General features: G+C 30.7%; 2 protein-coding genes across 6 annotated transcripts; one reads left to right on the top strand and one right to left on the bottom strand.

Annotated features, from left to right (window-relative positions):
• The first annotated feature begins 4,227 nt into the window (after positions 1-4,227).
• Positions 4,228-12,889, top strand: LOC143236439 (uncharacterized). The gene is made up of 4 exons (XM_076474702.1): positions 4,228-4,656; positions 10,602-10,978; positions 11,202-11,498; positions 12,637-12,889. The coding sequence occupies exons 1-4, from the start codon at positions 4,486-4,488 to the stop codon at positions 12,821-12,823; spliced, it is 1,032 nt and encodes a 343-aa protein (XP_076330817.1). The 5' UTR covers positions 4,228-4,485; the 3' UTR covers positions 12,824-12,889.
• Positions 12,890-28,369: 15,480 nt separating this feature from the next.
• LOC143244907 (protein bicaudal C homolog 1-A-like) lies at positions 28,370-71,485 on the bottom strand. 5 transcript variants are annotated; one of them, XM_076490415.1, is made up of 20 exons: positions 71,016-71,485; positions 67,527-67,582; positions 63,406-63,475; positions 54,703-54,785; positions 53,616-53,777; positions 52,866-52,919; positions 51,619-51,855; positions 49,776-50,018; positions 48,908-48,965; positions 48,265-48,338; positions 47,065-47,269; positions 45,656-45,964; positions 44,436-44,573; positions 43,168-43,333; positions 40,318-40,451; positions 38,363-38,508; positions 36,143-36,269; positions 33,686-33,831; positions 33,160-33,256; positions 28,370-29,615 (listed from the first exon to the last, which is right to left on the bottom strand). In XM_076490415.1, exons 1-20 carry the CDS (start codon positions 71,200-71,202, stop codon positions 29,551-29,553), a joined length of 2,757 nt encoding a protein of 918 aa, XP_076346530.1. In that variant the 5' UTR covers positions 71,203-71,485; the 3' UTR covers positions 28,370-29,550. The 5 variants fall into 5 exon arrangements, with proteins under 5 accessions (XP_076346530.1, XP_076346531.1, XP_076346532.1 ...); XM_076490416.1 differs by having other exon boundaries at positions 54,703-54,782; XM_076490417.1 differs by having other exon boundaries at positions 67,533-67,582.
• Positions 71,486-72,089: the final 604 nt, after the last annotated feature.

Raw genomic sequence — 72,089 nt, 5'->3', positions numbered from 1 at the left:
AAGAAAATTGTATTAATATGGTCAAGAAAAATCTACCATACCTTGTTATAAAGAATAGTAAAATAGTGTTACCATAATAATAAAAATTAAATATATTAAATATCGAGAAAAATTGTAAATATTTCACATTATTGTTGTATTTTCAACTTCACTCATACTTTCTATCTTTATCATAAACTAGTAATTTTTGATTTCACTAAGATTAAGATTGTGACATTTTCTAAATTTGTTACAGCATTTTCATCACAAAGATCCTTTTCAAAGTTTTATTTTCAAACAGTAGTTTATAATACAATATATATATGAATTCAAACGTATTTATGAAGAACTGTCATAATTTTATTATACCTGAGATATCAGTGTGACAGAAAAATCTGTTACCTTTATTTAAAGCAATATAAAGTACGTACTATTTCAGTGTCTACTAAAATGTTATAAAATTAAGGTTATTACTATAAGTACAGACGTATAGTTACAACATAAATTTTAAAACATTTTAGTCACTGTGCACTTATATATTTATTAACAGACAAAACTGCACAGTGACTTTCCAAACACCCTGTATATATATACATATAATTTTCTAATGTGTGAAGGTATCTCTCTTTTTCAAGTAATATTTAATAATGCTTGCTAAATAAGACACGATAATTCCCGAGATATACCGTACTCTGTACTTATGAATAATGTATAAATAAACGCACAATCTCCACTATCACAATTTTTAAGATATTTTATTCCCTACCTAGAAACGCGGTAACATCACGAGGCTCTTGTGATTATAGTGTACTGTCATGGGCATCTTAATAAAGAATATAACTTATAAATACCCTTCTTCTTTCATTGAACTGATACAAATTTTCAACCTTTTAGCGAAAAAAAGTAAGTGTGACCACAGAAATCATCTCAAACAATATGATTGGACAACTAATTATTTAAAATCTTATCGCAGACACCTTTTAAAGGTAGAATAGAATGAGCATTTCTTCTGCGCTTACATCAGATGAACACAATCAGACAAACAAATTCAACACGTGTTAGCAGTCAGTCGCAGTCTTTACGATTCATTAAGCATTCTATAAAATCACTGAAACACCTGAGTGTGTTGTTTGTTAATAATGTGGTATTAAATGGGATGATTAATTTGCTCAGTCCAATGTCGTTCACTAACCTGTCTACTCTGTGGATCAGTGGGCACAGCACTTAGGTCACAAGTACTTCCCACGTAACTTGTGACCCGGTAATCAAGGAAAATACTAGGTCAAATCAGGTTAGAAAAACTTCTGTATATCGCCTTTTTGATCATTGTACTGAGTCTCTTCGTTGTGAACGAAAGCTGATTCATCAACCCAAGAGCTCCCGGTTGTATAAAAAAGACTGAGAGTCAATGGCTTGGTTTTATTGATTATCATCTGCTTAAAGAATTTTTTTCGAGAATTCTCAATTTAGGACATTTGCAAGGAGGCTATCTTGTTATACTACATAATAGACAGTGTTAAAAAATCTGCCAAAAATTTACATTAAGAACATTTATATTTATTAGACTACAGTATTTTAGCGTATTTAAAAATCAAAAGAAAAATGCACTTCATTTTGAACCGTTTATGTTAAAAAGAACAGAGAAAGCAGTGTATTAAGCAAAAAGTTATTATTCCGTTACCTGAGCTACACATCATCTATAGCAATGCTGGTAAGTCGAGATTTTGTTACTAATTTCTTGAAAAACGTCTTTTTGTTTAAACCTTACACGAGCTATTATTGTAACTCAAACTTGTAATTAAGCTAAAAAAATAATAATAATCAGAAGTTCCAAGTAGGTAATATGGATTATTTTAACTAAACTAAAATGTTGTGTTTGTAAAAACGGCTGGTTTGGGTTGAGAAAATTTTTATGTAGAGGAGCGAACAACGTTTCGACCTTCTTCGGTCATCGTCAGGTTCATTTTCTCAACCCAAACCAACCATTTTTACATATATATTTTTCTCTACAAGTGGGTTTTCTCGTCATCACTGAAATTGCTATGTTTCTTATTTTTGTACTTAAAGTTTCGCTTTTTCTATTGTCTTCTGTATATTTCAAAATAATCTGAAACGTTAACGTTTTAGTTGTAACATCACCAATACACCCACCCACAAACACACATATATACTTATGTTTATATCTAAGCCAGGTGGTACAAATAGTTATATGTCTTGAATATTAACTTCGCGTATGTCAAAGCTAAAACTACTTCATGCACCAGAATATCTTTATTAACAAACATATCTAATATCGTTTTTGCGGAAATTTTTATTCATAACTATCATAACTCTTGTCTTAACAAAGATTGTATCAAACCTTTGTATATATATACACAAGGGCGTCGAGGGCCAGCCCAAACTCCTGCTGGGGTCAGTAATATCATCGGATCCCATTTTCATTACATTTGTTAACTTCCGTTGGATTTCCATAAAAGGTGATAAATTTCATCGTTAATCCATGAAAAAGCAGTAGCCAATATAACTGATTTAGTAACATGCATTTCTAGTGAGCTTTAGAATATCCTAGTGCCGAGCTCCTCAACAGACCTCCGGCCTCTGGGCAGAGGCCCCCTTTGCCTCCCTTTGCACTCATATAAAAACCTGTTTATATATATGTTTTTCCAAGAACCTCTGAAGGTAACAGCTTAAAAAATTATAAGACGAGTCCAAGAGTGGTGTAAGCAATATCAAACAGAGCTAGTGACAATATTTAAAATCTTCACTGTATATATATATATATCACATCAAATTCAAATGATGCACACAGAAATCGACTTAATATATCACGTCAAACTTTAATAACTATAGAAAAACTGACACACTATCAATCAAATTGCACGACGTGTAGTAAAACTGGTTTACCGTCATATTAAACTTGTACGATGAGTAGTGACATTAAAAGATTGTCATATCAAATTGCACAACGTGTAGAGAAAATGACACGCTGTCACATCAAACGTAAATGACGTACAGTGTATATAGAAATTAACAAAGTAACACTCTGTCATATAACATGGCACGAAATTTAGGGAAATTACGACGGCGTCATATCAAAATTAAGATACGTTTAGAGAAATTTTGATGTATTATCCCGTATCGAGCTTAAACATATAGAGAAACTTAAATACATTTCACCTCATACCAAACTGACGCGTAGAGAAACTGTTCTGTGTTATATTATAAATAATTGATAAATAGAAATTTCTGCAAGTTTTATGTATTACAACCTTTCAGTTTTCACTAATGAATTGTGAATCATCGTCTTAACTACTGCAACAAAAGTAATTATGTCAGATATAGTTAGGGCAACATGTAAACTGCAAAGAAGTCACAAAGGTCAGTACTGAATTTCGTAGACGTTTATTATATTTTCTATCATGTATATTACACGTATGTTATGTTTTATACTTTATTATACGTGTGCGTTTCTTAGCATTCGAAAATACTTCTGCGATATAAAATGTTGCTTATCGAACAGTTTCTTAACTTCGAATTATTTTTTTACATTTGTACTTATTTTTGTTATTTGTTTCATTGAAAATATATATGTGTCAATCTGTCCTCTGTAAAAATTTTTCTGACACATATTTTATTGCCTGTTGCTCTTTAAGATTAGTATTTGTCTGATTTTTATAGCTACAAAATTACTTGTCGCCAGTGTTGATATTTGTGATCTGGAAGGCAACTGGTCAAATCCACCAACTTCCATCACGTTTAAAGCAGAACGTCTATACTGGCTACAGTCGTTTTCCTACTGCTGTTCAGGAAGACTTAAGAGATTACAAACAAAATATGCGACCCGGTGGACACTACATTCCAAATCGCAATACAAAACTCCAGATCAACAAGCAGTATGGATCAGACTATAACAGAAATCTGAAACCTATACGTCAATACGGGTCAGACTACGAGAGAAACCCACAGTCTAGTGGAAGTTCTGGGCCAAACTACAATAGCAAATATTCCAATGAACAGTACAAATCATATGACAATAGAAAACTACAATCTAAGTATCAGTACAGTCTACACAATAACCAAAATTCGCAGGCCAAACAGCAGTTCGGGTCAGAATATAGTATAAAACCACAGTCTAATGGGCAGTTTGAGTCAGACTATAAATATTCTTCTAATTTTAATGGACAAAATTACAAAGGCAATTCTCACTTTAACGAACACCATACATCAATCCATAAAAATAATCCTTTCGTCAGTTCTACAAGTGGTTCATTTTCACATTTTTTAAAGGGAAGTAACAAACCATTAGATACGCTTTTTGAACAACATAAAATTGGTATAAAACAACCACAGCACAAACATCCACAACATTCATCCATACAGCATTACGAATCAGTGCAAAGTACTTTTACAAGACCACAAGGTATCCAAAATAATGGCCAACCTCAAGAACGTCCAGTCTATACAATACTTCACCAAGGGACACATGATTCCAGCAATATTGCAGAAATGACTCGACCACAATTGTCTAAAAATATCATATTTCCTATAAGGGAAGACAGTGAACCCACAAAAGATAACGACGATAGACCGAAATATTCAGTTCCACCTGGACAGCCATTGCAGACTATAGATTCTAACCCTCAACTGCCGTCATATTCAAATTTAAAGTATCAGTCGGTAAGTTTCCTATTAGAAAATCGAATGGTATATTATTAGCGACTATGCTTACAGTTTTTTTATATAATATTATTTAATACGGCTTTGCGACACGTTAAAACTGTTTTACTAATAAGAATGTAAGCAAATTAGAAAGATAAAACTTTTGCTACTTTATCAATTCATCTTATCACTGTAACTATTCCATCTCCATGTTTAAAGAGAATGTATTATTTTAAGTTTTAGCTTTTATTTGATATACATTTAATAATTTCGGGTCTTTCAGTGACTAGATTCTTTGTTTCCGGTGCTTGCCAGTCTCCCAGTGAAATGAAAATCTGGGAGGGAGAAAATAAATTAGAAAAAGAAGTGCTTGTTTCATCAAGAAAAAAGAAAAATATCTCTAAACTTTAAACGTCTTCTCGCAACTTTACTGCCAAGTAAATTGATTTTGATAAAAAATAGTATAAAAACATGTGTTGTTCAAGTTTTAATAGATGTTATTCATTTTATATTACTTACACACAAAGAACAGTGCATCTGAGAGTTTCAACGAAAGTGTTTTCCGCCAAGCTCGTCTGCTAAATAATTTAAAATAACAAAACAATAGCATAAATGCTACACATTCTTGAAATCCTGTAAGAAAATAGATTCTTCTGGTGAATGAAAAACAACTAAAACACCATCAAAGGAACTGTTAATGTGGTTTTTAAGATGTAATTTGTGAAGAATACATTTCTCAACAGGTCTTTTGTGCTTTAACGTCATGTTACGTCATTTTGTTTTTTCATTTTATTCTTTTTTTAATGTAATCTGCCTTAATCCTTTGGCTCTACGGTAAACCTAAATCCTTCTAACTCTCAAAATTTGGTTTCGATACCTGTGATGGGCAGTGAGAACAGCATAAACAGCTAGGCTGTCTTTAACGCTGGTCTTCCTTTTAATGTAAGGTTTCACTTAATTGTATATATAAATGTCGACGACGCTTCCTCTGACTTGCACACTTTCATCTAACAATCCCAATCCTTGAGCCTAGATGTCAAAAGCTCGGTATTCGACTTTGTTAGACCAAGATCTCTGATCAAGTCATTGAGGTCTCTTTGGTTGGAGTAGTACGGGCTTCTCTCATCAGCTGCACCTCTGAAATTGTAATCTGGATCTTCAACGTCTACCTCCTCTTCTGATTTGCTGTTCTCTTTTGAGGATGACTGCTTTCTCTCTGGCGGAGTGAGTACAGGGAGCTCAGGGCAGTGTGGCACTGGGTCGATGGATGATGGAAGGTCCGGATACATGATAGCAGATGCATTCTTGTTAACCCACCGTTTGGAATAGTACACCACATAGAAGTAGCAATTGCTTGAGTGGTTAGTGGGTTCACACCAAATTCTTGGAATAGCGAACTTTATGGCTCTCTTTTCCCCTCTGTACCATCCTGCAAAAGAGCAAATTAAAACCGTTATTATGAAAAATAAATTTATTTCATTCACAACTAATGTGTAAGTGGTTCATTCAAAATATTTTATATGTGATATTTTTTTCTATATTATTGGAAATTAAAAAAAAGATATTTAAATATTTTAAAGGTATAAAATTTGTATAATATAAAATCTTAGTATTCAAACATGCAAAAATTATTATTCTTACCTTATAGAGTTTTTTGCAGTACTCGCAGGTAAAATGAGGTGCTCAGGGTTTGTTTTGATCCCCGACAGGCATGCCGAAATATGTCTTGTAGGCTTCACACATTTTAGCAGATGCTGTCACACAGTACTTTTTTGCTCTGGTCTTGATAAATTGGCCACATACATAGCAGAATGCATCTGGAGAATGCTTGCAGCTTCTTGATGCCCTCTCTGATAAAATCAAAAAAGTCTATGTGTTCACTTAGACAGCTAGAACTAAAGTGAAGTAGTGAGTGGTGAGCCCTTGTATATATATTACTATGAAACGTTCTAGAAAATTCTCGTAAATTCTACAACATTCTAAAAAATTCTTGTAAATTTCAGAAAATTATCTATTAGCTACTCAAGCACTGAATCTACCTGGGATGTTCTGGAAAATGAGTAAATTGAAATTTTCATTACCCAGATCACAAAAGCAAAGTTTGAAGAGAAAAATAGGTCTTTTCCATTTACTTTAGGCGTAAGCAATTGGGAAATAACACTTTCTGCTCAGGAACAAGAAAAAGAAAATTTTGTTACATAGTGTTATTATATTGCTATTTTCTTCTTCACAGATAACTTTATCCATAAAAATAAGAAAACTAGAGGTAAAGGAAATAATAAAGTAAAATGGGTTAATTTTTCAGGATTGTGTAATTATTTAGATAATAATTTTTATAGTAGCATTAATATATTTAAACTAATTTTTTAAAATATTTATGAACTTAATCTTCCCAAAATAAAAGTATTAATTAATGTAATCATAACTTTCGAAACGATCATGCAAAACACTTACTTGTAGACATTATAAAATATCGAGTAAAAGTTAATGATGTTTCAAGTTTTGAAAAAAGAGAAACGGAGAGTAAACCTTCATATTTGATAATTAATTTTAAACATAAAATATGCAATGATTTACAGATTTCTAAAATTATTCATCAGTCTATAAACAATAACATTTTTCCTTGTAAAACCTCAAGGTCTATCTTCAGTTATAAATGTAAAGTTGCAATTTGTCAATTAATATGTAATTATAAAATTTTCTAGTTAATTTAAATGTAACTGATGTTAATTATTTAACTTGTGAAAGTAAAAATAGTTTATTTGTTGATACTTTTCATAAACATATTGTTCCTGGTAATGTAGATATTATAAAAGACAAAATATTACGTGAAATAATCAAAAAAGGAACTAAATACAGAATAGCAACAAAATGTAACAAAATGAATATTCTAAAATCTTTTAAAAATTATTGATGAATGTATTTTAAAAACTTAATTATATTACAGTTTGTCCATCTAGATGTTTTAGAATGGAAACTATATACACTTAAAATAAGACTATCTCACATAAATTTAAAAAATACCATATAGATTTATCACTTCAGCAGTTAAAAATAAAATTAAAGAACTGCAAAAAAATACGTCATAGTTCCTATTGATAAAACTAACTGTAACATTGGTATAATTTGCAAAAAAATATCCATTAATTATAAAAAAAGTAATTAATAATACACAAACTTTTGAACTTGTCAACCAATCCAAAGATACAGTAATTAATAATATCGTTAAAGCTTATCATAAACTTTCTTCTAAGCATAATTATTATGTAGATTTGATGTTACTTAATGCTATTTCAAAATTACATAAATCTCCAAATAAATTTAGATTTTTTTTCCAATTCAGTAAATCTAATTATCAAACAACTGACTATATCATTAAATAAATTACTTAATATTTTACTTGATAAAATAGAAAATGTAATTATTAATAATAAACATTTGATTTTACATTATATACCACAATATCATTAAAAATTTTAATCATTGTTTTAAATTTATTAATAGAACAATACTGTTTTCCTTCTATAGAAATGGAAAAATGAACATATAATTCCAAAAGCATAAAAGATGTGTTAAGTTTCTATATTTATAATAATTATATATATTATTCTTCAATAAAGAGGTTTTTAAACAAGTGATGGGAGTTCCAATGGAGTTAACTATTCAACTTGTATAGCGAATTTATATTTATACTATTATGAAAATATATTTATTAAAAACTATGGAAATCCAGATATTTTTACTTCAACTTACATATATTTTGATGAGTTAATTAGCATAAATAATTCTAAAATATATAATGTTGTTGACACCATTTATCCAAAAGAATTAGAAATTGAATACAGAATACAATTTCTAATACAGAAACACATTGTTTATATTTAAAAATTAACGTAATTGATAAAAAATATCAATATAAAATTTTATAACAAGAAAAGATTTTTTACTTTCCAATTTATGGTTTACCCTCCTTACATGGTAATGCACCATATCCATCTGTTATAAACATTAAAACTTTGAAGTTATTCAGATATTGTAAAATTTGCAATAAACTACAATATTTTATTAATACTGATAAAAAAATTAATAGTTAATGGATTTAATAAAAATATTAAATAAAATTACTAATTTAGTCTATAAAAAATACAAAAGAAGTAAAATGAGAGAATTTTTTACGAAAATTACTAATAATTATTTTAGTTAAAAATAAGTTCAGTTAAAAACTTGGCACTACTTTATGTGGGTGTACACCTGGAGCCGCATATAAAAGCACGGCAGTCTTAATATACTGATATGGTTCAATGTCTTGTTAATTAGTGCCTCTACCATATTGGGGGCAGGAACACTATTTTCCTTATTTTTATTGTATTTTTGTTTTGTTTTTTTTTCATCTTTTTATGTTTATCTTTTTCTTATTTTTTATTAACTTGGAAGAGCAGACACCTTTTCACAACTCCCTGTAGGCAGTGAAAGGTGATATAGATGTGGACGTTGGGGGCTTGAACACCTATATCTCGCTCTCCTAATTTCTAACCTTCTTATGTGATACTAGCGGATTGGAGGTTAAGACTGATAGACGGTGTATCCGCACCGCAATGTGGGTCCTTCTTCCGCAGTCACCTCCAAAACCTAAGATACATTTTATAATCCCACGTTGTAGCTTGTACCCTAGGATTCGTATCTTGTTTAATTTTAACGTGTTTTTTATGGCTTAAAATGTATGTTTCTAATATACATATACATATATATACAGTACAGAAACTTCTGTACCCTATTGAATTTAAATTGTTCAGAAATTATATGAAAACTGAAGTATACCTCATCTTTTAACTTGTGTATTTTAAGCAAACATTACAATTTATTCATAAATTGAAATTTAAAATTTTGATATATTTATTTCGAATTTTTAAAATCACTATAACTTGTCATACAACTTTTAGAAATATTTGTACCCTCAAATTAGTTTCTCTTATTTTATCCTGTATTACTGAGCACTAGGCTCAATCTGAAAAAATAATCATATCCTCCAATGTTTAGAATAAATTCATACTTTCCATGTTCTTTTCAATAATAGTAGAAACGTGTAATTTTTAAATTCTCCTCAATTCTGAATTGATTTGTATACTTCATCTATTATTCCGGTTGGTTGTAGAATAGAAAATGTACGAATTTTAATTAAGTTTAGAGATTTTGGAATGATTCAACAGACAAAAAGCATAATACACTATATACTATGTCATATTTTAGGTTCATCACATATATTTGTTATTATTAATAAAAGTAAGAAACTGAACAATGTTTATCTGATCAGTTAAAACTTTCTGCAAAACAGTTTCTAGACTTCACAATGTCAGGGAAGTTTATTTGACGTGTCAGTAATTAATGTTCAAAGCATACCATTGTTAAAAACTGAGCTAGTTTTCAAAACTTTGTAACAATATCTGTAGAAATTACCATCCTAAGTACCGTTTACTAAAGTTTTGAAACGATAAAGCACATTGTTAATATTTGTGCTAAGTACATTTTATTTCATATTTTTTTATGTCTTTAAGTTTTTGTTTGTTGTTAAGCAGGAAGCTGTACAATAGGCTATTTATCCTATGCTCACTTCGCGTATCAAAATCTTAAATAATACTTCGGACACATCCATGAGCTACTGAGGTATATATTTAGGTAAACAATTCAACATTTCTAAAAGGAATATATATATATATATATATATGAACGAAGGTGTTAATGATTTATGTACTATTTTGGCATAATACTACTTAAATGAAAATTAGACTTACTGAATAAAACGTAATTTGATTCAAGTTTACGAAAGGTTTTTTATTCGTCTCCAACTTCTTAATCTAAATTTTGTCCTTAGTCAATAATAAAATAAAACTGTATATTTATCACAGCTAATTATGAGCAAATATTCCGTGTGTACTTTCACGTAGTTTGTAAATTCTTTGTTTCAGACTTTGCCAAGCTCAGCTACATATGATCATTGGAAAGGAAGTCAATCTCTTCCCGAAAATTTACATTTGTATGCTGAATCAGATAAGTTTCCAGGGCAACTAGATTCTCCATCACGTAATGTGCACTTGCCCGAGTATGAGTTTGGTTTTGTTCCTTTATATAGTGAAAAGTTTACACGCAACCGCAACGCTCCAAAATCCGAAACACCGTTAGCAAGCCAAGACTCAACCAAAATTCAGTCCTATCTTCTATCAGAAAAGGGCCCATTATCCTCCCAAAGTCAATTCAATTACCTTACAACCTCCAAGAGACTCGTTCTAGACTGTGGTAGCTCCAATCAAATTGACTGGTGTGATCTTGGAGAACAGTACCCAAGGTGTGTATATATGTATGTAATATTTTTGATTTTACTCATCGGGAACTTGGAATACATATGAAAGTATAATATTCTTTGTACAACGCTAAACGTATATATCTTACGTAATTTTAATATGTTATCATTTTAGTAATACTAATGTATTTCATTCAATTAATTTTATAACAAACTCCCAATAATTTTTTTCACTCGTTTCACGATTTTTTACGTTGGCTAATAATAGGTCGGAGGTAAATTACGTCATACAGCAGTGTCTTGATACAATCTCGAGAATGTATGTTGAAATCCCAACAAACTTGGAAGACTTGGGAGATAGTGAGCCTCTTGACTATTTCTACAATTATTCCGAAAACGGCCGAGATCAGTGGAAATGGACTCGCCATTCTTTCCACAAAGAAGCCCTCTGTGAGAGTAATCAACGCTTCGTGTATCCAAGCTTCGCCAGAGATTCTACTGGAAGCTGGAACGTGATTGTTCAGGCTGAAGAATTTCCTCAAAGAGTTCCTGTGGAATTTTGTCGGTGAGTTTTTGTGAAAGCTGATATGCACTGAAAAAAAGCGCATTCAGAAAGACGAGAAGTAAGAATGTTAGTTATCAGATTGTGTAAAGCATCGTAATGTTAGCTACAGTACATTATTAAGACTTATTTATGTCACTAAACACATGTAAATTTTAAATACAATTTAGTTTTAGACTAGTGCGTATAGACGAGGACACATTTCTGTAGTGCAACATAAAATGTTTACTTGAAATGTAGGCCCGGCATGGCCAGGTGATTGAGGTACTCTAATCGTAATCCGCGGGTCGCGGTTTCGAATCCCTCTTACACCAAACATGCTTGCCATTTCAGCCGTGGGGGCGTTCAAATTGTGACGATTAATCCCACTATTTCTTGGTAAACAGGTAAAACACTATTCCAAGATATGGCGGTGGGTGGTGATGACTAGCTGCTCTCCCTGTAGTCTTACACTGCAAAATTAGGGACGGCTAGCGCAAATAGCCCTGGTGTAGCTTTGCTCGAAATCCAAAAACAATCTTGAAATGTAATTTTCCTCTTATCACACACAACAAACGTTTTGTTGCTGTTTTAATTCACTAACAATTTCCTAGATTGATAAGATTCCTGATTTAATTTGAAGAAAAAATCATTCCCTTATATTCTAAGTTATTTGTATTTAAAACGTAATTATTTTTCTTTTAATAGGAACGTTTGTCTTGTTTGTTTGTCTTTGAATTTCGCGCCAATCTACATGAGAGCTATCTGCGCTAGCCGTTCCTAATTTAGCAGTGTAAGGCTAGAGGGAAGGCAGCTACTCATCACCACCCACCGCCAAGTCTTGGGCTACTCTTTTACCAACCAATAGTGGGGATTCACCGTCACATTATAACGCCCACACGGGTGAAAGGGCGAGCATCTTTCGTGCGACGGGGATTCGAAACCGCGACCCTCAGATTACGAGCGAACGCCTTAACCCACCTGGCCATGCCAGACCTTAATTGGAACGTTTTGTAAAAAGTTAGAGAAACGTAGGATCATTGTTCGCAATACAAATTTGCCAAAAAAAAAAGAACTTAAACTGTTTATAATATATCTCATAAAATGTTTAGTTTCTACAGTTGGAAAGTTGTTATTGCTAATTTAACTTACATTATTACAGCGTTCAGGGTGGACCTTGCACAAAAATAGCAACGTGTGGTTTGGTTTCACGATGTGTTCAGAAGTATAATTATCAACTACTTATGAGTATTGATCCAGCCAAGCCTGATGTATGTCCGACCATGAAATTATACAAATTTCCTTCGGCATGTTTATGTCATGCGCAGATTGAAAAACCAGTAGGTTAGCAAGAAATACAAGGTTCCAGTTAATGATTTTTTTTTTTCTAAAGTGTGAACTACGTGAATTGAAACACCGAGATTTAAAGCTATATTAAAATGAATTGAGATCTGGTAGTCATATTTGTCCAGAATTAACGATACAATTCTTTTATTTTATATTACTTCCACTGTTTAAATATCTTTCAAAAGTCAATGAATGTACGGAAGGAGAGAATGTCTTTTTTTGCTGACATTTTGCTTTCATTATTCGATAAATATATATTTAAATTTTCTTATGAAGTCTTCTGTATTTCTTACTTTTAAGAAGTGTAAATGTTTGTATTTAATAAAGTGTGTTGATTACTTTTAAAGATTCTTAAAAATAGAGAAATAATTATCTTGTAATGATGTCATTAGCTATTTAAATACGTAGATGTACTAAATAAATTAGATAATAAATGTTGCAGGCCTAGAATCCTCCCCCACTTAACTACATCGATTTCTTTATAATACGCTTAATAATTGGGATATAACTAAACCTATTTTATCCATTAAAATATTCTATAATATATACCAACTTGTCCACGGTCTATTATTTATAACTTAGGTGTTAGCATAATCTTTTTTCTTACCTGAACACTCTCCATTTTGCCTAAGAAAGAAGCAAGGGGACACTTGACTTTAGTTTACAAATAAAACTAATAGTGTGGCAAAAGCCGCAATCAAGCAAATTTCCAATTCACAAAAACTGTCTTCTCAGGAAGATTCACTAGCTTCTGTTGTATTCTGTTAGAGCCAAAATATTAAACAAATTTATCAATATCATATGAAACAACTGTAAAATATGCAAATTTAAGTATCATTTGCAGTTAATGGTGTAAATTTGCTTGTTTGTTAAGCACAGAGCTACACAATCTGTACTGTGCTCACCATGTGTATTGACACCAAATTCTTAGCGCCATTAAACCCTCAAGAATAGAGGGAGAAGACGATTTATTTTAAGATTTTTTGTTATTGTTTTTGATGCAATGCTATACAACGGGTTATCTACATTCTGTCTACCGCGTGGAATCGAATTCTGGATTTTTAACTTGTGTAAATCCATAATGTTACTGCTGACCCATCAGGGGACTAATGGTGTTGAAAAGTTTTATTTTATAATAATATTTTATCAGTGCAATAAAAGCTGATATTTATATGAATGAAAACTGTTATGTTTTATTCGAAAAGCTTAAATTATTTTCCAAACACTTGTGTAATACCTAACAGAAGAAACTACACAGTATTAGCACGTCAACAGCCCATGCACAAACGTGAGGTGTGTGTGTGGATGGGTATGTTTAATCAGAAGGTAATATTCTTTTCATCGATGTTTTGAAATTCAAGTACAGCATTACCAAAGTACAATAACTATTCATTAGCTGTGTTACGTATTATAAGCTATCTCGGAAGAGTCTTCGATTTATTATGTTATGTACGTTACGTATTACGATTTCAAATAGCCGGAAATTTCAATTTCGAAGTTAATTGAGTATCGATATGTATCAAATTTTTGACAATTGCCAACAAGATCGATACACATAATTTTCTTTCTTAACAGAAATATATTTCAATATACAAACAACAATACAATTTATAATAACAATTATTACAAATAGTTATTATAAATAACGATTTAGATACAAAAATTTTACAAACTTACAAACAACATTGAGTCTTCTGTTTGGTCTGGAACTGAATATTTTATTGATAGTTCACGATGAGCGAATTTAGTCTGAGTTGATATTATATTTTCCTTAATGGAGAGCTAGCTCTCTCTTCTTGACTGGTTTCACGCCGTTTACAAGCTGACTTCTCTCTGACGAAGATATCTAATGTCCTCGCAAAAATACTAATGTCCAAAATTAATTCACTGAAGTTATATGGTTTGTAATGTTCGAAATCTATAATCGTTCATGGTCAAGTATTTATAGTTTTCCAATTAATAAGCGTTAATCACAGTTATAGCTTTCGAGATTCATAGTACACTAACTGTAGCAAACCAATAATATAAAACTGTCTCTTGGCACATCGATTTAGAAATTTCACGCGAGGTTATTGAAAGTTTTAATATTAAAAACCAATACAATTTATAACAGTAGTTATTACAAACAGTTATTACAGATAGTAATTTACGTATGAAAGCTTTACAAACAATTTTAAATCTTCTATCTGGTCTGGAACTGAATACTTTGTCGACGGTTCACGAGGCGCAAATTACCTTTATGTTGATAGTCAGAGACACTTCACTTGACAGGAATGCTAGCTAGCTCTATTCTTCAAACGAGTTTTTTCCGACGAAAATATCTAATGTCCTTGTAGAAATACTAACGTCCAAAGCTATTTTACTGAACCTTGTAATATTCGAAATCTATAAATGTTTCTGGTCAAATATTTGTACTTTCTTGATTAATAAGAGTTTGTCACAATTATAGCTTCCGAGACTTATAGTATATTAACTGTAGCGACCAAACAATAATAAATTGTCTCTTGGGACGTTAATTTATAAACTTTTAGAATGAGGTTTTCGAAAGTTCGATTAGCAACAAAATTTGAAGATAAGCTAGTACTCGAGAATCTTCTACAAGATTATAGAACAGTCGGAACCTGTGCAACACACATTTAACGATTTAAGTTACATACAGTTCTAAATATATTTTAAACTGAAACAAATGTAGATATTAATATTTTAAACTGAAACAAATGTAGATATTAAAATAATATTAAATTCGTTACACCTTCCTCCTCAGAGACCTAAAAACTGATATTAGAAAAATTTTAATTAAGCTATTATATACATATATATATGTATGTGTGTGTGTTTCTATACATTGATAACAATACATTAAATATAATACACTGTCAAAGAATTATATAACTTTACTAATCATAACAGTATATAACACAATCGTTACAAATAACTTAATGACCAAACAATTACACAGCATGTGAAAGTGTATCAGCATAGTAATTATCAATCCCTTTAACATGGATTATTTTCAAATCATAATTTTGTAATTTAATCTCCAATTTAACAACCTTCTGTTTTTGTCCTTCATTCGGTTCAAAAAACGTCAATGGGTTGTGATCAGTGTAAACGACAATAATTGTTGAGACGCAGATACTTATGCATTAAAATGTTCTAAAGCTAATGTTTCTTTTTCAACAGTTAAATAGTTATTTTAATGACAGTTAAACTTTTCAGAAAAATAACAAACAGGTGTTCAATACGTCTGTCGTCTGTTTGTAAAAGAATAACACCAACACTATAATCGCTAGCATCAACATATAATGAGAAAGATTTATCAAAGTCAGGTGATATCAGTACATAACAAGTGCACAATAAAGATTTGACCTTTTCAAAAGCAGACTGACATATTTCAAACTTGAAATTTTGATATTTCTTCAATAGGTTTGTTAAACGGTACAATCATGTCAGTAAAGTATTCAAACAACTTCCTGTAATAACCTGCCATTCCTAAAAATATTATCCAACTTTTCGGTTTGTAGAAGTTGAATAATTCACAATGCAACAAATTTCAGTTTGAATTAGAGTAACCCGACCGCCACCTACAACATGGCCTAAGTAAACAACTCTGGCTTTACAAAAATTACTTTCTGTTAAACTTACAGTAAAATTGGCTTTCTTAAAGCCTCTCAAAAACACCTTGTAATACACATAAATGTTCTTCCCGGGTGTTACTGTAAATTACAATATCCAAAATCCAACATTGACAGATTGTTGAAACATTGATTAATTAATTGATTTGTTGAAAAGTTGCCGGAGAATTTTTTTTATTCCAAACGGCATTATATTGTAGTGGTATTATCCATAGAAACAAAAGCAGATATTTCTTTTGTTCTGTCAGTTAGAGGAACAGCCCAGTATCCCTTCAACAAGTCACATTCTGTGATATATCTCACTTTTACAATTTTATCAACACAGTCCTCCATTCTTTGAATGGAATATGATCTTTGTCAAAGCATTTATTTTGTAAAAGTCTGTAGATTATCTAACTGAACCATCAGACTTAGGTACCAGTACATAATATTTTCAAATTTACGGGTGTCTGAGTCAAAGAGACTTTCACCATCATCAGTAGAACACTCAAAGGTTAAAATGTTTTCAGGTGCATCTCGGATGTCTTAGGACTTCGACATATTCATATGACGCAGCTGGGTAGCCTTTCGACGATCAAGTGTTTTTACAACATAGTCTGTCTCATTGACTTTCTGAACAACCTTATAGAACCATGGCACCTAGCTTTGAGTGGATGACCCATAGGGAGTAATAATACTACGACAATGTCACCAAGAAGAAACTTACGCTCTTCAACCTGGCTATCATAAACGTTTTTCATTCTATCTTGGGATGACTTGAAGTTTTCTTGAGCCAATTTACAAGCACCTAACAGTCCAGACCGAAACTTAGAAACGTAATGCAGTGAGCGGATTTCTTTCATGTAATCTTCCAGCCATTGTTCCTTCAGCAACGTAAAAGGATCACACACTAAATGGCCAAATACTAACTGAAAGACTAATTCCTACGATTCCTAGACTGACTCACCAACAGCAAATGACAATAAATTAACTCATTCATCCCAATCTTTCTCATTATTGAGACATTAAGCCCACATCATGTTTTTCTATGTAAAATGAAATCTCTCAGGAGGACTTTGCAATTCATGATGGTATGCAATAGATTTTGTTTGTTTAGCTGGTAAACAACCTGTTGAAACAATCCAAACATAAAATTCAATCTTTGATCAGACTGTATTTCTCTGGACAAACCAACAAAAGTAATAAAATTGATCAAAGCCTTAGACAAAATTTAGCCAAAATGTTTCTTAAGTGAATAGCATCAAGAAATCGAATGGGCGCGCCCGTGAGAGTCAACAAATACTGGTTTTCTCATCGAAATTTTGGAAAAGGCCCAACACAATCAATAATTGCAAGACTGAAGGATTCTTCGAATGCTGGGATATGTTTCAAAGGAGTAACAGAAATTTTTTGGTTAGGTTTTCTGATCAATTGACATATACAAGTTTTCCAAAACTAAAAAACATCTTGCCTAATATTTGGCCAAAATAAATCTCATAATTTTATAACGTCTTGTTGTCACCCAAATGTCTTCCTATGAGAAGTTCATGGGCAACTTTTAATATTTCAGAGTGATATGCTTTTGGAACAATGATTTCATAAACTACAGGCCAGTCTTCTGAAGCTGGTACATTTGGTGGTTTCCATTTTTATAAGCACATCATTTTTGAAGAAAGTAACCATATGAAACATTCTCCAGTTCATCTTTTCGGAGCACATATTTAAATAGTGAAGAGAACTGTGGATCCTTTTCTTGCTAATCGATCAGTTTGCTTCTAGCAAATGGAACTTCTTCATCTAAATCAGATCTCTTTTGTTCATCATTGTCACTTGCCAGTGAATTGTCAGTAAGACAGTAATTCACCAGATCCCATCAGGTCCAAAAAATGTCCGAGACAAATCTATAATATTGTCCTCTGGACAAGTACCTCTCATTTATTTTTGGCTTAATTTCTTAGCCTGAGCTTGAGTCACAGTACACTAGGAAAACACGTCTGGATTCTCCTCAACTATCCTTAAATCAAACAGTGAATGGCTCGCTAACCATTTTGGGTTCAACAACAGGTATTCTCCCAGCTAACTCATTTCCCAACAATAATGATACACCCTTAATTGGCAAAGTAGATTTTACTCCAACCACAAGTGGTCCCGAAAGTAGGTCTGATATTAAATACGTGGTATGAAAAGGAATGTTAACAAAATCACCCTCAATACCCTGAGCAATAACAGACTCACCATTGGCTGAACTCGAACCTAAAAGCAATACACCTTCTAACAACAATGATTGACTCGTCTTAGTATCATATAAAATGCGTAGGGGATTAGCAGTGTACGTTGTCAAAGACATAAAATCAACAGACACAAAAAGTCTAAGTTTCTCCTTATCTACATCAGCCTTTTTATTAATGGCCAAATCAACAGCATTGCATGATCTGGTAAAACTACGTCTATATATGGGCACGAATGCATTGAGTGTTACTTCCTTTTATTTTTCAAACTCCAACAATCGAAAATAACATGAAGAGGATGTTTACAGAAATGGCATACAAGCTGTGATGGTTTTGATGAAATTTCATTCTGACTATCTAAAAATTTCAAATTAGAGGAGCTGGATTTTTTTAGAATAATCCTCAACTTTAGTGGGTTGAGCAGCTACAAGTTTTTGCAAACCTAACAAAACTTTCTTTTTATGAAAAGCGGTTTTATGTGTCAAAACGAAATAATTGGAAAGAGCAAATGCTTCCTACAGTGTTTATCTTTATTTTTCATCAAAGTAAGCCTTCAGGCAATCAGTTGTACAGCATTTAAAGTATAATTATCTTAATTTGACGAAATTCTTACCAATATGCATAGAATTACATCATTGACCAAAATAAACCTTTTCTAATAGGTTAATTCCACAGAAGTTCGTGTATCTTCCTTGCGATAACCTCGAAACCTTTGGTGATAAGCCTCTGATACTAAGTGGTATGCTTTGAGAATAGTTGCTTAAACTTTGTCATAAGAGAGAGAGAGAGAGAGAAGAGCATAAGCTTCGCGAACTTTACCAGTTAAAACACTGTTATAATAATGACCAGTTTTCGGTAGGCCTTTCCATTATTTGGGCAACTTTCTCAAAATGTTGGAAATATTTATCAACTTTATTTTTATTACGTACTTTAATATATCGACTGAGTTCAAAGTTATAGTTTCACCTTGGTCTGTTGGAGTTGAGTTTGATTTCTTTCTCAGCTTCGATACAGGCTTGTTCTTTCTGGGCTTCGGTACAAGCTTGTTCAAGATCAATTTGCTTGAGCTTTAGCTGGATTTCTAACTTATCTTCATCATTCAACTCTGATTGGCTAGCGGACACACTAGAGTATTCCCCTAATGCTTTCTCAGGCTACCAATCATTATCGACTAGTATTTCAATAATATGCTTTTTAGTTTATTTCTTCTCATTGATTTCTTAACTTCTAAAATGTTGACAATGTTACATTTGTTATATTTTTCTAGTCATGATTCAAGTAAACCTTGATAATCAGATATGATCAAATTTCTTTGGCACTGATAAATATAAATTGAACTAAGATTTATATTTCAATTTTACTTTCTTAAAACCGCGAAATAGGGCTGAAATTAACTAAGAAGTCGGTCACAAAAGTTTTGAAGAGGACGCCAAAGAAAGTGACGTTTAAACTGCGCATAGTACGAGAACCTGCCTACCTTTGCATCAGACAAACGTCCGAATGCTAAGATTCAAAATATGGAAAGGGGTATCCCAATATAGCATTTAGTTTTTAGGGCCAGCATTACTGGGTAACTTTTCTAGTTTGTAATATTTTTTAAACACTGTTATAGCCTACCTTTTTTGCTTTATATTTATATTCAAGGAAGATTTACAAATATACATATTGTGTTATTTGAACTCAAGTACTTGAATTTTGTAAATGTCATGTTCGATTCTGTTTACTCGATAAATGACTTACTCTATGTCAAAACTCAAATTATGCAAACTTAATACTCCGAATGATGTCTAGATTTCTCTGCCTGGACTCTTCACGTCATCAACGTCTCTGCTCATTACTACCACCGAAAAGGAAGACCAGCAATCTTGTCTTCTTCATGGCTTTCTATCAAAAACTTCCCAACAATGTTTCAAAACACGATTATAGACACAGTAGCAAATTACTCCCACGCGTGGGATTGAAGAGAAACAACAGTTCCCGAGCACCCTAGTTGGAAAAGAGCAGACAACTATCACGTTACTCTTTTCAAACTAAATTCATGCGTTTAGTTATTGTCGTTTTCTGTTATTAATCAAAATGAGTTGCGTTGTTTGTTCGTATTATTATTTGTATCGTTATTGGTTCCTTAACCCGCTTACTATGTAAGTACACATACATTGTTTCCAAGTGTTACAACAGATTCAACTACGACACGACTTTCTCCACACTAAAGTATGTAGCTTCCGCAACATTGAGTAATAACACTGCAAAACGTTTGTTAGAAATGAAAGTAAGATTTCAGAAAAGCATAACACTACCTGGCCCAGCATGGCCAGGTGTGTTAAGGCGTTCAACTCGTAATCTGGGGGTCGTGGGTTCGAATCCCCGTCACTCCAAACATGCTCGCCCTTTCAGCCGTGGGGGCGTTATAATGTGATGGTTAATCCTTCTATTCGTTGGTAAAAAGGGTAGCTCAAGAGTTGACGGTGGGCGGTTATGACTAGCCGCCCTCACTCTAGTCTTACATTACTAAATTTGGGACTGCTGGTGCAGATGACCCTCTTGTAGCTTGGCGCGAAATTCAAAAAACAAACAAACGTAACACTACCGAGTACAATCTGTCAATCCTTCCAGTGTCAGGGCCGGGTGAGTTTCCCCGTGTTAAAAAAAAACAAAAAAAGCAACAGCCAGAATTATATATGAATGGCACACTACTCCAGATTGCCCTATCGGCAAAATTTTTAGGTCTGACCTATGATTCAAAACTAACTTGGATCAATCATGTGAACGAAATTAAAAATAAAGTCTGGCGAAGAGCCACCTATGCTAGGAGTCTAACTGGTAAAAACAGTGGAGCATCTACAGATAACATACTAAAAATCTATAAAACATATTAGACCTGTAATAGATTATGCAGCTCCAGCATGGATAACTGTAAGCAATAAAATAATTAAAACCGAACTACAAACAATCCAAAACACACTCCTCACAACTGCATAAAAAGTTCCAAGAACTATATCATCTCAGTTCATTCACAAATACTCGAACATACCAACCATACCAGATAGACTCCTACATAGTACAATAATCTACTTTAATAAGAATTGGATGAAAAACGAATTACTATGCGTGCGTGTGTGTGCGTTTTCTTATTGCAAAACCACATTAGGCTATCTGCTGAGCCAACTGAGGGGAATCGAACCCCTGATTTTAGCGTTGCAAATCCGTAGACTTACCGCTGTACTAGCGGGTGGCATTTCTATGCGAACTGGACAAGTACCTCATACGTGATGAAGTTAGTCCTAAATATCTCTCCCCAGTTAACTTATATTTTAAATATAAAAAAAAATATATATTAAATAATAAAAATAATAATAAATATATATTAAACAATAAAAAAATGCCACCAAACTTGACATTCTGCTGATAGAATAAAATAATCACTACATATGAGCCACAATACATGGATATTGTCCTGAAAAGGATCAAAATAATATTCAGTTCTACAATTATAAATACCAATCCGTCAAGAACATAAGTACAGGGAGGAGGAAGAGGTCATAGAGAACCTGACCTTCCAGGGTATGAAATTTTCTTACCCAAACACCGAGATTCGATACCGAGTACAAAAATTAAATTCTCAACGTTTCATAGCAACTAACAGCAATACACACAATTTCCTAAATTTGTTTTTTTATTTCGTTTTATGAATTATAATTTTGAAAATATTTGGGTTAGAATCTACAAAATAAGGGATGTAAAATGCTCAGATGTTAAGAAATCTTTCCAAAATTTATTTCCACAAAAGGTTAAACATACGTATAGTTTATGTATTTGTTTTTATATAACCTATGGAGCTAACATCCTAATATTCATAGTTTCGAATTTTCGAAAAACAAAAGTCACGTGGTATGCATAAATGCAGTGGTATAGCGAGACCTGAGTAGACTACAGCACCACTCCAGTTTCTTTTGATAAAAATAAGTACATGTATTTGTAAAATTAAACCAAATTATAGGTACAGTATTAAACATCTGGATCTAAAACGGTTTGAAAATATTACTGGATTTTTAAGTAGTTACTTCAAAAATCAAAATATACACAAATACTACAATTATATATTTTTTATAGTTTGAAGATATTATATGCACTATCTTATTTTATATCTAATCAAAAACACCTTAGATACGAATAAAGGTGGTGATAAAAAAAAACATTGAGTGTACGACTTACAGGAATAAAGTCGAATTTGATTTAATTCAAGTAACACATTTAATTCTTTTTTTCGTGACCGCACCTTTCCTTTTTACACTTGGTGTTTTTGATTAAGTATCACGACTTTTTATCAATACACACCAACAACCCACAGAAATGAAGAAAAGTACACTCGTATTAGCTTTAGAATCGCAACCCGATTGTCTACCGAACCAGCCATATTCTTGAAAATATACGGTTGTTTTCCTCTCTAACAAAAGTGTTAATAGTTTCCTTTATAGGAACACCATGGAATTTAGAATATTTTCATGTCATCACCTCCAAGCAATCGGTACAGCTACACCAAGCGTCATTATTACAAAATCTGTTTAAGTTACTATTACGTAGTTTTAAATAGCTGTTTCATTACAATAATTTCATAACATTTAGTGAATGTGTGCTGAAAGTTCACAATTAGTAATCCATAATAACCGTCCACCAGCACGATTCTTTTGAAAACTTGAACTAGAAACTGATAGTTTTATTTGGTCTAACCAATACTTGTATATATCAGCACGCCCCTCCACTGTATACTTGCTAATATTTAGCTAAATCAACTGTTTTAAATCTGAACCTTAGGTGATGCTGTATTAAAAATAGACCATTATCTCACGTGACATTCAAGTATGCGTGCGCATATATTTGCGTTACATTTGTACACTTTTTTGTACGTGGGCTTTGCACGTGGCTTAAAATTACACCGAATGAGACTTAATTGTAAGATCAGAAGACCTATCAATGTACCACTTTAAAAAAAAAAAAAGTTACTAAGAAAAACGTACAAAATGTTTATCAATCAAATAAAGTTCCAATACTTCTGGTGCGATAAGAAATTATGGTATTAGTTTGGATTACTACAGTTTGAGATACAAAAGGTTGAAAATCGATAAACTATCATTCTTATTAATAAAACAAATTTTTGTCACCGCAGCAGTTTTTTTGTTTTGTTTTTTGGGCCGCGCGATACACTTGATGACTCAGATATAAACAGTATACAAGATAACTGATACAAGCAGCTACCAAAGATGCCAAATATTCGATGTGGGAGCAGTCTTAAGACAATGAAGCTATCGCCATTCCTGCTAAATTGTACTACTTGGTGATAAAAATTTAAATCAAATATGTGGTAAATAAAGGAAAAAATTAAATCGATAAATAAACTCCCAGTTTGCCCCTGAACAAGAAAGGTCCACCTTCCGAAAACGCTCGGGTTATAGGGTTTCTTTTCCTAGCGATATTAGTGTTTAAAAGACCACACTACTTATCTAATTTGGTAGAATTAGAAGTACCTATTTATAGTACAGAAACGGGTATTACACCAATTTACATTAGAGAAGCAAAATATGGAAATTTATTGGATTGCAGCACACATCAGTGCACTTTAAGTTTGAAAACTGTTGGAAGAAATACTGTGTATAGTATACATATAAATTGTTATCAAACCCATGATGTATATGAAGTAACATTATTATTAATTGTTCTCATGCTATGCAAAAAGTGTAATATTTGTTAAAATTGAGTTTCTCTGTTAATCTGATTCACAAGTACTTAAAAATATAAAATGCAAGAGAACAATATTCAATTTGATCTCATGCAATGTATGAAATTCAGTTTATCATTTTACATCTAAGTAGTAAGCCAGTACACTGATATCTGAAGGATGGCGTAAAATGTTTATTGACACGAGTTACTACTAGTACCACAAAAACAAAACTATTCATATCACTTATGACATTCATAATGTTGACTTGAATGAAAGATTTCTCTCTTACTCAGTAATGTCGAGAAACCCACTTGTTGAGAAATTTATATGCAAAAACGGCTCGTTTGGGTTGAGAAAATATTTTACATAGAAGAGCGAACAACGTTTCGACCTTCTTCGGTCATCGTCAGGTTCACAAAGAAAGAGGTAACTGACCGGAAGCTGACCACATGTTTGAAAGGGGTTGTGTAACTGTGTGTCGAAATCTAGAGGGCAGTATTAGATGTTTGAATATATAATTTTATTTATTTTATTATATTAATATAGGTATAAAGGCGTTCCTTTATATTGGTTTATTTTGGGTTTAAGTTGTTGTACAAGTAAGGCTTCTTTAATTTTACGTTTGTTTATGTTTGTTTCTTTATTTAGTATTTGAGTGTTTTCTATGGTTATGTTGTGTTTATTTGACTTGCAGTGTTCGAAAACATGTGAAGGTGACTGTTGTTCTTTGAATCTGGTTTCCATTTTTCTACTTGTTTCTCCAATATAGAAGTCGTGGCAGTTATCACATTGTATTTTATAAATAATGGTGGGGTGGTGTTTGTCAGTGTAGTTTTTACATAGTATAGACCTCAGTTTTGTGCCTGGTTTTTGAATAAATTTGGTATTAACTGGAATGTCATATTTTGTTACTAATTTTTGCCAAATGTTGGTTATTTGTTTGCTGATGTCACGAATATATGGTATACAGCAGTATATGGTTTCGTGGTTTTTTGATTCGTGAGCTGTATTTACTTTAGTTGGTTGATTTTGCTTTCTGTGTAGGTGTGTGCTTATAATGTTTTCTACGGTTTGTGGAGGAAACTTATTGATGTTGATGAAGTATTGTTTTATTTTATCTGGTGAGCATAGTTTTATGGCTATGTTTATTTGGTTTCTTAGTATGTTGAGTTTTTGTTTTGTTTCATGTGCTGAGTCCCAAGGAATGTATAGTCCAGTATGGGTGATTTTTCGGTGGATTTCTGTTTTGAAATGTGTGTCGGTTCTTGTAATTTTGAGGTTCAGAAATGATATTTGATTGCTTTCTTCCTGTTCACATGTGAAGTTAATGTTGGGATGTATAGAGTTAATGTGATTGAAAAAATTAAGTATGTGTTCTATAGATTTGAATCCCGCAACCGTGTCATCTACATATCTGTACCAGTATAGTGGTGGATGTAATGTTGTGTTAATTGCTTGTGTTTCAACTTGTGTCATAAAAATATTGGCTGGGACTGGTGATACTGGGTTGCCCATGCTTACGCCATTTGTTTGTATATAGTTGTGGTTGTTGAACATGAAGTTTGTCTTTATCGTGGTGAATTCTATGAGGGTTGCTAACTGGTTACTGGGAATTTCTATAGTTGGGTTAGGGTCTCGGATATAGAGTTCTAAGGCTATCTTGCAGGCTTCAAAGTTGGTTGGAACTTCTGTAAAGAGGGATATAACATCGAAACTGGCCATTAAGGCTTTATGATTAAGTTGATTTAGATTAGACTTGAAATTAAAAGAGTCTTTGATGAATGAGCTGGCTGATGTTACATATTTGGAGAATGCCCATGCTATGTATTTACCAAGATTGTAATTAAACAAATTACAAATTTATATTTTCCAGAAACACCTAAAAACAACATCTTAAACGATTTTTTCAAAGAATTTTCTCACAAAACCATCAACATAATTTCACAAAACAGAAAACTAATAAACAACCTTACAAAAAAGAGACATTAATTCCATTAAAAACCTAAAACAAGACAAAAACATCAAAATTCTAAAAGCAGATAAAGGTAACGCTATAGTCATAATGAACACGAATGAATACATCCAAAAAATGAAGAACATCCTATCAGACACGAACAAATTTAAACAAATAAACACAAATCCAAAGACACACGAGACACAACTGAACAAATTACTACTACAAATGAAAAAAGCCAACACAATTTCACAAACACTTTATTCCTACCTACGAAAACCGACTTGCGCACACCGCAAATATACGGCATCCCCAAACCTCAGAAACCAGATTGTCCATTACGACCAATAATGTCCACATATGAATCGTTTAATTACAATCTTGGTAAATACATAGCATGGGCATTCTCCAAATATGTAACATCAGCCAGCTCATTCATCAAAGACTCTTTTAATTTCAAGTCTAATCTAAATCAACTTAATCATAAAGCCTTAATGGCCAGTTTCGATGTTATATCCCTCTTTACAGAAGTTCCAACCACTGAAGCCTGCAAGATAGCCTTAGAACTCTATATCCGAGACCCTAACCCAACTATAGAAATTCCCAGTAACCAGTTAGCAACCCTCATAGAATTCACCACGATAAAGACAAACTTCATGTTCAACAACCAAAACTATATACAAACAAATGGCCTAAGCATGGGCAACCCAGTATCACCAGTCCTAGCCAATATTTTTATGACACAAGTAATTAACACAGCATTACATCCACCACTATACTGGTACAGATATGTAGATGACACGGTTGCGGGATTCAAATCTACAGAACACATACTTAATTTTTTCAATCACATTAACTCTATACATCCCAACATTAACTTCACATGTGAACAGGAAGAAAGCAATCAAATATCATTTCTTAACCTCAAAATTACAAGAACTGACACACAATTCAAAACAGAAATCCACCGAAAAATCACCCATACTGGACTATACATTCCTTGGGACTCAGCACATGAAACAAAACAAAAACTCAACATACTAAGAAACCAAATAAACACAGCCATAAAACTATGCTCACCAGATAAAATTAACGATGAATTAGACAAAATAAAACAATACTTCATCAACATCAATAAGTTTCCTTCACAAACCGTAGAAAACATAAGCACACACCTACACAGAAAGCAAAATCAACCAACTAAAGTAAATACAGCTCACGAATCAAAAAAACCACGAAACCATATACTGCTGTATACCATATATTCGTGACATCAGCAAACAAATAACCAACATTTGGCAAAAATTAGTAACAAAATATGACATTCCAGTTAATACCAAATTTATTCAAAAACCCGGCACGAAACTGAGGTCTGTACTATGTAAAAACTACACTGACAAACACCACACCAACATTATTTATAAAATACAATGTGATAACTGCCACGACTTCTATATTGGAGAAACAAGTAGAAAAATGGAAACCAGATTCAAAGAACACAAGTCACCTTCACACGTTTTCGAACACTGCAAGTCAAATAAACACAACATAACCATAGAAAACACTCATATACTAAATAAAGAAAGAAATATAAACAAACGCAAAATTAAAGAAGCCTTACTTGTACAACAACTTAAACCCAAAATAAACCAATATAAAGGAATGCCTTTATACCTATATTAAATATAATAAAATAAATAAAATTATATATTCAAACATCTAATACTGCCCTCTACATTTCGCCACACAGTTACACAACCCCTTTCAAACATGTGGTCAGCTTCCGGTCAGTTACCTCTTTCTTTGTGAACCTCACGATGACCGAAGAAGGTCAAAACGTTGTTCGCTCTTCTATGTAAAATATTTTCTCAACCCAAACGAGCCATTTTTGCATATAAATTTCTCTCTTACTCAATTTTATTAAATACTGTTCCTTCAGAAAGTTTCATTGTCACTATCAGAATACTGCACACTAAACACCATACTCCCTTTCAAAAAGATTATTTTTCTACCCCCCAATAAAAGAGAAATTCAAAGAACTTATAGAACTCTTTATTAACCTCCATATAAAACACACTTTGAAACAGTATCAAAAAATACATTTGATCTCAGAATTTCCCAACAATTTCTCCGAGACTAGAAAAAGTAGTAATATACATTAGCCAATTATTATTTAGACTCAGTACCAACTAACACTTTCATATAAACACTTTAAAATGCATTTCTTTTATCTTGCAATCAGCATGGCTTCTAACAATTATATACAAATGTGTCTTTTGCAATCTAATCTAGACATTAAAAACATTTGGCCTTACTACGTCAATTAAGTTTCCAATTAGTACAAAAAAAAGACTTGTTAAAAGAAATTTGAATTAAACAAACAGTTTTTCTCAGCTGTATTCAAACAAACTGTACCTCTAAACTTGAATAAAAACATTAAGTTCAATTCAATTCTAAAATCACAACCTTTAGTTTTATTTATTGAAATATGAGAACTTGATCAAAGACATTAAATCACTAAAAACATCTCTGACTACTGATTCAAAGTTGTAGTCATTCTGTAAATAAATTCCGAAATTAAACATGTATACACAAAACTTAAACATGAAAATTATGTAATAGGAACTTAACTAATGTCCTTTAGTATTTTTTGAATGATTCAAGACAAACTAAAAATTAAAACAACTTAACTTGCACATTTTAAGGAAAATCAGCAGTGCATTATTAGATACCCAATAACATTTACAACTTATTTTCAGTTATTTCTCAATGAACTTAATTGAAAGTTTCTCTCATTGCACACATACACACCAAAATAGTTTCCCACAGTTTTTAGTTATTTAGCCGTTTCCCCTACCCCCACCCCACTTAAAGTACACCAGTTTATTTCTTATTGCTAAAAAACACATTTACATTTTTCACACAAGAATCTTTACAGGACTAAAGCAAGATAAATCATAACCTAACTTCAATATTGGCAAATACAAAAATTTTGGTCTGGAGAAAAATAAATATTTCCAAAATAAATTAAAACCATCAATAAAAATATGGTAATACAAATAATTAAAATCTAACTTCTAAATAGTGAATTAAAGTAATTTGTTATTCACATCATTTTCTTTAAAACTCAGTATTTATTAGCACCAGTTATATATTACAAGTTCACTCTCTATAAATAAAGTTCATTAATAAAAAAACGGATTTACTCCTTAATTACCTATAACTTGAAATTCAAATCCTTTTCAAAATATTGTTTGTGCATTTGTTTTTCTTTGGTCAAGGCTATAAAAAGGAGAAAAAAAATCTTAAACATTTTAAAATACAATTTCAAAAAAAGTGATAAAACAATGCAAGTTTTTGGATGAATTAAGATACAAGCTTCAAACTGTACAATAGCTCACGAAATACTTTCAAAACATACTTGTTATCTAACACAATCCTAAAACTCAATCAAAATAAATATCAGTAGTGTCCAGATAATTCATCCCTTTTTCTAATCTTTATGAAGACTAGACTTAATACCTACTACTTCTGTTTTCAGCCCAATAATATTTTAATGTGAATAATGTTTAAACTTGCATGTTGTTTAACCTACTCAAAAAACATAGTAGTATGAAAATTTATCTGAACACCCAATTGCAACCTGTAGTTTTGATCTGTTGTGTATAATACAAAATCCACAGATTTATTTTTCAAACTTTAAACATGTTAAAGAGAATGTTTTTTTTATTCATAGGCAAGATATTGAATTAACTCTTCCACAATTAATATATTTTATTTTATTATCATAACACTATGAGGAAAAGGCTACACAGTCACAACAAATGATTGAATGCAGTAAATACTTTAAAAGTTGAAAATGTTTAATGCAACATTCTCTTGCACAATTAGCTCTAATGATAACTGGTACAAAAGCTGACAAAAAAAAAAAATTAGAATTTCATGCAATTCTTTACTAACCTCCATATAAAACACACTTTGAAACAGTATCAAAAAATACATTTGATCTCAGAATGTATTGAGATACATTTATTGTACACAAGGGATTTAAAAAAATAAAAGAAATAAATAACTCGTTCAACACCATTAATATTAAACAGCAAGTTCATACAAGCACCAAAACAAAGAATTAACTCTCCCTGACAGAGTCAGATCTTGACAAGTAAATTGCAAAATACCTCAGACGTTTACCAAGTGTACTATGAAGCAAATGAGGAAATCCAAGATAAGGCAGGAGACAGATAAAAAAAAGCTCGCTGAACAAAATTCTCCAAAAACCAAGTTAACACTCTCAAACCATGCTGATGACATTATCAAGTCAAATACTTAAGTATAATCTTGAAAAATATTACAAAAATGTGGCCTTTGGGAAGAAGTAGCAGTGACATTTCTTACTGCACAAGAAAGAGGAAAGGCTAAATTTTGTGGAGTAATATGCATCCTGGTCTTTGGAATAGGACCACAAGGAGCTTCATACAGATGAATCTAAAATATTAAAATTTGCCAATAAAATCAATAACAGGTTGCAAATTGAGTGCTTTCTACCAACAATCAAGATAGAAAAAGGCTCCACAATGATCTGGGGTCCAATACCTTCAAATGGTTTTGGATATCTTCATAAAATTGCCAGAATAGTGGATCAACAATTACTAGTATATCAATCCCTCATATTGTACTATCTGTGAAGAAACTCACTGGACAATTTCATATTTGAAGAAAACTAAGAAACATTAAACTTGTTTGGTAAAGAAAGAAAACTGAAGAGATCTTTGGAGAATGGAATAGTCAATCCATACCTTAACCCACAAATAAATCTGAGATGTGTTGAACTATGGTTTCCAAAAAGTATCAACTTTACTAAAGAAGGCCTCTTCACATAACTTCAAGAACACTTAAATTACACAGTTTTCAAAAAATACAGCATCTATGTGCATCAAGCTACAAGTAAATCTATGTAACAACACATTTTAATTTTTCTTGTTCATGGGCAACGTGTTATTTACCAATTGCTTATGCCTAAAGTAAATGGAAGACTTATTTTTCTCTTCAAACATTGCTTTTGTGACCTGGGAGCATATAACGAAAACATGATGAGAGACTATGTTTTGGGGTCGATACGTGAAAGTGATTTACGTTACAGTCACAAATCTCTAAAAACTACTCACTTCTAAACATTTTTGTATAACTTTAGTATAAATACATTTAAATCTTGATTCATATGTTGTTTTATTCAGACCTTATGTAAATGAAAATGTGCATTTTGACTGTTTTTACACAGAAAATAAGTTCATTTCTAAATTTCATTATCCAGGTCACAAAAGCAAAGTTTGAAGGGAATAATGGCCATTTTCTGTACTTTTACAACAAAAGCAATTAAGAAATAACACAAACTATACAGAAAAAAATGTTGCATTATATACTTACATTAAATAATTTAAAATATTTGCATACAAACATTGTATTAATAGGATTAATTTGTAGAGCAAATAATATTTTGTGTGAAGAGCACATAAAAAAGGTTATGATAAAGATGCACGTTACAATTATTTAATTTTTAGGAAATAAGATTTTTTTTTGCCAACACAGTTCAGGACATTATATTAAAATAACTTTGAATATACAAATCAACATACAAGAACCACAGCAAATAAAAAAGGTAAAACAATGTATCACAACTACATGTTTTTCATTGTTTGGCATTTCATAGGTAGTGTGATGCCAATAAAAACTGATCTCTTCTGGGATAGATAAGTAAAAACACTTTGATAAAAATATTCATAATATAAATCACAAAGTGCCTGAATTGCAGATTTAGGGTTTTCAAGATGGGAACATCACCTGTACTTAATTGTAATCAAAAACAAAAGAACATGGATGAATTTCAAACACGAGAACCATCAATGCAGAGATCAGCAACAAGTCCAGCCCCTGCTATCACAAGCAAAATGTGGTTTCTTCCAAAAGGTGATATCCAGAAACAAAATGTCAACTAAAATTGGTACGAAGGAAGAGTTATATAAAAATACAAGAAAAAGCCTTACGATAAAACCTTTTGCAATAGAGATTACACTGCAAGGCCACTAGCTATAACATGACCATATAAGGTGACATAGAATATAATGAGATTGTGAAACTTCAAATCATTTTAACATACAAATGTAATAAGTAAAATACTTAAGATTATTGCTTTACCTTTTACTACAAGCAAAACTTTACAAAAATTTACAGCAAAAGTTATGAAGCATACTAAAACCATCACAAGTAACTTATTGAATAATAATACAAAAATAAACAAAATACTAACCCTTAACTATAGAAACAACTATCTGAAATACTAAACTAAATGTATAGAAGAAATAACTAATTGTAATCTCTGAAAATAAAATGAAAAGTGAAAATTATAAAGGAATAAAGCCTACTTGTTAGTGTCACAGAAAAACAAATTACAATTATTCATACAAAAGAGATGTTGATATATTCTATTTGATCAATTTTCTACATAGAGCCACTATGTGTTTGGATAGCGCAAAAGGTATGTAGCTGTCTCAGAACGCTTCCTTAAACTATATGGTTAGTTACCTCACTGACAATATATAGAAATCAATCCAATGTCTAAAATACTGAAGTTACTAATAATTTACAATATTATATATTTATAAATTTGTTTAGTCTAACACAAACTACAGTACTAATAAGAATAAAATTCAATTATTAGCACAGCATACATTATATTAAATAGTTTTGCAATGCAAGATTTGTTTGTGCCATGAGAACTGAAAGAAAACAAATACACACTACACAATTTGGAGATAAATAGGACATTTACCTGAAATGGCAGATAGAATCTTTTGTCTTGGAACAGGAGGAATGTTCAAGTTCTGCAAATCTTCACTGGTTAGTTTAAGGAATGTTGCAAGGTCAATCTAGATAGAAAGGAAGAATAATCTAAAATTTTACATTATAGCTCAATAATTGTGTAACAAGACTTATAAAAAATGTATTGTTCATATTATTTACAGATTTTCTTATATGATAGGGACTCATTGTTATGTTGAACTACAATTAATCCAGTGTATTGACAAGTGTCTGGCAATAACTAACATTACCTGCAAAGATATTTGCAACATATGCAATGTTTTGTTGGAAAAGTTATTTAGAGAAATAAAGGGTAAAAGGTAAACATTAAAAATTTATCATCATTTAAAAAGAAACATCAGAAAAATATTTTAATAATAAACACCATTCACCAACTCTAATCTAGAAATCCAGGTTGCTTTAGGGTTGTTTAAGAATTAAAACAAGTTAAATAAATTATCACTTAGCAAGTAAAACTCACAATTCATCCAAGTTACCTCATTTTGTTGGAAAACATCTACATACTTCAACATTCCTAGCCTGCATAGCAATTGTGGTACATCAGTAACATTACCCAGAATAGTTAAGAGAGGCCTGTCTGGATGGTAGTCAAAGCAATTACTGCTGCTAAATAGCAAGTTTCCTAAAAAAAAATAGTTTCATTACTGTTGATATTAATGTTTCCTATAAATTATTTACATATATACAAAGAAATAAATCATTTTGGAAAATTTAGTGGATTTAATCCTCTGTTTTACATCCACTGGACATGTTATGTGGCGTTTCATTTTTTAAATACACTAAAGCAGGTCTTAAAACCTAGATAGATGAGGGTTGTCAATATTTAACATGAATAATGTCTCTACATAGTTTACCTCAAACAATATCTGTGTAAATGATTATATCCAAAAAAACAAAGGATCGAGAGAAAACTATACCCATGAGAAAAGAAACCCAATGAGCCAAATACTTCAAAATTGGATTCAAGACAGTTTCTTTCCCAATATATTGTATCAATTATACAAAACCTAGACAAACTTTAGAAACAGTGCTAAACAGTTCTATACTAAATACACACAAACCTAGTATATTTATTTTGTCATTTCCTTGTAATCAAGATACAAGGTTTTCATGATGTCACTCAAGATGGAAAGAGATGTGTATTCTACATACAATTAATAGCAACACTACTTTCTTATATAAAGTTGTAATAGTAGGAAAGAATTTTTTAAATTAACAATACACAACTCTTTACAAAAATTTTGCTTCATATTTTTGGGATCTTTAAAATCATTAATACTTACTTTTTCTTAAAGAATAACCATAATGCTGTTTGCTCTGCCAAAAGTGCTGCATGTAGCAAAACATTAATAGTGCAAGTTTCTTGTTTGATACTATAAACATTAATTTTTAAGCCTAAAACAGTAATAAAACAGTACAGAACATTCATGAGCAGCAAAAGCAAAATTCAATCCTGTATATAAAAACTCTTTCACTGTCACATGTACAGATAAAATCTCCCACACTGTCAGCTTTATCAAATACACAATAAGAAACACAAAAGAAAGATTTTAATACTTCATTTACTTACTGAACACTTGAAATTAGCAAATCCTGAAAAGTTTGAAAAACAATAATGCCCTTTCTTCAACATGGTTCAAAATTTTAAACAAATATGGAATTGTTTTAAGGAGGACTTATATAAGCCAATGGCAGTGAAAGTAATGCATAAATTCTGGATAACAAAACTTTAAATAAATATGGAGGTTTTTTTTGCTAATTTGTTTTTTTATATTATTGTGAAATATAAGTAACTATAGTACAGCCAAATATCAACATACAGAAACAGTTTAATAAAACTTGTACAAGAGAAGCACTACTAAACTAACAATATTTAACTCCCTTTCCCACACCCATCAAGAACACATATACAACAGCATACAAGATACATGCTGCACACTCCAATACTTAGTAATTAGACCTAACAATGCATAATCCAGTGGGTTAGTAACATTTAATATTACTACCAACAGCTAAATGGAAATACAGAACACAGTATATGCAAGAGAAATGTCAATACTAGTTCAACATATAAATGTTAACTAAAAACTCACTGTCCAAATACATTTTTAGACCATGATCATAAAGCTACATACAGAATATACTAAGACTTTGTAGTCCAGCAACAAAATGCAATATACAAACAAACACAATGGTGGAAAATTTCAATTTTTCATACTATACTTCAGAATCATTGTTTATATTGTAGTTCTTACACAAGTAGATGTTTCAAGAATAAAGAAATAGTAATTACAACATTGACAGTTTTATAGGGTGTCTTGGCATTACACCTTTTTTTTTGGCTATAAATAGAAGCCAATCTATTATGAATGCATGTGACGCTATTGTGGCCAAAGGACGCAAAGCAACTCAAAGCAGTCTGTTTTTGTCAAAAGAAGGATTTTCAACAAGGCAGATTAACTCTTCTAATAATCTTATTAAACCTACTGCAAGCTACTGAACAAAGACTGGTTTGTAGAAAAGCAGAACGAGGAAAAGGTAGGGAAAAAGTTAAAACGGTAACTGACAATTGTGTTCTGAAATATAAAAAGAGTCTACAGAATCAGAATCATTAAGTCACCCACAGCATGGTACAAAACTTCAAGAAGTTAATGTCATAGCACACAGTCCCCAACAAAATGGCTTTAAAAGAAACTCTCTCTTATTTACAAGATAAGACTCAAATGTGTAAAAGAGCATGCTGACTGGACTGAAGCCATGTATGTTTTCTTACAGCAAAGCCACATTGGGCCATCTGCAGAGTCCACCAAGGGAAATTGAACACCTGTTGAAGCCATGTAAAGCAAAGTCATCTTCTCAGATGAACCAAAGTTAAGCCTGCATGCACACTTCAAAAAGGAAGTGGAGGAATGTTCATACATTTAAAAACTTACCGTGTCTACTAGAGTCTTTATCCTGTCCATGACTACATCTTATTGCTTCTCTAGATTTATTTGGATTAGATAAAAGAAAAGTATCATTACTCCAGATACTACCCATCTGACTTAACACATCTTCTTCCTAAAAGAAAACACAAATTGTCACTATACCATGCTTCATTCTTGTTCAATACTATTCAAAACAGCACAACATCTTGATTTTTCATACACTTTTAAAACGGTGCAATTGATTTTACTGTTTTGAATTGCTTAAAACAAAAAACTGTTTTACTTTGTAAAATACTAGAAGTAATTACATTTTTACCCAAAAATTACAATTTTGTTTTAGCTAGAAATTTCTGTGGCAACAATTTATTATAAATACATGCAATAAATATATTTGTAAATTTTAATGTCTCTCAATACTCTACAAGTTACTGAAAAATAATGGATAATTACAGGCAAAGATGAACTATTTTAAAATGTTTTAGACAGTGTAATTTTAAAGAAATCCAGTTAGTTTAAAATCGACATTTTTTTTTTTTTACAGGGTGTATGCAGGTTAAGAAAAAAAAAATCTTACTGAAATTAGTGCCATCTGATCAATGCTCAAAAATATCAAGTCTTACTTTACCTAAATTTAACAATTCAGTAATTTTAAACAATATATTTTGATATTTACTTTCAGAAGCATTTAAGGCAAAATAACAATAGTTATTCATTAATGTCCACATAATTTGTTACATTCATAAGATGTTCGAGTCACTCCCTCATACAGAGAGCATTTGCATCACAAATGTTTGTGATGGCACATTCTCACAGGTGTCTAGGATTTCAAATTTTACGTTTCCCTAGTTAAATTTAGTACCATTTTATTATCTTGCCCTCTCTGCAGTATATCCTCTAGATTCTTATGCATCTTTTATAAATGAATTACTGCAAATGGTTTAATGAATTGCTTCATAAAGTTAGTTAATATGCCAATAAATTAAAAATTTGTATTACATAGTATATATAATTAGCAATGCTGAGAATATTTTGTTTCTCATTACCCAGCATAACAGAAAAGTTGTGGTACTAAATGAAAGAACACTTGGGCAGCAATTTACTAGATAAAATTTAGATCTTAGATTTTAATTACCTCCAATTTTAAATCCACAGTAGACAAATTAAAACAATTGGAAAAATATTAAAACATCTACAATTTATGAAATTCATTACAAATTTTAGGCCTATCAAAAAATGTTAATACTTGCTTATGAAAGCTACATATTGATTCAATGAAATACTCATACTATTCTATTTCATTTACGAGTAAACCAGTTAAGTCTGATTTATTATAGATAAATAAATGTTTATAATAAATATGACCATTTTAGATATTTTCTCCATGTTGCTCACAGTAATTATGAATATGTTATTAACAATTTCCAACTAAAAAGCTGTATCCAAGTTTGAATAACAGTAAATGTACATGCTAGGTTATTAAAAGCATTTTGTTAAACTAACTATGTCTAGTGGTGTATTTAAAAAAAGATATTTTAATTCTATTCACACATCAGCAATGTTTGAGTGGTAATACATAACAATATGTATGTAAACATTAATAAATACCATTCTCTTTGAATTTGCTAATGTTCTTTTTGGTCTAAAGTTATGCAAGTAAATAAGCACATTTTTTCTTTGAAATTAAAAACAAAAATGCATTATCACATGAACCCTTCAAAATCAGATGCATTATTCTAGAATCCACTAATAAGAGCATCAGACTTGTTGACAAGTTGTTAATATTACTCCCTATAATATTATGTTTATTATGCAGTGACAACTCATTTATAATAAACATATGGGAAATCGTAGTAAAATTCTCATTGAAAACAAAATCAATTTTAAACAAAACAAGTAGTTAAAATACCAATTTGTTTACCTTATGGGATTTTACTTTGAACAATTTAAGCAGGATTTAAAAACTTGAAGTTTATCATAGACCTAAACTGGGCACAGTTTTGGAGGATTCAAACACATCTCACACAATATACAAAACTATTTTCCCTTTCTACTTACTGTAAATTATGATTATTTCCTACATAATGTATGTACAATACAACTTTTGCTTTCATTAAGTAACATGATTACAAATCATGGAGACTGGACAAACTACACAATATTAATGAAGACTACAAAAATAGAAAGTAAATAGCAAGAAAATTGCAGCACAATGAAAACAATTCTAACCTGTACAGTTTCAGGAATAGAAGGTTTTTTTAATCCACTCTGCCACTTCTGTTTGATAACAGTTTCTGGCAAAGACTTTGAAAATCCAAATCCAGACCAAATGTTAGTTGGTTTTCGAGCCTCTGAGCTCAATGGCTTCTGCACAGCTGTATTTATGAAACATTATATTATATATATATATATATATATATATATACACACACACACACACACACACACACACACAGTGGACATCTTAATTATCAAGCACATTACAGCCTACACCATTTAAAATGCACTAACTGTTATTACTTTGGATCTCTCACTATAAAACTAAGATTCAGTTTATTTTACACAGTTCAAGTCATTTAGTTACTTCCTCCATTTCTTCTTGAAATTGTCTAATGAACTGAAACAATAACAAAAAGTAGTTCAGTAACACACACACACACACACACACACTTTGTCCAAGAACATTTTTATTTAGCAAAATAGTACTTTAAAATAGGGGCAGGAAAAGAAAGAGATAAACATGAATTGGTTCTCAAGTTAATAAATAATGTTTTGGATTTTTCCAAAGTTTGTTGTGACCTTGAGCCTCCAAAACTAACAACTTCTATGCTGGATCATAGTCCAAATGTATAGCAACTTTAATCCAAATTCATTTAGCCTTTTGATAGATGTTGCTGACAAATACACACACACACACACCAGGTGAAAAACAACCTCCATCTACATTTGGTGGCAAAGATAATGATGCAATTGTCTTAAAGTCATTTTTATCATTATATAGAAATACATACGAAGTTCAACATGCCAATTTAAGAAGGAAAACAATTTTGTTGTATTGAAATGTTTTAAAACATCATAATATCTAAAAAGACATAAAAAGATAATTTTGTAAGTAAAACTTGCAAGGATTAGTTTTTCATGTTATGTAGCAAACTTGATTTTTTATGCAAGTACTAATACTACAATCCAGTTAACTTGTTATCACTTTACATGAAAATAACACTCCTCAAATAAATAGTACTTACATTTAAATATTTATTTTGAAAGACAATTTCTAACCTCCAAGAAACATTCCCATATATCAAAATAAACTTAATTTGTAGAAATAATAATATTTATCACGAGAAAGATGAAATATTAAACTGAAGTGGAATCTTTTGTATTACATCATATAGGCAATAGAAACAGCTGACACTTCACAACATTGTTTCTGTACTAAGGAAGTTTATAGAACATGCACATTTTTGTAACCAAGATTGCAATTTTATAACAAACAGAAACCTATGAGAGTTGTAGAAAGTTATGGAATGATTTAAATAAATTTTGCAAAGCATAAAATGTATTTCTTTCCGATAGCTTATTATACAGTAAATTTTGTATACAACTTAAAGTTGCTAGCGTATATACATACACAAATATCCATACATAGAAGTAATCACTAACCCATGAACTGAAAACACTACGACTGGTTTACCTGATAAAAAAATCAACCAAGTCCATTTGAATAAAATGTAAAGTGACAAAGTCCTTTGTAGATATACTATATATATAGATTTTTAATTATCTGAAGAGAGCATCTTCTACAACAGAAAACCTATTAAAAAAAATGCAGTCTTGTAAAGAGATAACTGCAAAATAGCACCCAAAAAGAATTGACGATACCTTGTTTATTCAAATAAATTACAGTTAGCACAGGAAAAACTGTTAAACAGCTGAAGAACAAAGGACAAGGCCTAGGGGCTTAAACACTCATGTCCTAAGCTGACATACTAATCACCATATGCAGCTGGTTGTAAGAAGTTAATCCCATACTACCAATTACAAAGTTAGGAAATCAAAGAAATAAATTACAAAATGGACAACTTTTTCACACAAATCACACAGCAACCAACCAGTAACCGAACATAAGTAATTCACCAAATATTTAAAGTAGTTTAAAAACAATATTAAAGAGATCAAAATACCTTGGGTAGCTAGTAATTTTCTTTGTTCATAGTTAAATGGGAAGGAATCCTGTACATGTTTTCTCTCGCAACCTACAGTACCTATGTCTTTTTCGCTCGAGTAACCTGTAGCACCAAGGCTGCTGTCATGAGTGCTATATAAAAAAAAAAAAACAGAAGGGGGGGGGACAAATAAATGGCATAAACATTAAATACGATAAAAACTCAACAAATTTCTTCAAAGTTAACTGCATAGCTTAAATCTTAGAGGTTAATTACCTAACTAAGCCATTCTACAAAGAAAACTTAACTGGAAAAACTTAATGCAACTGTTTTTAATTTAGTGTGTTCTAATAATTTTAGATTAGTCAATACATCAGTAGGGTGTTCATCTCTTATTCATGACCTCTAAAGTTTTAATGATGTTCAGCTGAGCACAAGTTCCTATACTAAACCATCAATGCATAATTCTGGTAATATAAATCTATATAACAAATTATATAATTGAAAATATTTTAAATTCTATAGCAACAAGATTTTAGAAAACAAAATATCAAATGTTTCCTCTTGCAATGTGTAATCTAACACACAAAATATGAATACACTTACAAGCATAAATATATTGCAATAACACACCTAATGGCAGAAACTGGAAGTTGTAGAGAAAGACAAAAGCAAGCTTGTTAGCTACCCAATTAGAAAGTTAAAGATGAAATATAAAATATTATTCTTGGATTTTGAACAAACACCACCCTTGGAGAGAACAGTACAAAAAAGTCATGTCACTATTTTAGAATTATTCACAACACATTTTGTACTGATATGCAAATTTCAGTTGTAAAGCTCAAGATAAAAGCAGGTTGAATTGAGACAGACAACAAAACTACTTTATATAAGCTTCTAAATACAAGTTGTTGTTGTTTTTCTGACCTTTTATCTTTTCTTAACCATGGATTTAATTAACTTAATGTCCATGGGCTCAGTTTGCTAAACATAGCCCATGTTAAAGTAGCATTAATTAGAATTTCAAATTTCTGTACATCTAACAAACCTTTTAGAAAAAGGTAGCTTATTGTACACAATATCATATGCTAGAAAGGTACTTCTACTGAAGATGTATCTGAATTGACATCAGTCCAACACGTCAAAACACAATACTATGTTCATGAAGTTTAAAAAATAGTCACCAAAATCCATATCTATAGTTTTCTCAGTATCTATTTTTACTGTATATGGTACTTTCTTCACCATGAAGTGTCAATAAATCAGCAATGTAAATAAAATTGTCGATAAATGCAACTGAAAATGAAAACACCATGTTAAATGGTACTCCCAAAGGTTGGGAGAACTATATGCATAGAGAGTTAAGATTATTCTAATACATTGTTCATTAATCATTTTGCATTCAAAAAAGTACCCCTGAAGTACTATATACAATTTCACTATTTAGAATTATAGGTGTAAAACACAAAAAAAAAAAAAACTTTCTTATATCAAAAATAAAAATCTTCTTAATTATTAACCATAAGGCTTCATTTAAAAAAACATTCAAATGAACTGCAATCTACATATCTTTACATTTCTTTGCCAATTTAAGAATTTATTTAAACTAATAACCTTTATTCTATAACCATTTAAAGTTGTCAATGAAGGTACTGTGTGTTAGTTAGATCACTTTAATGCTAAAAATGTTTAAGTCTATATATCTGAAAAGAGCACGAAAATGAAGCTTCCATTAGTTTGCTGTTTTTTTTTTGTTTTGTAAGTCACAAACCCATGAACTCTCAAAGCTGAGATACATATAGTTGGCAATGCACCATGACAAGACTCAAATATAGTCACTGGCTAAAATTAGTAAAATCAGCATTGTTTTCTTAAAAAGCATTTTTACTTTCCTTATAGAGAGTTACTAGAGTAGAATTATGTTTTGACAAATCTCAAACTGAATGTTTTAGCTTAGAGCAAGAATGCAATTAAATTAACTTCATGCACCATTTTAAAACAATTGGTAGAAAACCTACAAGCTTGTGTTCTATTTTGTGGCTCAATGGTGTAAGTCTGCTTTAGGAGCAAGATGCACTCATCCAGACACCGTAGAATAGAGAGTAAAAGGCAAATTTTTGAAAGTGTTTGTATCTAAAGGTCAAATCTTCAGAAAATAAATAATTTCTCAAAATTACTATAACCCTATGCAAATTGGTAGAGGAATCTGACTAGTTTAGTAACTACCATATAACTACGTCCTTAACTGAATATATCAAGTATTTCCACAAAACGTGGCAAGCTCTTTATAAATATTAAAAATAAATCATAAACAAAACATGTTCTTAAAGTATTCTTGGCTAAAAGACTCATCTGCTAAGATTAAAACTTAAGATATTTTGTAAACAGCATGAAAACTTCCTAATGAATATGAAAATTAAATGCAAATGTTTTATTTTGTTTTTAGCCCTAACATCAACTATAGTTAAGTCATTTCTGTACAATAAAACAATTTATAAAATAGAAGAAATTACCCCTCTTTTCCCTTACCATTTGTTTTACATCTTGGCATTTATTAGTTGTAAATAAAGATTCAAATAGAATTATTGGCTATTTGTGACAGGAGGGTACAGTAAGCTAGAATTAATTAATAAACCTTATTTAACTGTTTTGGTATCAAGTTGTGTAAATTGAAAATAAATTTAATTAAACTTCAAAATGAAACTTAAAAGTTGAGATATGCACTTTGATCTATCTGTAAACAAGTAAGTAGATTTTGCAGTCCCCCCCCCCCATAAAATTTATTTTGAAAAGTGTTTTTAGTACTTCTCATTCATTCTGTATTTGCAATCTCAATTTTGTTTTTAAAATACAAATATTCTGTTGTACCATAATGTAGGATGTGATCCTAATTCTGGATGGCAAGAAACTCCTCCATTCAAAACACATTCTGCATGATCAGTAATCAAAGTTTTATTTCCTGAAGAAGCAGCATTTCCCAAAACTGGTCTAGGACCTTCAGGGGTGTCTGTCCAATTTTTCCAACCAATGGATGCTAAACAGAAAATTTGATGATAAATTATTTATCTGACATGAATTTTTTTTATGTAATTCACGTGTAAAAAACATACAATTCACCCTTATACAACCCAATATAACGAGGGGAGGGATTGAATGATAGTAATTCTCAAACTAAAGATTAAAACTTAAGGTAATGCAGCACAAAATTGGACATTGTAAAAATATTGAACGTATAGAACTAATTATTTTAAAAACAAGTTAACTACAGATTTTGTCCTCACCACTATCTAGTTCAAAACTTCCCTTACAGCTCACTTAAAGAGGAAAGGGGTAGTGTGTTTGCAAGAGCTAAGTGTAAACCATCCAACCCAAAAATTTCCATCCTCCCACTAAAACAGATTCTACAAGTCCAACTAGATATCCTGCTTGTCTTTACATATTAATTTCAGCCTAGCATTAAACCCCTAATGACCTACTCAAAATTTCATTTCTACAATTAATTCAGGGCTTATCAACCCTTCATACTTTAGCTCCTCTCACCTACTCCCTTCCCTATATTGTTAGCCTCAATATGCACAACAAATACTGCATGGTTGGCAGTCCCCTTTGTTATATTTCTTGCTCTGTCAGTTGTCTTCCACCTATGTCCCAGGGTAGCGTAATATAACTTTTCTCCCCATTTACCACAGAGTATTTTACCCACATCTTGACAACAAATTACCTACAAGTATAAACCCAAAGTTCATATTCTTTATTTCATTTTTCCTTTCCTCCAATAGTTCCTCATGTGCATAAGCCAAGAGCTGATACATCTTCAATAGAATAGGATTCTTACAATTAAGTTCATTACACTTAATCATAACAGTACCCTTTTTTACTTCTTGAAAGTCATTGTTAATATTAGCTGAAGCCTCCCTTGCACATGAAAGTTTAAGCTCCTTTTGATGTCCTGCTTTCATTTCTCACAGTTTATACATTTCTTTATTTCCTCAATTTTAGTTATGATAGCTTCCAACTTTTCCTTCACCCTGCAAACTCTACATATAAAAAGTAAATATACTTACTACTAGCATCCTTAACAATAAATGCATTGTAGTCTAGAGCTCCCATGTAAAACTCATTCATTGTTTACATACCTTCTTCACTGGTGTAACTTCCTCCACTATATGCATTTGCCCAGTCAGGTCCTAGAAGATTTAGAGGACTTGGCTGAGGGCTCAAGCTTGGACTGGACAGGGTACTACAAGTACTGTTACTTCCCGATATGCAAAAAGCTAGAAAAATCAAAATTTGTGTTTAATGTAAGTTTCCTTTTCCTTACAAAATCATTTTACTAAGAAAATGTCCTTGATAAAGAAATATTGCATTAATTCAGTAAAGTTTCAAGGACTGTTCTAAATTGGAAATATTTAGATGTTACATACAACTTCAGACACGGATATCTTCCTTTTAACATAAATATGACCTATAAAAATCTCAATACACTAAATAAAGCCTATTCCAACTTTATCTTAAAATGTTCTCAAACATTTCAATAGAGTTTTTCTATTACAATAATATGCAATATAGCTTCATCTTAATTAACTTGTGCAACTTTTTTTCAGTTTAACCTAAAGCTATGTAGTTTAATCACTTACATTTGAGAGCATAAATATTTGTGCATTGTCATTTTTCCTTTCATATCCATATAGATATCAGAACTCTACAAGTCTACGTCAAACTTTTAATGATAATTAAACAAACAATTCGTGCAAGTTCTTTCTACTGTGTGCAAAGATCATTAGTAGAACCCAAAAGCAAAGAGAAAAATAGGTATATAGACAAAGTTGAGGCCTGTTCTGGCTGATCCCATCAGTAAATGGGACAAAAGGATTACAAACAGAGGAGGAAAAAACAATTTCTTTAGCTGGACAGACTACAGGGAGACAGATAGATAATAATATCCACTGCTAACTTTAACTACTTTTATCTGGCTGAAAGAATGATTTAACAATCATTCTTACAATATATTCATAAATCTAAAGTATGGAAGGTTTTTTTTTTTGTTGTTTTTTTTCAAGCAGTGTGACACTAACCATGAACTCAAATAATGACAGTAAAAACACACTAGACTACCCCAAGCCCCCTAAATATAGCAATCAGCGACATTAATGAAAAATTAGTTAATTGTAAGAACAAAAACTTAATGTATGGTTTGTTTAGATCACTTGCCTCCATCTAGTTTTTTCCATCTACATAATTAAGTACTGATTGTACGTAATATGTAACATTACTTATTATTGTAGAAACTTTTAACAACTAATTACTTGGGTAATGTTATATTGCAATACATTATAAAAAATATATATTACTGCACCTTGATCAGGGAATCCCATCATCAACAGTTCATATGGATTTATTCCCAATCCATCTCTAGGTAAATAGCTACGATTATTGAACAAATTGGCCATTTGAGATGAAAAATTACCACATATGTTGGGAGCATAGTTCTGTGGAAACTGGCTATAGATATTTGAGACAGAGTTTGCTGCCAATACCTGAGCCTGATTGGATATCAAAGCAGAGAGAAGTGATGAGTTAAGTGGTAGCTGAAAATTCTCAATATTGTTCATAAGAAAATGAGGACTCGATGGGATATTAGCAGATACAGTTTCTTTATTTTTGTCTGAAAATAAAATTGAACCAGCTGTTAAAATAGTAAGATTGGGTGCAAGAGAAAAAATAATAAAAACAAACATTTATTTTATCCCTCAATATAAAATTTAACTAAATACAGGTTTTTCAAGAATCTGTACACTCAGCATAGTCAGTACCAGTGACAGGCTTCTTAACCATTGTGTTAATTATAGTTTTCAAAGTATAAATTTTAAATCCATAAATATTTATGAATTTAAAATTTTATAAGTAAACATCACAAAGCTTTCATACATCAAAAATAATAAGATTCAAGTAACATTTTTCTCATCATCCTAAGTCAAAATAATGTTTCCACCTATATATGTAAAAATGGCTGGTTTGGGTTGAGAAAATTTGCTCCTCTACATAAAAAAAAAACAAACTGATTACTGTTTCCACCTCTCAGCTGATAAGCACTGATAAACCCTATTGAAAGCCCCCACCAAAAACTTGAATACCTACTGTGAAGAATCTGGCCCTACAAAAACCTGATAAAACAATTAAATCTTTTTTTACTGCTTAGAAAAACCTTTTTTGTACTTAAAGTAACTATAATAAGCACAAAAAACAGTTAAGTTTATACAAATGTAACATGTATACCTACATATACACAAATGTATTTGTTTGTTTTTGGATTTCACGCAAAGCTACTCGAGAGCCATCTGTGCTAGCCGTCCCTAATTTAATAGTGCAAAACTAGAGGGAAGGCAGCTAGTCATCACTACCCACCACTAACTTTTGGGCTACTCTTACCAAGAAATAGTGGGATTGATTGTCACATTATAACACCCCCCACAGCTGAAAAAGCAAGCATGTTTGGTGCAACAGGGATGTGAACCCTAAACTCTCAGATTACAAGTCACATGCCTTAACCCACCTGGCCATGCCAGGCCCACAAATGCATTTAAAAACTATTATAAACCAAATACAAAATATATCTCACTTAAATACAAGATCATAACAGTAAAGACCAATACTTAACATTAGCAAGTTAACTAATCCATGAAAATCAAATTTTACACATTACTTTATTTGGTGCTCCTATAAACTACACTCATTTTTATCACTTTGTTTAAAACTAATACATACCACTCAGTAGTCTATTAATATCTTTCAGTTGGAAATTTAAGGGTCCTCGACCAAGACCTAAAGTAGACATCAAAATGGGATGTGCTCTAGAAAGAAAGTGCTTGTCACAACACAAAGGTACTGCTGACTCATCCAATCCAAGCAGCTGTCTTCTAACTTCAAACAGAGCTCGAGAATCTTTTTCTGATCCACGTACCACAACTGACTGCAAGTTGTACAGAATAAAAACTTACAAATTGCAGTAAACAATTTCATGAAATATGTAAAAACCAAAGTTCAAATATAATTTTAGTTTTTTTTATAAATAAAACTAGCTTGCTAGTATTTTGGAAGTTTTATATGAAAATACTCTAAATGCATACGAGGCAAACAAATTTCAAAAGTTTGTAGTAAAGATTGTATCTACTGAAGCTGCAGATCTTATAAAAGAAGAGTGTGGGTGCATGCACGAGAAAGTGAGAACAAAAATACTATACCAAATATTTTGGAAATATTATCATTGAACTTTTATGATCAAATATTGTAAGAAAATGATTCTCAGCATAAAAAGGAATGATAACACTTAACTTACTTCCAAACATAATTTTCCTTTTAACACTTTCATTTCTGGCCTTGATCAATGTTTTCATTTAATTTGTCTGCATCTTTCTAATGTTTATTTGTCAGATATACAAAGTATAATACCTATGGTTAGAATGCTTCACCAGATGTACCAAGTAAAAACAAATAAAATTTTAATCTAAATAAATACAAAATTTTTGGGTTAGTGCATTAGTACTCTTGGTTGGTTCAGCCTAATAAGACTAAATATTGATGTTTCAAATGGTCAAACCATTAAAAATATTTTTCTACATGCAAGAAATTTTGATTATAAAATCAACTAGAAATTAGCTAAATTAAGTATATAAAACTGGAAACTATGTCAAAAGAAGAAATGAATGATACATTAATCTAAAAAGGTTCCTGAACTTCAAATTATGCTGAAGATCAATTTACATTGAACCTCATCTCTGGTATTGTACATCATTAGAAGACTTGGTACTTCTGTTACGAAATAAGTATACGTTTCTATCAACAACCATTTATTGGATAAAAACACAACAGCATCAAAATCTGTTCAAATCATAACAAAAAATTTCAATAAAGGAATTACCCTGTTATGTAAAGTTTTAAATTTAAGCAACCAAAATAAAAACATACCTTACTGTTCTGTCTTGGTTTGGGTCTGATTATGATGTTAACTTTCAGATATTCCATGAGTTGGTGAATAAGTGCTGATATCAAGTAAAATATTTCCAAATTAATTCTAATAAATTTAACTTGCATGATTGTTACCAGACACTAAGTAAATAAAGCAGTTAATGCTAGATGCTAACTAACTGAACAAATTATACAAGACAATTTAGTAGTTTGAAGAATTATCAGTAATTACCTTTAACAGAAGAAAAGTGTATAATATACACACACAAAAACAAAAAACTGCAAGTATTTGCTGTGAAACAGACAATTATAAAACAAAGAAAACACTTTGTTCTGTTACTGCTACGATCTCAAAATAATGAAGCTGTAACCCACTAAAAAAAAGAAAAAAAAAGAGTATATTCATCCAAGATATGTTTATCTTTTTACAAGTGTTAAGAATATATTAAAACAGGAATGTGATAAACACAAAATACCTCTACCAGCTGTCCTGAGATACGAGTTTACTTAAAAGTTGGTTTCTCATCATCACAAACAAAAAAATTAACAACATTCTTCATACATATTCTAAAACCTATGTGAATAACTGTACAACAACAGACATATGCCAAGATATGATACAAGAAGATTAAAATTCTAGTACCTGTGTTTAACTCTTGTCCATCTTTCAGATCAAACATAAGAACTAAAGGAAGATAGCCCTACAAAAATAAGATATATTTAGTTTCCTCTCTATGTAAATCCTCACAGAAGTTCTCAGATTTTTTTTTTTTTTTATTTATTTCTTAGTGTATGAAAAACGAATGGCAAATTATCAGTTATTAAAAGTTGTATCTGTGTTTAAACTGGAAAACTCGTACAGCTCCTCTCCTTAAAAGAAATTAAATTTAGTCAATTTAAATAGGTTTGCTCCAAACCTTGTACTGTCAATACACAATTTTACATTGTACAGTAGAAAAGATCTACCAGATTTTCCTGTGGACATATGTACATAGTTTATTCTTTGAATACATGAATTTGCATGTTAATTTTAAATATCCAACAAATACTGATTTGTATTAAAGTACTTACAAGTTCTCGTGAAGCCCATTCTTAAATTTATGAAAGCATGTCAAAAAAACAACACAAGAACTGATGAGTATGTTGGACAAAAACCTTCAACACCACCAGTAATAAGAAACTTTTAATAAACCAAATGAACTATCACACCATCTGTTTTATGTTCTAACTTGCCAAAATTGATAATTAAACTTCATGAAAATGTATAATTCAAGGTAAAAATAAATGTATTTCTGTTCCATAATGTGAACATTATATAAAATTTTTCCAAAATACTGCAAGAACTTAAATATCAACAGTGAATGAGGTTAGGAAATAAAAGTATAGAAATGATCACACACCTTACACAATTATAATTAATCAACTAAACTAATAAATTATTTTTTACTATACTACATTTTGGTTTGGAAAGGTGCTTCAAAAATTGATAATTATCTCATTCTGAGACTCACCATTAACTCTTGCCAAGCTACATACACAGAATCAATTACACCACTAATTATCACAGTAGAGGCACGCTGTACAGGAGGAACCAAACTATCTGTTGATTCACACAAGTTAACTGTGGAATCGGGGAAGGTTATGAGAGCACCTGTTTGCTGCATTATTGTTTGTATATTTATTCGGTTTCTTCCCATGACAAAATTCTGGTTGTGTGGAGGTATTTCTATATTCAGTGTTACTGGAAATATAGTCTGCAAAATTAAAAGAAATGAACACATTTTATATTTACAAAATTTCTGTAAAGTGGAAAATCTTGTTTCATATTACTTTGTAAAGAAAAAACAAAACAATGATTAAAGTAAATACATAATTTTCTTTCAAATGTAAACTTAAAAATAATTAGTAACTGTAAAAGCATAAACCCAAAATACTGATACTATAACTTAAGACTACTCTTCAGGAATAGCAGATTAAAAGTATTAATAAAATAAAATTACTTATGCTGCAAAACTGCACTGATAAACAGAAAGGAATCTGAGGATGCCAGAGTGATCTGAGAAAATGTGGTATTGCATAAATAAGAAAGCTAGATATCAAGAAGCACAAAACTGAGCTAAAGCTTTTTTATTTGTATTAGAAACATGATTTTGAGTCCAATTGTAAAACAATTGCTTAATTTCCAAGTAAATAGGATGCAAAAATACTTTTGCTTAAAAGAAAATATTTGAATAATATTAATACAATGGAAGCCATGAAATTTTCATTAATATAAACTTAATGACATTCCATTACAGAAATTTATGAATTTGTATTTAGATCCATAATATAAAAAGTATACATCATTTTTAACCAATACACCTTTTGGAAGTTTTCTAATTTGTTAAAGTATCAATAGAATTCTACATTTCTAGTTTAAGTTTTTTTTGCATTATTCTTATGCTCATATAAATTACAGTTTAAAATACATGTTAAAAATGTTAGTGTATTGCACATGAAAATTATAAACACGACAGCTTCACACTTCTGCATTTTAAAATACCTAGTCAAACATTTCAAGTGTAGCACATATTAACTATGCAATATGATAAATATAATAGTGCAAGTTTTTACACTATTCATGCTTTTTATTATTAAACCAACTCAAAGCAGTATGCTTAAAATAAAGTAGGGCCTTTTTGTGCACTGTTTAGACTAACATTCAAAATCAATGTAGCTACAACTGATTTTTTTTTTTAATTTTCAAATCGCGCTATTTTGTAGTAGTAACATCCTTACGATTTACTCAAAGTTTAGCATATTAATGTTCATACTAAAATTCAATACTGCATTATGGAACTTAAAATTATTATGGAAGAACTGTTAATTTTTAATCAAACATTTTCAGGTTGTGCTGCATTAAATGTTTTGTACTACATTATAATTGTAATAAGAATAAGCATGCACATTATACTTGAATAAACTTCAAGAATAAGGGAAGGGGTTGGGAATAAGAACTACATAATAAATATTAAAAAGTTAAGACTTATTCTATTTAAGATCTTTTATTGTTTCACTTCTTTTGAGAGAGTAGAGGTTGGGAGTAATATATAACATATAGTAGAAATTAGCATATGTTTATTTCATTCCTACTTTAGGAAATGGATTTTTTTATTATTACTACAGTAACTGCCTTCCAACAGTTGGTTGCACAGTTAAAGCCAGTGGGAGCTGTTATCACAGATGATACCTGTTATGAATTAAAACCTAAGTTTATTACTGTTTTATAGTGATGATTGTAATTGCCTACCAATTAATGTAATTGTAATAATGAAACTATTATTTTCCTTACACATACACAATCCAATAACTTACACCTATACTCCCAGTCAAGAAGTCCATTAGTATAGATAGGCCTTGTTTGATTAAAATAAAATCTTTTCTACAACCTCTAGTTATGATGACATGGTAACTACCATGAGGCCAACTTTTCACTGATATTGTAAAGCCATAGTTATGTTGAATAAGCTGAAGAGCTTGAGATGTAGTGTCTGGTGGTGATGGCATCACAGAAAGTGGTAGTTGAAAAGAAAATACAAGTGGTAAAAGTTCCTGAAATTGAAAAAGAAATGAAGAAGTAAGTAGCTAAAAATTCACTAACTGTTATGAAGACAGTAACAACCAAGTAGTACTAGAAAAAATAGAAACTTAATATTTTAACAGAATGTTTACAGAAAATAATTTCTAAAGAAATGGATACTGAAACAATTATTTTATGACTAGCCAGAAAGTAGATAAGTTCCTTTTATTATTTTGTCTTTACCAGATTGTAGTGTTAAAATATGAATACCCAATCAAATTATTACTGAAGAAAATTAAATGCAATATTCAAGGTAGTGTTCTTTTTAATAATTCTTCAGTGTTTAAACCTAAATAAAATGCAACTTGTGACTTTTCAATTAAAATGTACAAAAATATTAAACTGCAATGAGTTATAGCAAAGTTAGCTGCATGCAAAAAACTGGTTGATACCTCTAGATAAGATGTACAAGAAATATTTTAATCACTAAAACAACTACATGAAGATTCAATAAAATTAGCACAAATTAATATGAACTAAAATCTAATCAAATTCTACAACAGCTACTGCAGTCAGTTAAATTTAGTTGGATTTGAATAAAATTTTCCAAAAGTTTCTATTAACTTAAACCTTCCTTGGTACCCATATACATGTATCATTCACAACATTACAAGTATAAGAATGATTCATTCATTGAAACTAACGTTTAAGTAACAGAAATGTTATGTGGCAATTGCATAAAAAATAATAAATAAAATAACTGAACACTTCTTTGTCTTGCTAAAGAAATTTAAGTTACATTTTGTGAAATGTCTAGGTTTATATTTTCTGTAGCTAATGTGGAAACAGGACTAACAGAATTAAGCACAACACATTGTAAGAAAATTGACATTACAAATAGTTGAAATGAAAAAGTATATTATTAGGATTATAATAAAACATGACCAATCCCTTTTCATTGCTTCAAAACACATGATTACCATTGATCTGCATGACTTCTTGTAGAAAGTTAAATGGTTAATAGTTACTACGTATTACTTACTCTTACTCTACATCTTGCTTTTTCTACTCCTCCAGGTTGGCCTGCAATAGAAACCTGAAATATTTGAATATCTTTAGGATTCATTTTATATTTTGTTTTCTATTTTTAAAACCACATAACAAAAAATGGATAAATACAAAATGTCACCAAGTTCTGCTTGCACCCCACTGATTACATAATACTACTACTTAAGGCACAGAAAGAATATAATAAAAACAATAATGCAGATAAAATAAAAACAAGTTTGTCTCCATGCTGACAACTTCAAGTATTACAACTTGTAGGGCAGTCAAGCTTTATTTTAGCATTATTCTTATTTTCTTTCCTTTCTTGTGTATTTCTATTTTCAGGAAGAATAGGAATATATTGCACACATACACACACCTCTCTCTTCAGGTTAACCTGAAGATGACCTAGGAACATCAAAACGTTATTCTCTGCTTATCATTAAAAGTGTTAATAACCGTACCCGCCATTCCGAGATACATTTTTACAAGTCCCTTATCACAAGGCCACCTGCCTCACAGGAAGTAGAAGAGAATTTCTTTACTGGTGTTAGAAGTTGCTTTTAAAAGTAATAACACTTAAAAAAGTATAACCATGTAAATGCTTACAAAAAGTTCAGTCAGATAATTTTATGCAATATCAATGAAAATGCAACAAACCAAAAAACAAAAAGAAATCTCTTACAAATATTTTTTTCAAACTGTAAATGCAGAAAGCTAATAAAGCCATATATCAAAATTGTACCTGGTTGCTCTTTTCAGCCAAACTGTTACGGTTGGAGTCTGGGAAATGAATGTGGCATCCCGTTTCATCCATTACCTTCTGAATGTTATTTCCACCCTTTCCTATTATGTGGGAGTGGTCAGTGTGTGAAATGTCCATCTTTAAAGTAACCCTGTTTCGTTGCTGAAAACAAAGAGAACATCAATATCGTACTGCAATTTCCATCACCTTCCTCCTGCACACAAAAGAATGTATTCCTTTCAACTATTTAAAGATTAAAACTATCCTTTAGATATTCAAAAAATATAACGCCAACATTAAAGCTGGGCAATTAGTTTTGAATCAATTATCTATGAGCATTTATTTGCATCAGGCAAGACAATGGATTAATTAAAATTGACTAAATCAATTAATACTGAAATATTCAACTGAACAAAATTAGCATTTGTGATTATTACTGTTCTCAGTTATTTAACTATCCAAGTTTCATGCAAGAATAATCAATAAGTTGGTTATATTAAATAAATGAGACCAACTATTAATTGATTGGCAAATTCCATTAATTGTCCAGCTTTAAAATCAACCTCAGCATGTATTCATTAAAAGTTACTTAAGCCTGTATTTACAATTAATTTTGATAAAGTTGAAAATAATTATTCAAAAGTAATTACTCACACACAAACAAACAAAAAGATTAGTAAATGCTAATGAATTCTATAAAAATACACACACACACACACAATTCACCAAAATATAGATCTAAAATTATTAGATTTGTACATAAAATTAAGATTTTTGATGAGAGTACCTTCTTTCATTAATTCAGTGTTTTATAAAAACTCATTAACTGCCTTTAATCCATGTAGACTGCAAGCAAAATTTTTAAAGCTTTCAAACTCAAATCAAGACTTTTATTTAATTTTGGTCATCAAAAACTTAGCATTTTCTTTAATTGTTGGTGCTTTAGAATTAGAAATGTATCACATGTCAAAAAAGTTATTAAAAAATAAAACTGATAGATCTAAGCATAGTAACAGATGATTAAGCATCTTAAAAAGATGCCATTTGTTTTCCTAGATGTCTTATAGTGAACAAGAGAAAAGGTTACCTTTGTGTCTAAAACTTCCAAAATCTTTTCTCTGGCTCCAGCAACATCAGGTTGTCTTCCACAAATTTTGATGTGAGGGTCTACTGGGATTACAACCAAGTAAAGAGTAAAATAATGGATTTCATATAGAAAAGAATTTAGGATGGAGGATAGAAAACATGCCTACCTCATAATTTCAAATGTACATATTTAAACAGATGTCTAATTGAACAACAAAAATTAAGCAAAATTGTTTGAAACTTTCTCAAATATCATAAAAATAAGGATTACAGACATTTCATTCAGAGTCATTATCCTTTACTACTTAAAATCTCATCAGGATCAAATGAGTTTATACCAATGTATATAATAAAATATATTTTTGTTGTAATATCAGCTGGACATTCCCAGTATTTTACTACAAACCATAACAGCAAATAAAAAATTTGAACAACTGGAATGCCACCTTGTAACTGAAAACAATTTTAATGAGTAATGAAAGTTTTCATAATGAGCACTATCACATTTGTTACAAGCAAATTGTCCATTTAAATCATTCCTGTTTCTGTGCATTAAAATAAACATTTCAAAACCAATTTCCCTGAAAGTACAGACTGCCAAAATGTAACAATTTTAGTTTTACCAAATGCTTTAAATTAGATAAAGACACTTCCAAAACTTATTTAATGATTAAAAAGAAGAATATTTACTACTTCAGACTATTTCTTGTTAATCCAAAAAGTTTGTTGTTTTTTTGTCAGCCTATGCAAAATTAGCTGTTAAAATTGTCAGTTGTCCAAATTCTTACATAAACACAGAGGAAGCAAGCAACTATCATAACTTTAAATTGGTAAATAAAATACTATGTCCTAATAGACAGAAAGCACTAGCAAGTATACATGAATTTAGTACTTAACCTAAACTTTCCTGTCTAAACAAATCCATGAATATATTGAAATAATGGCCAAAAGCATCATTAATAGCTAGTTACTTCACGCTTGATTTATGTATTGTTGTGATCATAGGTTTTCATTCAACTTACCAATAGTTACATTAATACTTTACGTATGTGTCTAAACTGTGATGATCAGCTAACAATCTTTGTGATGGTTATTAGCTCTTATGATCACCAAAATCTAATAAATGATTAGTTACCTTTTGTTTTATCACAGCATAGTAAAATAATTAGTTCATATCCCAGAAAGTTTAAATTGACCTTTTATCTCTCAAGTACATAGCTGAAGAGTAAATGGTCAAATAAACAGAGGATGTAGTATAAAAATACTAGGCACAGTAGAGACATTGCACTATCTTTTCACAAAATCAATTATACAACATTTATGTTGTTCTTGATACATAAAAGGTAAGCTACATTAAATGAACTTACATACCACAAATAGTTTGTTTTGTTTTTTTACCCACAGCAGGAAAAAGTATATTTTGATAATTCTAAAAAGATATAAAACCTTCAAAAACATGTCAGATACAAATGTTTTAAAAAGACTTCAAAAATATGTTGTTGTTGGTTTGCAGACATGTAATATTTAGGGTCTATTGTAGCATAATCTCACTAATGTTTTCAAAAGTGTAACCTAAAGGTGATAAAAATTAACGACAGACAGTTGATAACATACTGCTTTTCCAAACATTCTGAAAAACAGAGGTAGCAAGTCATGCTAACTGATGATGGATAGGGAGTCCACAGAGTTGCAGCTGTCATCCTAGATTGTATAAGGTAGGTTCTTTTGGGCTTTTAAGATCAAAAGTAAAGATAGTTTAAAAGCATACATGATAAAACATTTAACAATTAACCTCATCAACCAAACCTCTGGAAGGAGTTTCTACAGAAAAACTCAGAGTAAGAAGTACAAAAACATCTTCAAAAGATACTGACATGGAGGAAGTAAGTAAGTAGGGTATGACTATCTGGTATGTAAATTACACAACAGTTTGGTGATTGTCCATTTTATACTGGTAAACATTGACATACATTTAAGTTGGCATATACAATTCATTAATGCAGTGTATTCACAACAACAAACAAGTATAGCAGGTTTTTGTGCAACATAAGCTATGAACCTCAAAAAGTTCAATAAAGTAGGTTTGTAATTTGCAATCAAAATGGGTCAAAGTTAAGGTATAAATCTGAAGTTGTTATCTTCACTTATTTAGCTAAATCCTTTTATCAAATGTCCAACATTACTGTATTATTATTATTCATTTGGTTGACACCTCTATTGAAAGTTAGATATTATTAAAAATAATAATTGCCAAAAAATCTTGGAGCAAGAAAAAAGAAATCATTAAAAATAATGATTATACATAAAATAAATAATTTACAGGAATAAACACTTCTATTAATGAGACAGGGAAACCAAAAACTTACCTTGTAGCATTATTTTTCACGTGCCTTCAGATGTCTGGTGTGGTACTCTGAGCAAACTACATTACTGATAGTGCTGACACATCAATGATTTCAGCTCCATTTGCTCTAGGTTTTTATATACACCTATACACTTAAGAATGTTAACTGATATCTGGTTTTAGTCCATATCATCTTTAGAAGCTAATTCTAGCTAAAGTGTCTGCATGTCTTTTAAGCATCACATTCAAAGTGGTCTGAATATACCCCGATGTATGTAGTTGGAGTAAAATTAGCCTTTCTAATTGCATTCAAATATTTTCTTAAATCCATCAGGAATTGTTGTGACAGCTGGTTCAAGAGATTGACCCTGCATCACTCACTGAAGACAACCAGATGTTTCCAGAAAATATGGAATGTTGTAGTCCAGCAAAATATTGGCAATGCTTATTTTAACTTTAGTTAAATTTCGTTTTTAAATTGTGACAACGTTAACAGACCGTAAATATTACGTTTTTACAGCAACAAGAAAAAAAATCCATCAGATACTAATTCTGATTGTTTAATGGAATTTAACTACTTATGAAATGTTTTTAAAAGTGTAAAATGGCTCAAGACATTATGGAGAATCATAGAAATTTACAGAAAATGTAGTCATATTTTATACATATATCAACAATAAGAAGTTTTAGCATCACAATGTGTACATATTTTCTTGAAGATACCAACTGTTTTGAAAAATGTAATACTAACTAGTTTGATGCACTAAACTACAACAGGTTCAGTTTTTGGAATTTCACAGAATACTACACAAGCACCATCATCATTAGGGAGAATAGAAAAAAAAAAAAAAAAAATCACCCAATTCCAATTCTTGGGTGGTTGTTTTTTTTATTATTATTATTATTAATGAATAGGGGAATTGACCATCATGTTATAATACTCCCACAGCCAAAAAGGCAAACACATTTAACTTGATGGAAATTCAAATCTGCAATCTGAAGATTGCAAATCAAGTGCCATGCTAGACCCTATAGTAAAAACAAACAGTTAAAACTAGTTGGTCAAATGACAATATTTATATTGACTATCAGAATTTTAAACAGTACAAAACAAAATACAGAAGATAGCTTATTGAACAATTACAGTTGTATGGAAATATGAACATCTTAAAGTGCCTAATACAATTTATTTATACATTTTAAAAGGAAACACTATCATTGGATCATCTTTTTGAACCATTGACACCTAGAAGAATGTTGTAAAATGGTGTTTCATGTTACTAAAACCAGCAGTCATAGAACCAGTGTAGGGAAAAACTTATTTTAACTTACTGCATAAACTTACATCTGTTTATGCAGTAAGTACTAATACATTCAGTATCAAAAGCACAACTTACTGTTATGATTTACATATTAAAAAGATAAAAAACCATTTAAATTTATTTAGTTTATAAAATACCATTTCCTTCTTTGTATTCAAATGATATTGAATCCATCCCCCCCCCATTCATCCACATTAAGGAGTGCCTAAAATACAGTAAGATTTAAATGCAAGTTTCTATAAACGATCATAGACAAAGTAATTATGATATTACTTTTACTTCATAAATCTAAAGACATAAGCAAAAAGTTACAGATTATACTTATAACATTACAACCTCATACACTTGTACCATTGACCTACTGTGGAGCTTTTTAGATGGAGACTACTACTATTTGCAAACCGATATTAAAGTATGTGTTTTTGGTTTCTAAGTTCTCACTTAGTCTACACTTAAATGAATATTTGTCATGTTAATCATTCTCATTATTAAAATTAGTCCTAACAAGTCTCACCAAGTAGTGTTGGGGAAGTTAGGAATGTGTCCCAATGACGAGTAAAAACAAAGTGCAACTTGATCACACAACTAAAATTACTTGGTCCTTTAAGGAATACTAGCATCCATTTGGTGATATGTGAATTACTCCAAGAAGTAGAAAGAAACATTCCAACTCAAGACGTGCAGACCTCACTAGACGAGGTCAATGGGGACAGCAGAAATGATCAGATTTTACAACAATGTTCAGGTTTGATATCTGTAAATTCTGACAAGAACAGTCCAAGTAGTCACAATATTCTAGAATGTGGTTCTAAACTAGTAATTACAATTTACAATCTAGAACAGCTGAAGTGGTCAGTTAACATTTCAGATGTGCTTACATCTGGTGATGATGTTTGCTCACTTCTAACTAGTGTTAAAGCACAACTTCATAGTGCATTGTTATTAGCATGGCTCACACAATTTGAAATACAACATGTTCAAGATTCCTTTCCACTGTTGATGCTACTCCTACATTCTTTCCTACCTCTTTTCTCGCAACAAAAAGGCACAATTCCATCTTTTAATCTAAAAACATGCAACCTGTTTTTGTTGCAAGAGATGTAATAAAACTATAATGAAGTTAGTTTTGTTAGTGTACTGATTATTGCAAAAGAGCTACAAGTGGGTTTCTCTTAAAACTTCAAATGCAGGTGAATACTGTACTGAAAAATAAATAAGTTCAATAATACCTTTCAGTTACTAATTGTTTGATCTTGTTTACACAATTTTATAATAATCTCCTTCAAGATCAGGTAATCTTTTAACATGAATTAAAAAAAAAAAAAAAGAGCAATCCAAAACCAGCATGCAATTTAAATAAATATCAACAATATAATCAATGTGTAAAAAACCTTCAACTTGCATTTATCCGAGCCCAAATTTTGCTTTTCCTGCAGAATTTATTTTAATTAATGAAATAATTGTAACATGTCAATGAACAGAATTACTTTTAATAACAATGGAAATATGTGAAACAAACATGGATTTTACGTCATTATCATATATAGATTTCAGTCAAGTCTTTCAGGTACAAACAATATTTTGTAGAAGTATTTTTAGTAAACCAAGATAAAGATTTGTTCATTCTTATATTGAGAAGTTGTTTTGAACAGTCCCTGTGCAAAGTAAATTTCACATTAAAAGAAAACAGTTTCTCATCTCAAAATTTCTTGTGTAAATCTCAAATCTCCTAAACATATATCAAATGTTTCTCCCCCCCACCAATCAATAAAAATATATTGTTATTTTTCTAACCTAACTCAACATGGAATCAATTTTAAAACTTAAATAAAACTAAATTACCCCCTTTTTTCTTCTTTTTTTTTTTTTTTTTCAAAGACCAAATTGTAAATCACACTAAGCATATACAGCTAACAACCTTGCCTAATGCAACATTTATTTTACCTAATCTTCACTAACCTAGATCTCTATTTTTCAACTTTAGTTACTTTTATAATTAATAAACATGAAAAACAAAACAGTATTTACCCAACCTTTTTCTATTGCTTTTGACTGTCAAGGGCATTTAAGTCTACATTTTCACACTGATGGTAGTAATGCATTAAATAATATGCCAAAGAACAGACTAATAACATGCCAAAAAGTGGGCAATTTCCAACACCTCAATTTTTTTGTCTTTCTAACTATGCAACAAGTTACAAACTCATCCAAACCAGGCATTAAGTTTCTGACTAGAATGTTGTTTATACAGAGTGAAGTTTATTATTTGTTCAGAAAACAAAATTAGGCAATAAATTACAAATTTTGTTCTTGGATAGTGTTATTTCTTAATTGCTTATGTTGTAAAAGTACAGAAAATGGCCATTATTCCCTTCAAACTTTGCTTTTGTGACCTGGATAATGACATTTGGAAATTAACCTATTTTCTATGTAAAAAACAGGCAAATTTGCACATTTACACAAGGTCTGAATAAAACAATATGTAAAGAAAGATTTACATGCATTTATACTAAAGTTGTACAAAAATGTTTAGATGCGAGTAGTTTTTCGAGATTTGCAACTAATGTAAATCACTTTCACATATCAGCCTCCAAATATAGTCTCCCATCATATTTTTGTTATACGTTCCTTGTAAGCAGCATTCAAAGTCCAGTATATCTTGGTAGAAGTGCTTGCCTTGATTCTCCAAGCATGCTCCCATGTTCTCCTTGAATTTATGAAGATGAGCATTATGGATTTGGACTTTCAGGGACATCCTGCAGCCCATTTTGCCACAGTTATTCACCAGAGCCTCAACCAATTTCAAATAATTTTCAGCCTTGCAATTGCCCAAGAAGCCACAGACTGCTGCAACAAAGCTGCCCCCAAGCTGTTTTTTTTTTTTTTTTTTCCTTCCTATCAAGCTTCTTGGGGAATTCTGTTCACTTCAGGATCTTCTTTATTTGTGGTACAACGAAGACACCAGCTTTGATTTTTGCCTCAAACAGCTTAGGAAAGAAATCTTAAAAGGTAATTGAAGGCTGAAAACTCCTTATTAAAAGTTGTGACAAATTGTTTCATAAGACCCAGATTTATGTGCAATGGTGGAAACAATACCTTTTGGAGGACAACTAGTGTTTCACACTTTACATTGTTCCTCCCCACAGAGAACTTTGTCTGTTGCAATAAATTGGCCACATACATAGCAGAATGCATGTGGAGAATACTTGCAGCTTCTTGATGCCATCTGATAAAATCAGACAGATCTATGCATTCACTTAGGCAGCTGGAACTAAACTGAAGTGGCAAGTCCATATCTATCCTACGATGGAAAGCTCAAAAAAAGGTTCTTGAAAATTCTAAAGTTCTACAACATTCTAGAAAGTTCTTGAAAATTCTTGTAAGATCACAAAAATTCTATATCAGCTGCTCAGCATTGAATCTACCTGGAATGTTCTGAAAAATAGTAAATTTGAAAATTTCATTACTTAGGTCACAATAGCAAAGATTGAAAAGCAAAATAGTTCTTTACCCATTTACCTTTAGCATACACAATTGGGAAATAACATTTGCTGCCCAGGAACAAGTAAAAATTTTGTTATGTAGCATTATTTAAAAGATGAAAATATTGATTTGTATGTTTATATGTAACATGCACATGCAAACATGGTTAGCTATAATATGGATGCTCTTAAATTAAGAAAACTATAGAGACATTCTGAAAGAGGATTCAACAGGTTGGTATGGCAGAATTTGTTTGGTTTGCACAAAGCTACTCGAGAGCTATCTGCACTAGCCGTCCCTAATTTTGTAGCATAAGACTAGAGGGAAGGCAACTAGTCATCACCACCCACGGCCAACTCTTGGCTACTCTTTTACCAACGAATAGTGGGATTGACCATCAAATTGTAACACCCCATGGCTGAAAAAAGGGCAAACATGATGGTGTGACAGGGATTCAAACCCATGACCAGGCCTGGTAGGAAGGATTTGATTTTATAGTGAAAGCTGTGCAACCAAATGAAATTGAAGGCAATAAATAAATTATGGTTTGAGCAATAATACTTCTGTATGGAGCAATTTACATTCAATTCCTTAGTCTTAAGAGGTGGAGGAAAGTAAAAAATGTATCTAGAGAAAAAAAACAAACCTTGAAGCATGTGTCACACTTTAAAAACATTTTCTTATAAAATTAGGAACTTAAAAACATGTATATTAATAAAATATAGATTGTTAGCTAAGCTTTTATACTAGGCTAATTAGTATAAAGAAAAAAGTAATTTAATGAAGTTTTAAATGCAAGCTTTTAACTTTGATGCATAGTTAAGGATATCCTTAACTATTGGTTGACCAATAGTCCAATACGAGTATAGCCACTATTATTTTATCACAAAAAAACAAATAACAAAAGTAGTAACAACAACAAATTAGATGACACAAAACTCTCAATAACATTAAAAACTTAACTGCAGCTGGACAAATATAAGACAAATATGCATCAAATATAAACCAGTGTTAATTGGACCATAGCTCATTAGATTAGCAGCAGATTTACATTAATCAGTAAATCTCAAAAAATCATACATGTCAGTTATTTGAAAAGCTCTTTGTATATGCCATCACAGCAAAACTAAATCACCTACAGACTTTCCTCATAACCAGTCCAACAGAATGCATTAGGAGAGTATATAATAGCATTTTAACAATACTTTGTTCCACATTCCTACTAAAATCTTTCTACAATATTTTAAATTATGTAGTGAATATGTATAATATACACATGTTTGTACATTATGCCAAGCTGGTTGTGAAAGTGTTAAATTTGAAATAAGAGCTTTTAGCATAAAAGCTATGTTTCATTGTATGCTACCAGCTTAGCAAATATTTGGCATGCACTGGTTTATTTGAATTACAACACTTAGAATGTTTGCAATCTAATGCATTTTAAATGAGCAAAAGTGTTGAATAGAGTAGTATACCATAGAAATATAGTCATGAAATTATTCCTGTATGCTATATATTCAAATTCATCACTGAAAATTTTCAGAGAATATCTCACCTTTTCTTGACTTTGCACCAATTTTCAATTTTGAAGGCCAGGAAATATGAGTGTCAGTTTCATCCATAATCTATAAAATTGTAAAAGAAATCTAAACAAATAGCTTTTAATCTTAATATAATTTAAAGATCTATTTGATTTTGTTTCAAATTAATTAGCCCAAGTAAAAGCAAATTATATGCATTACATAAATGTTAAAATTCTGCAATATGTCTTTGAAAGTAACTTGCCACTTTTATCCAAAGTTTTTCCCTGATCAATAAAACTTATGCTGTTTGAGAAAATGCAGTGCAAATAATTATTCTTTTATGACAAAGTGTTACTGGTGATAGGGCAATTGTCTAAATTAGCAATTGTCAAAATGTTTAAGAAAACTAAATTTACAATTTAATGCATATTCCAACGAAAAACTTAAACTGCTTACTTTTCATAATTACATAATTAATTACCTTAACAGAGATCATTAGACCACAGATTGAGGAATGCTGGTCTGAAAAGATAGTGTGGCAGTTTGAACACACAATTTCAAGTGGTTATTTCAAATATTTTATCCACACTACTTTTATTATATAAAGCTTGTTACATGATCAATGTTGGCTTTACATATTAAAACAATAATATGAACATGCAATAAATGCTCAAAAGTGGCTATTAATAACTTTTCAATGAAAAGCTAAGATATGTTTACAGAGTGTATATCACCTCATTGTTAATATGGATATTATTAATAAAGTTTGAAAATTGTTTTATTAGACACCATAATTAAAAAAAAAAAAATCAATAACAATAGACATGATACAATAAGAAACAAGAACATTTTAACCCAATAAAATTCCAAAACGTGCCTTATCATGAAAGACTTTAGTGCAAATATTTGAGTGAATATTTAACTAGTTACTTCTGTTTATAACAAGTGATTTAGAAACTAAGTAAATATTATGACAAATTATGCAACTCTGTTGAGTCATATGTTGTGTTTATACCTCACTGATGTTCAAATTACAGAACATTGTGAGATATGTATTGATGTCAAGGACAGCAAGCAGACAATTAAGTAATAAACAAATACTGTGAGACAAGCAGAAAAAGCAAATAGATATAGTTGATAAAAAAGTCATATACAAGATGTTCAGACAGAAGGAATGCCAATCAATTAAAATAATTTAATTAGCCAACATATTAGAGCGAGACTAATGGTATTGAAAGAGATAAGAATAGTTTATTTCAAAAACAGTTCTAAAGTAATTGAACCTGCTTGTGTGAACTTGAGGGAAAAAATAGCTGTTAACTGGAAGTAGGTCTAAATATGAAAAGAATAAGATAAAACCATAACAACAAAAAAAAGTTTATTGGACTATACTCGAATAATTTGGCAAAAGTAAGAGAAAAATAGTTCAACTTCTCAAACGAGATTTTAAAGCAATTGAACAGGACTAAGTAGACTTCCAAGAATTAAAAAAAAAAAAAACTAGTGTTCATAATATGCCATTGATAATGTAAAGAATTTGTTGTACATGTAATTTGTTCCAAATATGAAGTGAAGCAAGTGCTGTTTTCGTTTAATGCTAACAAGCCACAGACACCCACTGTACAAGAATCCAAGTACAACAACACAGTATACATTTTAAATTACTATATATAAATATAAAAAAGCAAATTTCCTAAGAGCCTGGAATTTGTTTGCTTCTTGCAACTAGTAACTTTAGATTAAGAAAGCAATGAACTTTTTGTACACTGAACAATTAAAGTACATTCTAAATAAAAAAAATAAGTGGGACCATAATCCAAATAATCCTTCAAAAGTAAGAGATTACATCTTGTAGGTTCAGGTATTCAGTGGATTTTGGGGAAATTTTTTACAAGAAGTTTCAATATTGAAAAACAAAAATCATGCTGAATATGCTAAATATCATGAAAAGTCAAGAACTTAGTCTGTACAGTTTTCTCAGATCTCGCATTGAGTTTCACGAACATAAAAATAAGAACAATATATGACAAATAACACATCATTAAGCAATGACTAAAGTTTGCTGTTGACTGAAAAGTTAACCAAGAGACTAGAAACAAGATTGTAAACAATGAATCTTTATTAAGCACAACACAATATAAGAGTGTCTTTGTGCTGAACTTTCTAATGGGGGAAGAAATTTTATAAAAAGAAATTAAAGTCTTTCAAATTTGGTTAATTTAATTTTGTTCTATAGAAACATTTTTTATGCAACAAGCTAGATACAGTAACATGTTTTCCTAGTTATTAACACCATTAAAAGCACTATACAGTTCAACACATTACAGCTAAATGATTTTGAACTAGTAACCATTTGCCTACACAACTTTCAGTATATTTTATGATTAAGATAACAAAAAAATGTTTCATTTTAAAACTCATGTAAAACATTAGTTTTAAAATACTGAACATGTTAAAACTAAAATATAATTTAGATTGTTTATCAATATCTTAACACCATTTGAACTCTTATGTTAGGAGGTACAGTTTTGGGATTTTCTAGTATTGTATACTATAAAATCAAATATATTCAGTTAATTACATTAGGTAAAAACCTTCTGCTTTTACAAGATGTACCAACAAATTTGAGTGCATTTTAAAAGATTACTCAATTGTTAAGAGATTATAAAACATATAATGAAAAACTATCAAATTAACTGGGAAAATAGAAATAAAAGAAACATTTTCTTATTTAATATCAAGTCATTGTTCTTTGAATAATTATCATATTAATCAAACAACCCATGGGAGAAGACAATAGTGGTAAAAACACAAGATGTGGAATGATCAAGGTCTAACAATGCATTTTTAATCCATGTCTTTTATACACAAAAAAAAAAAAAAATTACAGATACAAAGTCAAAGATTTAATTTCAATGAATGGATTAGAAACAGTGTTTCTAAAATATTTTTGTTTAGATTTGATCAGTGGTGAGAACAGCTGTGTTAAACAAAATTATATTTTATACTAGCCCTATGAATACCAATGCTTATTGTAACATGGTATCAATAACAGTTTCCCCATTAGATAACTTATGTAATACAAACATAAAATATTCATACTTCAGGCAATTATAGTAGTAATATTTGCATTAATTACTTTTTTTCTTCTTTTTTTTTTTTTTATAGGTATTTTACAAAATACCTTTAGGCTATATATACATCTCAGCAAGAACTTAAGGTCTATCAACATCATTATATGCATTATGCAAGTTCCTTAATAAATTGACAACTTTGTGCAAAACGAGAAAAACACATTTTCCAACTGTAAACTAAAGGACTGAAACATTCAAAGCACTTTTTGTATTAAAGTTATTGTTTATTACAAATGGTACTCCATATTAAGAGTGTGATATTTTAGGTGTAAAAATAAACTCATGCAAGGTTAAAAATACTGTGTGTTAGCAAAAATACACAAATGGAATGTTCAGTTTTTTTTTAAATTAATAACTATAATTTATTAATCATGTCCTAAGCTCCTGAAGCTAAACTGAACTACTATAATAGTTTGGTAAGAAAGATCTGCTTGTGGCATAATCAAAGTTTCCAGTTAGTTGATCCTGTAATAGCAAGGAAAGAAGCTTATTTGGTATGACAGCTCCATGACCTTTTTTTGAGTTAGAGCAAATTACTTAGCTTCTAAAAATGTTTGCCACAAACTTACGATTTGTAATTATAGTCCTACTGCCCATTATTTTTAAATCATGACTTACAAAGAACTGACACAATTAATAAAGGCTTCTGGAGAGTCACACCATAAGATCTCTGCTTTACTCAGATGTTAGAAAACAGATTCAAAATTGATACTTATTGCTCCATACTATAATTAAAGTTTAAGGATATATTCCAGGAATTATTGTTGAATATCTATTCTTTCTTATGCCCATCAGAATAATACTTGACAGTTGGAAATTTTTCAATACATAGTTTTGGGTATAGCTGCTCACTAGTGGACATATACACCTAATACAGACTGAATTAGCTAAAAGTGAATTTTGCCATTAGATAAGGGAAGAAAACTTTAAATTAATTATGTACAAATGATTTTGCAACACTACTGAAACTGGAAAAAAACAGGACAAATTCAGCAGTGGAAATGAACAACGTGAATTACCCAAACCTTTTGGAAAAAATCGTCTGCAGTTTTGACTTCTCCGTCTGCTGTATCACCTACAAATGAATAAGGGTGTATTTTAATTTCCAATTTAAACATCAACCTTCTTAATTCAGATTTATAGCATTGGTTTTTTTTGGTTTTTTTTATATATATATATTACTATGGGTAAGTACACTACATTTACCCAAGCTTTTAATCTTACATGGAAGTAAATTCAGCCACAGTTAACTATTTAGTTTATATTACATTTTCCACATAAAATGTTATGCAAAATAGAAAAGACCAAATAAAATTAGCAAAAACTGAATAAGTAAATATTTCCATGTTGCTACAGAAAAAATAAAGAAACATGTTAAAGAATTATTATACATCAAATTAACTATTTTCTGAAGTGCACATTTATGTATGGGTAAAATTCAACCAAAAATGCCAGTAGTCATCTGTGCATATAACAGTTTTGCTAATATGTAATTTATATTAAAGAATAAATAAATGAATGCTGGGGAAATGCCTTGTGATATGATAGGCAAGGCCCATCCACACAGAAAACATTCAGTGGAAGTGTCTTTCACAAGTTAATTTTGTATCTTGTATGTAAACTTTAAGAGATCAACAAGTGCAGCGTGCCCAAACAACAACAAAAAAAAAAAAACATTGTGGAGAAATATCTTACATAACAAAATTATTTTGTGAACATCAAGAACAATCAGCCCTTGAAAACACATTTACATGTAGCACTTTATTTCATGGAGTATATCAGGTGTAGTCCATGTGGACAAAAAACAAACATTCAGTGAAAGTCACTTTCATAAGTAATTTATTTCATGATAAACAAGGATGGTTTACCCAGGCTACAAATATGCAGTAAAAGGGCCTTGGACTGAGCATACTTCTCACTGAGTGGGTACAAATAATCTATGAATTTTGATCTGTTTTATTATACAATCCTCAGGAAACCTTCATGGCATATCACTCCAACTGGGAAATAGACTTCCATGCTCTACTAATGAAGACTTAAACAACATTCTTTACCTTGAGAAACAAATGAAAATGTTGAGCAAAACAACTGCATAAACTAAGAGATTGTTAAAATAAAATTTGGAAGTTTAAAGAACAACAAGGCTCCTAGATATTTTCCCAGGGGTTTTAAAGGAGATCAAGGATTAGATACAAGAGCCAAATGCCACAATTCAAGTCCTCAAACAGTGGAAAAGTACCAATAGATTGGCTAATTTAACTTCTGTCTTAATATCTATAATAACTATAAAATAATGCAGGGTGAGGTTGACATACCTGCATCAAGAATAAAAGACAAAGAACTGGAAAGGAAAATTCAAAATGAACTACAAGTGAAAAGATAAATACACAAAATTACACATAAGAAAGGCAACATTCAAAGTATCTACAAAATATTAAAAAAAACGTTTGTACATACTTCCATTTCTTAAGTTTAAGAATTACATTGCATTGTAGGTTGATGATAACATCTAAAGATAGAATAGAGAAACTGGAATAAGTATAAAAAAAACATTTGATATTCATTTAGGAAGTTCTTGAAATTACACAAATGAGGTGTGAAACAAGATTTTAATAAACAGTAGTTTTATACATAAAATGAAAATCATATTGCATATAAACTATACAGAGCAAGTACAAATAACTGCATTAAGTAATGAATGTTTTATTACAAACAGAAAAAAAAAACATTGCAAATTTCATTTAAAACTACATAACTTTGGGAACATTCAAGACAAATTTAAAACTACTTTATCAACTGGTTTCTTTTTTTTTTTTTTTTCTAAAACATATGTTCATAAGTTATATACCTATTTATAATACATGTAGGCCATTGTTCCATGGTTAATGAAAGCAAAACATGCTTCAGCAATTCTATTTTATGTTCCTTTTTAAATCAGTAAATTAAAGGTTGTTTATGGTTACACTTTACCTTTTTATTTTCTCTTTTACCTAGATTTATAGAAGGCATTATCTTTCAGTTCCAATGAAATAGTTTTTTCTGTTAGTAAAGTTAGTTTTTAATTAAAACTTCACCACATGATTGTGTAAAGCTTCTTTTATCAGAATCTATACTTTTTTTTTTAACCCTACACAAGTTACCTGACCTATAATTTTCAGGGGAGATTATATCAGCCCCATTGAAAAACAGAAACAACAGCAACTTTTCAACCTTCAAGCATGTGCATACTATCAGTTGATCTATCAACAAAGAAAGGTTCACATATCTCATCTCTAATCTCCAAATCCCTATAGACAGGGCATTTTGTCCTCATGCTTTATTTTCAATATTAACTTTAAAATTAATTCCAAGATTTCCCATAGAATGCTCAGAGGCAGGAATATTGTTAACATTCTCTCTTGTAAAATAGAGGATTAAAAGATACTTCTCATAGTTATCAACAAAACTTGTCTTCAACATCCTTTAAGGGCTATCCAAGTTTTATAAATTCTCACCTTCATAGTTTTAAAGAAGTCCTTGTTAATAATGTTAACTTTATTAGATAGTTTTTTTTCTCATAAGCACATTTAAATTTCCTGGTTTTTGTCCAAATCTATGACTAGGAATTGGTTATCTAAATCATATCTTATCTGTCAATTATTTTCTTATTTATGCCTTTATTATACCAATTAGATTCAACCTTCAGGTTTTACTTCTTTCTAGGGACATACCGATCTCAAACAAAAAAAAAATAAAAAAATGAGCATATTCCAACTGACTTGCAGATCATTTTTAGCTCATTATTCTTAAAATCACTTAAATTTTGTTTCATAGCTTTAAAAATGTTTTTTTTTGAAATTTATGGCTAAACCTCCCTTTTATTTTATCATCTAACAAAATCTTACACAATCACTCCTCTCCAAATATTTTTGCTTTTATTATTTTATTTTATTTGTCTTTAACATACCTTTAGTTTCTTAGTTCTAGTTATACCTTAACAAGTGCATTAAAAAAAATTGAAACATTTATTTATACTACTTAATTATTATAAAATTTTAATAGCCTTTGCATTTATTTCATAAATGTGTATTGAAACATTTTTGTGGCTTGCAGAAGTTTTTAATATACAACCCTTGCCGTCACAATTAATAGTACCAAGGTAACATTTTAATTGTCATGTGGATACACACACACACTCTTAGTGCATAAATTAAGAGTCCAATGCCAATGTTATCGATAACAAGTTTCTGTCGGAAGTACTTTTATTCAGTACTTTTCTTCTCTTGCTAATCGAAACTTGTTTTAAAAATTGAATTCAATATTTTAAATGTAGAAATAGAGTTACTACTACTTCAGTTTAATAAGGACTACTTGTACAAGGAATAAAATTGTACAACTAGTTTTTACTAGTTCAGAAATTGAGTTTGTGGTTGTGGCTATATTGCTAGTGGTAAATACTTTAGAGTATAGCATACAAAACAAGGGTGAAAAATAAAAACAGTACGAGTCAAAATAATATCGAGACCTACCTTGCATCATCTGTTCGAGCTTTCTACGATCCACGCGAATTCTATCTTCAAAAACGTTACAATCATTTACAGAATTATTGTCGACACAACTGAAGCAGTCAGTTTTTGTTTCGTTACCTTCTTGAAGTTCAAGTTCTTCCTGCCGGGTCCCATCACATTGCTGATTGAAACACTCGCCGAAACGCATGATAGTTATCTCAATCAGCTGCTTTTCAAACCTTGAATAACACAAAGTGACAAACTAGTGCCTCTTGCTTCACCAGCACTATTGCACTATTTACATTTTATTTTTAAACCAACACCTTTAAAGTAATAGTAGTATAAACAGTTTGTAGTTGTATTTCTACCAGAAAATACCAATTGAAAATCCAAATCGCAAATATTACTAATTTTCAAAAACACCGAAAACAAATTTGTTTCCATGTTACGTTTTTTAAACATTGAACAATTAAATAATTTAAATATATCATTGTGGGTTTCTGACGTCATAAAACAATTCATGCTCTTTCAATTAAATATGGATACAAAATACAAATATAATTCGCACCACAAATTCTACACTTTGTTTATGTTTATTGCTAACAAGATATAAAGGAAAGATAATGTATTTTTACTGTCTATTAGAATATGTAGAATTAAACAAAATAAATGATGTTTGCAGATGAAACTTGTTTTATTTTTCCACCATTGACAATTTTAAAATATAATAATTCCTCCTCGGCGTTCGACTAGTAATCTGAGGGTTGCGGGTTCCAATCCCCGTCGCACCAAACATCCTCGCCCTTTCAGCCGTAGGGGGTGTTATAATGTTACAGTCAATACCACTATTCGTTGGTAAAAGATTAGCCAAAGAGTTGGTGATGGGTTGTGATAACTAGTTGCCTTCCCTCTCGTCTTACACTGCTAAATTAGAGACGGCTAGCGTAGATAGCACTCGGGTAGCTTTGCGCGAAATTCAAAAACAAATAAACAAACAAACTCTTATAAACAACTTTTAGCTTTATTTTCACAAAGTAATAAGTTTCTTAACTGAAACAAGATTATTGTCGTGCCACATTACAGTAAATCAGGTGT

Source organism: Tachypleus tridentatus, chromosome 2 (assembly GCF_004210375.1).
Source record: "Tachypleus tridentatus isolate NWPU-2018 chromosome 2, ASM421037v1, whole genome shotgun sequence".
NCBI classification, from domain to species: domain Eukaryota; kingdom Metazoa; phylum Arthropoda; class Merostomata; order Xiphosura; family Limulidae; genus Tachypleus; species Tachypleus tridentatus.
This window is presented reverse-complemented; position numbering and strand designations above follow the sequence as displayed.

What these genes read in the sequence shown, in the direction of transcription:
- LOC143236439 (XM_076474702.1), top strand. Translation starts at nt 4,486, where the DNA reads ATGACTCGACCACAATTGTCTAAAAATATCATATTTCCTATAAGGGAA. An exon ending in CAAATTTAAAGTATCAGTCG is followed by an intron (nt 4,657 to 10,601) that starts GTAAGTTTCCTA and finishes TCTTTGTTTCAG; the next exon opens with ACTTTGCCAAGCTCAGCTAC. An exon ending in CTTGGAGAACAGTACCCAAG is followed by an intron (nt 10,979 to 11,201) that starts GTGTGTATATAT and finishes GGCTAATAATAG; the next exon opens with GTCGGAGGTAAATTACGTCA.
- LOC143244907 (XM_076490415.1), bottom strand. Translation starts at nt 71,202, where the DNA reads ATGCGTTTCGGCGAGTGTTTCAATCAGCAATGTGATGGGACCCGGCAG. An exon ending in AAGTTACACCAGTGAAGAAG is followed by an intron (nt 43,334 to 44,435) that starts GTATGTAAACAA and finishes TTTTCTGTTTAG; the next exon opens with CATCCATTGGTTGGAAAAAT. An exon ending in GGATCACATCCTACATTATG is followed by an intron (nt 40,452 to 43,167) that starts GTACAACAGAAT and finishes TTTTTTATATAG; the next exon opens with CACTCATGACAGCAGCCTTG.